This window comes from Cynocephalus volans, chromosome 5 (genome assembly GCF_027409185.1).
Source record: "Cynocephalus volans isolate mCynVol1 chromosome 5, mCynVol1.pri, whole genome shotgun sequence".
Lineage (NCBI taxonomy): Eukaryota > Metazoa > Chordata > Mammalia > Dermoptera > Cynocephalidae > Cynocephalus > Cynocephalus volans.
The window spans coordinates 167,030,918-167,101,498 of record NC_084464.1 but is presented as its reverse complement, the minus strand read 5'-3'; the positions used below and the strand labels follow the sequence as shown (position 1 = coordinate 167,101,498).

Below are 70,581 nucleotides of genomic sequence, written 5' to 3'. Positions count from 1 at the left end.
TTTAAGGATATTTATCACAGTACTATTTGGACAGATAAACTAAATTCTCATCAGTGAGGGATTGGTTCAATAAGTTATGATACATCCACTCAAAGAAACAGAAACCACAGCAACCACCAAAAAGAATAAGAAAAGAGAACAGTAATAAGTTCCATGAAGCTGTCTCTAAGATACACAGTGTTCTTCAAAAATTCCACGGGAAGATTAGTATTATCTTCTAACTCTATTTTCCCACAAACTTTTTGAAGTACCCTCATATTATGTGAAAATAAAGTTATACAACCGGGTACCACTATGTTATCACTTGTTAAAGAAAAAAAGAAAAGCTGAACACTACGTGCTCATTTGAGCATAGGACATCTCTGTGAGGATGCATCCCAAATCAGCAGCAGGGCTTACCTCTTGGAGAGTAGTAAATGGGTATCTGGAGGACGGGGCTTAGAGGGAGACTTACTTTTTAAATATGCTTTAAAAACCCTTCTGTACTTTTTAAATATACTTTTTGTACCATGTGCATGCCTTCCCTATTACAAACTAGTAAAATAATTTCAGATGATTCTCGCAAGAGTATCTCCTAATTTTCCAAGCTGACCCTGAAATAAGACCTAAAATATAAAACAAAAGAGATCTTGACTCTTTTCATTATTTTAAAAAGATTTGAAATAAGCTGAATAGGAATTTACCCCAGGGTATCTTCATCAATGTCATTCCAATAATGCCCTAAATAACATATCTGCTGCATCTGTAATAACATGGATTAAGTTACCTTAACCGTCACTTTGGCACTGACATAAAAGTGTACAGGGTTTCTTTGAGTGCTTTCTCAATTCTCATTCCAAATTATTTGTTTCAATTGGAATATATGAGAGTAAATGCAATTATCAGGTCCACAGATGAGGGTCAAGACTCCTGTGAATCCATTCTGCCCACACTATGGATATGACTGGTATACATTCAATCACCTGCTATTAGAACAGACACTTGTGAAGTAGGTTGAAGCGTTCTATCTATTTGTGGAAATGCTTGCAAATATTTAGCTGGAGTTGGAATCTATAGTAAGTCTTCCAGTGGATACTCAAGTGGAAATACAGAAAGACAGACATCCAGAGGGTCCATATCTTGTATACTAAGTGGGCTGGGAAGTCCTTCCTCTGTGTTCCTCCATGGCGTCTCCCAGATTCTTTCTCCCCACACAGGATTTCTTTACACTTCTCTTCTCCGTGGCCAATAGAAGTCTTCCTTTTTCTCTACATAACTGAATAAATTTGGTTTGGGGATGGAACATTTTGGCCATTACATATGTGTGATGCGGCTTCTAAGGTTTATTTTCGTTTTCTAAGATTTACCTAATTGTCTAGGACATATCACATAAAATTACTTAACAAATAGTGAAAAAGAATGATATTTTATCATCCCGCTGGGACTTCTCATTTTTATGATGTAATCAGTGCTGCAGGAGGCACCGTGTTGGAAGAGAACGTAACAGCCTGGTTTTAAATTTCGTCTCTGCTGTTTTTCTAACTTGGTCCTGAGGCTGATTCTCAAGTTCCCCTAGAAGCCCCTATTCTTTACATGTAAGCATGTGTGCGTGCACGGCAAGTTTGTCCTTTTAAAATATGTTTGGATCTCTAGATATGAAGTTTAAGATGTTAGAAATGCTATTTACAAAGTGCCTGTGTGGGAAGAAGTTTTAGTAGCATCATTTAAAGGATTTCCAGCTTTCTCGTTTTCCTGTAACCAACGGGTGAAAGCCTGAGATCAGGGGTCTCAGCCATCCGGGGTTCCCAGCAGCGGAGGCAGCTCCCCAGCCTGCGTTTTCATAGCTGTTGGATTGGAGGGGGTGGGGGACGAGAGGGTGCTCCTTGTGTGTCGTCCTCTAGAAGCAGCCAGAGTCAGCTGACAACAGAATTCCCACGGCCTGAGAATATCCGCAAGAAATTTGGATTTTAGTGTTTAGCCTGGGAATCTGTCCAGAGATAAGATGAATTATATTTTAGAAAATTGGGTGCTTGTTGGTGGGATGGGTGGGGAAAGGGCTCTAAAGGACACAGGTCTCCAGGCTGCCACGGGCAGCAGCAGGTCATCACAGAGGCCCCTCTGCTCCAGAATATCTTGAAAGCAAAGGAGCCACAAGCTTGCATTTGTTCTATACTCTACATCAGTAGATTATGTTATTATACATGATACATAATATACTATACATGATTATCCATAAATGTAAACATATAAAAAGCTAATATACAGTATAATCATACAATATTGTATTTAGTATACTATATTATGATTGATACTCAACGATAGTATACTGTTAATTATATAAGAAATATTAATGGATGCAGATACTTTTCAGAGACTTTACATACTTTTATATTTATATATACAGTAGGAATTACTATGTGTGTTCTTGAGAAAGTTCCCTACATTTCCATGCACTAAGCAATGAAAAAAAAACATGATGTTTTGAAATAGAAAACAGGAGTTTAGCCACAACTCCATCAGTTACAAGCTGCTTTTACTTTATCTGAAAAATAGCAAAGGTAGTCGTGTTCACTTACAGGGTTGTCACGAGGTTGGAGTGATAATGGGAGAAGTATTCTGTGAGGGGTGAGTGCTACAAACCCATGGTTATCTGTAAACAACGCCCACCATTTAAGCCCCTTGTTCAAAGAGTCTGTGATTCTTGAATCCTGAAGAGTTGTAGCTTGTCTTTGAAATACTTACATTATTACTTGAATTACGGTCTGAAAGATCACTGCAATAAACCACTGTCCCGAAAACTAACAGGGGATGCCCCCCTAATGAGATCTCTTTTGTGTGTTTATTCCCATTGTTACATTGGGGTGCGGCATACATGGGGCACAGGAGGGTGAGTTTGGGCTCAGGCAAACACCTGTGGGGTCCAGGTGAAGATCTGGGACTCATCCACACACCAGAGAGCTGCTTTTTGTCCCATGCCAGCCTTTGGGGTCCGATGTTGTCTGCCTGGCGATCCCACAAGACTGACCGCAGGTCAAACAGCAGTCCTAGTCCAGGGCCAGGAACTTGGACCATCCAGCTTCACAAGTTCATCATTACAAATTATGATGACTTTTTGTGTCCCTTACCCAACTACTCCTTAACCCCCTCCCCCTCCTCCAAGAAAGAAAGAAAGACCATAATATTATAAAGAATATTCATCACCAGTTGGTTTTGCCTGACGTCGCTTGTTATGTGAGAGACGTCAGGCAGTCACTGCTCTGAGCCTGGCTTCTTCACATCAACAGGATGCTTTTGACACTCGGTCACGCTGGATCTTTTATTGCCCCTGCCTTTTGCTGACATAAACACTCTTCCAGGGCAGACGTCCAGGATCAAAGCTGCACAGCCGCAGGGCACATTTGTGTGGAGCTCTGGCAGACTCTGCCGGGCAGCTTCGGAAGCGGCTGCTCCAGTGTGCATTCCAGGAGCGGCGTGAGCGCCCACCCCAGCTTTGTCACCACAGGACTCTTAGTTTGCGCCACTCTTGTGCGTGTGGGGGGAATCTCCCGTGATCTTACCTGGCATTTTCCTGTTGACTATCTTGAGGCCTTTTTGAACGTGTCTGTTGGCATTCGGAGTCCCTCTTTTGTGATATACCAGTTTAAATGGTATATCATTTATCTCACTGATCCAGAGATGTTCTTTTTTTCTAAATATGTCTTTAGTCAGACACGTGCTCTGCTGCGAGTCTGTTCACACGGGGATGGCCCCTGTGCTGCGTGCACCTGCGTTTATCCACTTCTGTCAAAGTCCCACATTTCCCCTTTTGTTTCTTACTTTTCCCCCTCCAACAATGGGTCAAAACATAAAACTGACATATTCAGTTTTAAATTGTATTTTAATTTTACAAACCTTTATTCTAAATACCACACACAAGGAAATTGAGTGTTTTAAGTTTTTTATTAGTACCCCAAACAGGAAACACATGTGATTGTGCTTTGCCATGGAAGGGATTCTCCAAGGGATCCCTCCCACCCTGGCCCAGCTCTGCGGCCACGTCTCGTGGCTGCTGTGACAAAGCCACAAAGAGGGACCTGCAGATAGCTCACCTCAGCCATCATTCTGCTCCTGGGCTGCTCTGTGTCCTGTCAAACCTACGCAGGAAGGTACAGGAGGGCCGAGGCCTGGCCACCTGATTCTACCTCTGAATGACAGAAAACAGGGCTTTTGGTTCCGGCTCCACAGCCAGGCCAGCACTGGTGTTGTCTTCAGGGCCCCAGGGGCAAATGGCCCTATTTTTTTCTTAATAAAAAAAAATATATATTGAAACATATTGATTGTACACATGTGCATGAGGGTGTGCGATGTGTGGTGTGTGCAATTAGGTGTATATGCACATGTTCGTGCAGGTGTGCATATGTGTTTTGTGCTCCACTCCATACCCCTAGGAAATGGGCTTGAACACATGGAGGGAACTTTTATAAAAGTTCGTGTTTATAATTAAGGAAATCAATACTTGGGGGAACCTCACTTTTCTGAAAACTTTCATCAGCCTTATTGATTAGGCATTTCTTGAATCACAGCATTATTTCTCGTGTTCGCTCTAACTCAGTAGCTTTCGTATGTCTTTAAAACAGCAGCACGTGTGTGGAGAGTGAAGTCGGGGGACTCTGGACCGGGCGGGTGGGACGCGGAGGGACAGCGGGCTCCGTGGGCCCTTCCGTGTCCTGTGCTCATGTAGGAAGTGAGTGCAGTTCCCGGGGACGCAAACGGGAAAAAGAGAAGCAGGAACAAGATAAGGACGGGCGTGAGGAGGGGACAGGGGCTGCCGGGCTCTCACGCCGCCCGAGTCCCCAGCGCGTCTTTTCATCGTGGGATTTGAGCAGAATCTGTTCCTGCTGTTAACACGCATGTCACCGACGCTAAGACTGAGCTCCCTGTGAGCCGACGGCACGTGCCTGACCGCGAGGACGGAGGCCATGCGATGGTCCGGGAACAAGCTCATGTCACTCTCACGAGGAGTCTGTGAGGGAGGCACAATGACCACATGTCACAAATCACACCCTGCCTGGCCCCGCCCACGCCGGCGTCGGCTCCTCCCTCAACTCCGCCCACTCCGGCTTCAGCGCTCCTCCCTCAACTCCTCCCCTCTGCCGGAGGCGGAAGCCCGGATGTTGCTGTTGGCCGTTCTCGGCCGTTCTCGGCCGTTGTCTGGGCGTTACCAGGCGCTCCAGATGCTCTCCAGATCCACGGAGTGGGGACGAGATCGCGGAGCGGCGCAGTAGCGGCGGACTGAGGAGGCTGCCCGGGAAGGAGCCAGGGCCGAGGGCAGGAGGGGCGGGGCCGGGGAAGAGGCGGGGCCGGGACAGGAGCGGTGGGGCCAAGGGCGGGAGGGGCGGGGCCGGGGCAGGAGGGGCGGGGCCGAGGGCGGGAGGGGCGGGGCCGGGGAAGGGGCGGGGCCGGGACAGGAGCGGCGGGGCCAAGGGCGGGAGGGGCGGGGCCGAGGGAAGGGCCGGGGCCGGGTAGGAGGGGCGGGGGCCTGGGGAGGGTCCCCGAGCCCCGAGTGTGGAGGGAGGGGGCGGAGACGGCTGTGCCTGGCGCTGGCGGTGACAGGAGAGCCGCCACCGTCCCTCCCCGGGCCGTGCTCGCCTTCTCCGCGGCTGCTGCGGAGCGGCCGGAGGCGGGGCGGGGAGCGGTCCCCTCATCGTCCCCACAGTTAGAGCGTCTCCTGAGTTTGCTGTGACACTCGCATCTGCAGTGGCTTTTGTGCCGTCAGGGGTGGGGGCGGTCCCTGTCACACCGTCGGTCAGACGGAAGAGCTCTGTCCAGCGCTCTGTGAGCGCGTGTGTGTGACGAGTCCCCTCGGCCCGCCTTTGTCTGGGAGGGGACTTCATCTCCCCTGGTTTGAAGGACAATTTTCTTGGGTACAGGACTCTCGTTTGAAAGACTTTTGGGTTTTTGTTTTTAAGTGCGCTGGCAGTCTGAGATTTTATTCTAGTAGAAAAACTAATCTACTTTAGAGTCACTTTTAAATGAGCAGCCAGCCTATGAGCAAATGCAAAGCCAAAATTTCAGGTAAGTTGACTCAGTTCCCAATATTTCTAAGTGATTACTTAGGACAATGCCTGGTATGGAATGAGTGTGGGGTAAGACAGAGCTGTTAGTAGTAGTAACAGTTCAGTATAATTTCGTGTTTCTCCTAAACGGATCGAAGCTGAACCCTTCTCAGTCTTGATGTGTTTATACTAGTGATCACTACTCAGAGAAACTGATTATTTCCTTTGAGGAAAGCAGCCTGGCTTCTCACGTTCATCTTGGTTTAGTGCAGTAGCTCTTTTTTAAAACAAAGAAAAAGATCAATTGAGTGTCTTTTCACTTTGAAATATATTTCAAACTGTTTAGTTACTGAAGGAAAATATTTGTGTTTAGGAAAGTCTTTCAGTTGTTTATACAACTTACTGTCCTGCTCAGTATACTGTGTATGAGCCAGTGATTCGACTTAAAGGTCAGATGGAAACTCAGCTCTCAAAGACCCTTCAGCTCAAAAGAAGTTCAGAGCATCTTATTAGAACCTCATCATCTAAAGAATCTCCAGCCTACGGAAGGTAAAACTATTCAAGGCATTCTGCACGAGATTGGTGGAACCAGTATATTTGTTTTTCTCTTTGCTAGGGCATCACTAATTATAGTTTTGTCTAAAGAGAGACTATTGATAAAGAGTTTCTTTTTGACTACCAAAAAAAAAAAAAAAAAAAAAGCTGCACTCAACTATATTAGATTTTTGGCACTAAACAAATCGCACATTAAAGATGTCATCAAGCTTTCTGCCACAGATGATTATGGTTTCTTCTAATTTATGCAGATTTTTAGAAGTTTTCTATTATCCAGAAATATTATTAGAACAATTAAAATGTTAAATATATGAAATTTTAAGTTGCCTTTGGAAAGAAAAATGCATGCTGTAGTAATGAGATGAAAGAAATTATTTTTAAAAATAAGGTACATATGAAAAAGAAACATCTCTTAAAGCTTTCTAATGCATGGGGGAAAAACCAAAGGTCAATTAGAAATTTAAGAAATTTTTATTTATTTGGGTCTGGAGTTTGTTTAAAGAAGAAAAATCTAAAAAGTTTGACTTAGGCCATAAGTACCATTTTAGAGTAAATCATTTAATATCTGTTCTATTTAGTTACTGGAGGGCAAGGACAATAACTTATCTGATGCAGAGTAGGCAGCCAATAATTATATATAGACTTTTTCAGAAATTTCTAAAATCCATAATAGGGGGCAGAAATCATTTCTCCTTCCTCAGGGTCCATATCCCTGTTTAATTAAAGCAGCCTCGATCTTCCTTTATCCTCAGAACGCCATCTTCTTTTTACCCCTAAGTAAAGCTTCTGCAACCTTATCAAATTTTCACACCGTCTCCCTAACTGGCTTTCTTTCTTTAACAGCTCCACCTTGATTAATTTTGCAATAAGGGGCATATCAATGTTCGTTGTTAGTGTTTTTATAAATATCTTGTTAGCACTTGACCTACCATGCTCTGTAAGCTGTTGTCTCTTCCTCCTCTTCTTTGTGCATACTTTTTTTTTTGCATGTATTGTTTAGAAGAATAGATTTTCCCCTAGTGTTTTAAAATTTAAAGCTCTTTAACTCCTCATTAACATTTTGTAATCTCCTCTTATATCACTGTACAATGTCAAAATGTATATACTTGGTTTTTCCACTTTCATAAAGGTTTTGAATATAATTTTGTTATGATTACTGATACAGTGATTGGATCCTAAGAAAATGGTTAAATTTTTATCTTACATATAGTAGGATCTTGACAATACTTAAAGTATGTTCTCACATTTAAAACTTAGAAACTTTGCATCCTTCCCTCCCCTACAAAAATAAACTTCGGTCTCCTTGAAATCCTTACATGCATAGCCTGCCATTTGAGCCTAATGTCCATCATCGGCCAAACAGGCAGTCTGCAGCCTGCTGGGTGTCCCATGGACTTCCAGTGTAAGCCTTTGTCCACCTACAGGCTGCATCCCAGCCACCCCTTTATCTCTGCTTTTCCAGGATTGGGCTCTCCTTCCAGACCATCTCCTCTCCTCATAGCCTTCCTAAACCAAGCAGGTAGGGGTCAGAAGTGATTTCTGTGCTCTCACGACATTTCTTTTGTCTCGTTCTTCTTTGTTTTTTATCATGGTAATGGGTGTATGTTTCTTATGTACAGCAGTTGTCAGAAAGTGTTGGCTGAATTGAAGTATGAAGCATGATACATGGGTTTTACATGTAGATCTTATCTCTGACTAGACAGTAGGCCCCATGGGGGGCGAGCATCATGTCTTTTTATGTAGAGTCTATTTGTTGATCGACTTTTCTACTGAAAACTTGAAAAATTTTGCTGACAATTCAGACCACTAACTATAAAATGCTACTGACCTCTAAGGTTGTTAATGTTATTTTACTCCATTTAAAATATACTAAGGAGATTAAAGAGAATGGAATTTTTGCCTTTTGCTCAGTTTTGTTTATCCACAACTCTTAAATGGTTATAATGTGAGTATTAAAAAATAAACTTTCATAGAAACTGTTAGATATTACATAAAGGTAATAATCGCACATGTTAAACTTTTACTCTCAACAGATCAGGAGAAAAACATATCTACTTTTTTTAGGTTGTTGGACTCAATAGCTGTGAAGAAACTCAAGTGTTAGTACTGTGAGTTATACTCTCATTAATTAAGTACAACCAACAGAGGGTACAGGAGTTAGAAAACTGTCATGGACTTTCCACGATTCATCAGGTGCTTATCAAATGAAAATGTATCGTTGTCTATCATATTTTGAAGGTATGACCTCACAAAATTTATTGTCACAGTTTCATATGCAGTGACACTCATCTCTTCATCAAAGTCTTCCAGTGATAGTTTTGTGTTTTGGTTGTTCCTAAAGTAAATGAAGGAAACTCATTAGGGTATATTTACTCAAACTAAGGTACCCTTCTGGCTCTTTGTCATTAAATGATTACATTTTTCTTTAAAGTGTTGTAGAAAAGTAAGAAAAAAATAAACTCATAGAATTTTAGATCTGGATGGACCATAGATGCCTGCCAGGCTGGCCCCTCATTCTGTAGATGGATGAAATTGTTTCCTTTAGCTCCCACAGTGATGGGAGAGAAACCAGTTCTCCAGATACCTAGAGACACACCATTCCATTAGGCAGTGCTGCTACAGAGTTAGTTTTAAAGTCACAGATGTCCATGTTAGTTTTTATTATGATCCCGCTGTCATCATATATTTAAACTTTTTTCTGGCCGTCAGCATTTGGTAACATTGTGAAAGTATTTCTCTCTGAGGATAGGGATACTGAGGCAAAAGATGGTTCCTCTACCCCGCCCTCCATACCTAACTCTTTAAACTATCAAGATCCATACATGGGTGGCATGAATCCTTACTACTTTTTTGAAAAGGCTTTAAGGGCTAACAGCAGTTTAATTCAATTGAAAAAATAAAAATAGATGTAGTTTGTTTTATTCCATGTCTAAAACTGAGTAATCACAAGTATTTGAAAGGTTGGGGTTTTCTATTTATTTGAGTTGTTTTACAAAACAAATTAAAGATACTTTGTGAAATGTTGAATTATTTACCAGTTTTCCTTTGAATTTAATGTTATGACTGCTAAGATTGAAAGCTTAATGTTTCTGTTAGACTCTTTGATTAGTCATTGTTAATACATGTTATATTAATGCTGATTTTCCATAGACCCTTGTTGAAGTTTGCTGCGGTGAAGATATTACTCATATCAGTGAAAATGGAGAGTTTAAGTTGGATATAAAGTCCAGTGCTGTAATCCAAGATGTGAAACTGTTAGAGGAGCTGCTGCTTGACTGGAAGATATGGAATAAAGCAGAGGCTTGTAATACGTACTTTCCCCCCTTTTTCTTATTGTGGTAAAGTTCACATAAGATAAAATTTACTATCGTAATCATTTTAAGTGGCATCAAGTACATTCACAGTGTTGTGCAACCCTCACCAGCATCCACCTCCATAACAATTTTCATCTTGTAAAACCAAACCTCAGTACTCATTGAACAACAACTCCCCACTCCTCCCTCTCCACAGCCCCTGGCAACCTCCATTCTCTCTCTGACTGTATGATTTTGACTACTCTAAGTTCCTCATATAACTGGGATCCTATGGGGTTTGTCTTTTTGTGATTAGCTTATTTCACTTGGCATAATGTCCTCAAGGTTCTGTTGTAGCCTATGTCAGAATTTTCTTCCTTCTTAAAGCTGAGTAATATTCTATTGTATGGATACACTACATTTTGCTTGGCCATTCATCCCTCAAGGGACACTTAGGTAGCTTCCACATTTTAGCTACTATAAATAGAGACATGTACTTTTAAATACTCATCTAATTCTTCTGAAGAAAAGAATGAATTTACTACTTCAATGTTATGTTAATTATGAGTGAAAGTCTGTAGGTATTTCCAATTCAAAGTTTTGAACAGCCACAAGTAATGCTGAGCTAGAAGGTCAAGATCAGAACTTGGGCTGGCTGAAAACTCTACTCAGTCAAGAGCATATGGACTCATTTGGATCTGTTGGGAGCTTATATTTCTCATAAACTCTGAAAGGGGAGCCTGCTGAGAGTCTTGGGAGTCAAGTCCAGGAGAGGGAAATGGACATACTTCTGAGTGGGGAAGCCATGCTGGCCAGGAGGCAGAGCTGGGATTGTTGTGTGTAGGGCAAGGCCCCATCATAAGCATGAAGTAAGCAACATAGATAGATGTTAGGTCAGGTCACTGAATCTCAACACCTGGAATCTCCGGAGAAGCCGGCCTTCACAAGGACTCAGCCAGGAAACGAGTGCAGGGCTATTTCCTTTCTGCCCTAGTTTTAAACATTCTTAATGGTATAGGCGCACACAGTCTTCTTAGTTATAGTATAGACTGTGTCCCCCACACCACCCCTAGAGTATGGCAGGGTTCTAGTAGGTATTTGCAAAAAACTAGATTGTCTAGAAGTATGATATAACAACATTATCATCAAACATAATTTTTTTAAATGCAATTCAGGGTATATACCTTTAGAATTTTTAAAAAATATATTATTTGCAAATTTGGCAACAGTCTCTGAAAATTCAACAGTATCAATAACAAGTTGTGAAGCTAAAATGTTTTCTTATCTATCATTATTAAAAATAAATTTAGCTCAAATGTAATAGAGAAAAGAATTATTTTTCTATTCTTCCTATACAAAATTATAGCACAAAATTACTGTTTTATGAAGAGGCAATCAAAAAGTGTGCAGCTACAGAGCATAAGAGAAATGTATTCAAAAGCAGCTAACAAAACTATTGCTGTTTTTCTGTATTTTGTATTTATGGTATTTGTCAATTTTTTAAACTTTGTAATTTGTTGTGATTCGATTCTCATTTTGAATATTCTTTTTAAACCTAAAATAACCATAGATATAGATAGGTAGATAGATAAAAATATCTGTAATATTGCCGGGAGAGAAAATGAAAGACCCGTGCACCATGCACAATCCCACACACTGGGATGGCTCACTTCACGAAGACCATGAGACAGAGACCGTTGCAATCAAGCAAGAGGAGTTTTATTCCAGCATGCTGGGGTCACTTAGTCTTCCAGACAGAAGCGACCCCGAGCTTTTTACACAGTTTTTTAGACAGACTTTCACAACAGAATGCAAATTATGCATGTTAAAGTTATATTTTCTTTTACAAAAGCAAATAAATGTAGGGGTAGCATACGTAAACAAATTAGATCAAAGGCAGTATAAATATATAATAAAGAATATGCTCAGTTGCAGATTGGGAAATCTAACCTGAATAATGAGTGATAATGAACTTATTTAGTATTTTGAAAGAACAAGCAAATTTGGAGTTTTCTGATAAAAAACATTTTTTATTGAATTCAAAAGTAATAAAACACTTGGATTTGAAATATTTATCTAATTAATTGTTTTTGAGCTGAGTTTGATTTTTGTTGTTTTGTTGTTGGTGGTGATTTGTTTACACTGGCACTATTTTTCAAACCTGTTTGAATCGGGTTTTCCTACTTAGGCTGCCTTGTCTCCCAGTTTTCATGTGGCTTTTTCTTTTAGGGCATCTTAGCTCCATCTGTGAAGAGAGAGGCCTTGGTCAGAGTCGTGTGATTAAGTCCATCAATTCCTTGGCCTTTTCATTGTTCATTACTGTCCAATAATGGCAGGAGAAATACTAAGACCTGCAACCCAAGCTGGTTAATTTTGCTTCTTGTTAACTGCTTTGTTGAAAGGTCAGTTAGGGTATCAAGGTGAGGTGAAGTTTATTTTTCAATATTAGTTGTCTATGTAAGTTCTTTTTCTCTAGTATTGTGGATGATTTAAGGTTGATTGGATATGGCAGGAGCATTTTTTTTTTTTTAAAGATGACCGGTAAGGGGATCTTAACCCTTGACTTGGTGTTGTCATCACCACGCTCACCCAGTGAGCTAACCAGCCATCCCTATATAGGATCCGAACCCATGGCCCTGGTGTTATCAGCATCGCACTCTCCTGAGTGAGCCACAGGCCGGCCCTGGCAGGAGCATTTTAAAGCACCTTTAAAGGATGCATCTTTGAAGATGCAGTTTGTAATTGTGTAGAGAATTTTATTATTTGGACTGAGAAATAAATCCAAAAATGCAGAATTTTCACATAGTTTGTGACTTTTCAATTTAGTACTATTCTAAAATTATTTTGCTAAATGCATATGCCAATTAGCATTGAAATTTATACATTTTTGATAACACTATTTGAACATAAATTATTTGAAAACAATTATATTGGTCATGTGTAGGCTTCTCTAATTTGAGTAATTCTCTCTAGATCATTCACCTTTTGAAAATACATATCATCTAACGTCACAGAAAGAGTAGCGTACTAAAGTACTGAAGACAGTATTGCATTCAACATAGGTGTTTAGAAATGACGTGTTGACAACAAAAAAACAGTAGAGAATAAATCTTATGATTTTTTTTCAGACAAATTTAATCTTTGACACTAAATATATACACAGTGTTAAATTGTTACATTGTGTGTGTTCTAAAAAGCATGCAGCATGTTTTTCAGTAACTGTGTGCTAATTGGAGTGTGTTTATTTTCTCAGCAAGGTGTCTGGGAAACCCTGCTCGCGGCTTTGGAAGTCCTCATCCAAGCAGATCACCACCAGCAGATGTTGAACATTAAGCCGTTATTGAAAGTTATTGAAAGCTCGAGTGGTTCATCCCTTTCTACTGACCTGTCAGGTTTTGCAGGTACTTTTCGTGTTACTTTACTTTTAGATATGTTTTTTGTAGTTGTTTCTGATTAATAACTCTGTGCTATGGATATCAGATTTTTGTGGGACTTTCTTTTTTTTTTTTTTTTTTTTTTGTCTTTTTCGTGACGGGCACTCAGCCAGGGAGTGCACCGGCCATTCCTATATAGGATCCGAACCCGCGGCGGGAGCTTCACTGCGCTCCCAGCGCTGCACTCTCCCGAGTGCGCCACAGGCTCGGCCCTTGTGGGACTTTCAATGGGATTTTTTTCCTCCTTTTCATCCTCTCTGTTCTCCTGGTTGTCTTCTTTCAAGAAATGGGAGTTTTTCAACTCCTGCCCCTTACACCTTAATCTTTACATTGTCATCGTTCCTAACTCAGTTACAAAAGAACAACTACTACTGAATTTTTGAGATGTTTCTTTATGTTGGGATATAGTAATAATTTTGTGGTCTCTTGAACAGCAACAATAGTTGATGAATTTCAACTTGTTCCGTGTCCCTTAAATAACACCTTACAAATATGTATTATTTTAATAAATGCGAATTTGCTGAAGGTCTATTTTATATGCTAGAATTAGCATCTTGAAAATATATCCAAAACATTATGTTAAAATATGGCACTAAATTTACCAGTTATATTGTGGTGTCTGTGCTGTGGCCTGGGTTCTAGTTAAATTTTTTTTCTCTGTCTTAATAGATGGCCTTTTTATCTGCTTGGTTGGTATATTGGACTGTTTTCCAAGTTTTTTTTTTTTTTTTTTTTAATGTATGAGGCATCTAGTAGAACTTTGTCAAGTTAGATAATTATAGATGTTCCGTGGGATCAGTAATGATTTATGTTTTTAGCGCCTTTGCTTCAGTGGCACTAGGGGTTTCTCATTGTAGTTGGGCTAAAATCCACAGTCTGTGACAACATCCATAGGAAGGCTTTTGTGACCTGGCTGCCCTCCTGCCTCATCTTATACCACTCGGCGCTCCCGGCTTTCTTTCCTTCCTACACAAGTGAGGCTTTTTTCCACCTCAAGTGCACCACATTCTTTTTGCCTTAAAAGTTTCTGATCTCATTCTTTCCTGGCCAACTCCTGCTGATTCTTCATGCACAACTTAAAACTTACTTCCAGGGAGAAGCCTTCTCTGCCCTTCCCGTCTAAGTTAACTCCTTCCCCTTTTTATGAACTTACTCGCACTCCGTGCACATGTAACTTATTAGTTTTATGTTGTTTATGAGATTATAAACAGGTTTCCTCTGTCAACCTCCCGAGGACAGGGATATATTTTTTGTTGATCACACTGTACCTGGCACACATAAGCACCCAAAAATATTTGTGAAATGAATGAACTCTAAAAAAAATGAAAACATTTTATTTCCTTTCTTGGCCTCTGTGGTAAATTAAACTGTTGTCTTCAGAAATACGATGTGGTGGTCGCTCAGGCCCCTGCTTACTGAATGTTTTATGCATCATTTATGCATCAGTTTTCCTCTAAATCTGTTTCTTTGTATATTGGCCAATTTTTTTGTAAGTTCATACTATAGTGGTTGTTCTTATTGTCTTTTCATGTCAGAAAAGTAACACTTATAAACTTGGAGATTTCAATATTTTCAATATTTTTAGTGTTTTCACTTCCATATTATTTATAAAAATGCTAGAAAAATCTTGGTACCAATTCCTTTTCCTGAAAAGTATATTTCTTTACTCTTCTTCCTTCAAACACCTCATTTTTGAAATTAATAGCTATGTACTAAGCATAGCTTTATGTTAGGTATTGTGGGAAGTATATAAAGAAATGAACTTAGTCTTTGCCTTTAAGGTGTCTCAGAGTCTTTATGGTATTTCAGGAAGATTAATAAATTGGTAGTGTATTGGACGTGAGGCAGTTTTATTAGTTTGTGAGAACAACATAAAGAACCTGAATAAAGGTGATAAGAATGGGAATGTAAAAATAGGGAGCAAATATGAAAGACAATATATTAAGAGAATTAATAGATCTTGATTCTCTTTAAGTGGGAGTTTCAGGGGTTTTATGTTTTATTCTGTAGACTCAGCATTCTCTTCTTAAATCTGAGGTAGTCGGACTAAATTGTTTCAGAACTAACATAAGTCCTCTGACTCTGCAATACGCAAGAGTAAGTGAAGAAGAGTGGATGTAGGGACGTGTATTTGGACATAGGGACAGGGAAGACGAGGAGGTTTACCTCCCGTACCCTTGATCTAGAGGCTTCTGCTACCCACTGGTGAGGCGGAATTGGAGGATCTAAACAATTTATTTATATCCCTCTTTATTTTTAGTAATTACTTGGCATTCTACGAAGTCGCATTATTCCAGGCAGTAGATGATGTGGTAGAAAGAGTTCAGAGGCCTGAGTCTGAATTTTACTTGTACTACTTACTTATTTTCTCTGTGGTTTAAACTAGTCAAATAACCACTTTGAGCCTCATATTCTAGAAATGAGGGATAAAACCTCTCACAGAGCTCTTGTGAGAAAGAGCTTTGTAATCTGGAGCACATTATGTTGATGTAACTAGTTTCATCTATCAGAAATTTTTCCTCCTGTTCCCATAGTAGTGGTAGCAGTAGTGGTGCTGGTGACGGTGGTGATAGTAGTAGCAGAAGAAAAAGAAGTAGTAGTATTAATAGTAGTAATGATAGTACTAACAGAAGCAATATTTATATGGAGCTTACTATGTGAGGCACTGTTCTAATAGTTTATGTCATTTAATCCTTATAATAACCTGTGAAGTAGCACTAGTACAAGGGCACTTCAAAAAACTCATGGAAAAATTCATATTATCTTTCCATTCTGTTTTTCCATGAACGTTTTGAGGTACCTCATATTATCCCATATTATAGACAAACTGAGGCATGGAGATGTTAAATAACATACCTAAGACCACACAGCCAGTGTGAGTGGAGGGGCCAGAATGCAGACCTAGGCACTTTGGCTTCTGAGTCCATGCTCGTGAGTGCTGTAATATAACCTTGCCTCAGTTAGTCAAGATAAATGGACCAGAAATAAGTTGCCCTCAGTTTTAGTGAATTTTTGATAGCAAGTTTGCTTAAATTGAGAAATAGCAGCTCAATGGTAAATATGGTCAGACTAGAGTAGCAAACCCATGGAATTCTATCTTATTAAGAATATCTTGCTTAAATGAAAAATCTTAGTTAAGTTGGCAGCTGTCTTTAAATCTAGAGAGAGTTGATTTTTATTTTTTCAGGAACACAAAGAGGGGCAGCTTCCATCCATGCCCCGAGAGGTGTGTAGATCATTTGTGAAAATTATAGCAGAAATCTGTGGATTGCCTCCAGACTTGGAATTATTGAGTTACCTTCAATTTCCTTTTAGCAGTTTGTACTAATACTTTCATTTGTCACAACCCCACAAACTTCTCCTTTTCTTTGCACATAGATAGGTACAGTCATTTTTGTTGGAGCTTGGCTATCTGTACCCTCATTTTATTCTTCACACTTGATTTATATTCATTCAATGGCTTCTCTGTACTAGAAACTTTTCTAATTACATCCTGGGGTTGGAACAGGGCAGAGGGTTATAGAATGAAGCAGACATGGTCTCTGCCTTCAGGGAGCCTAAATGCCAAGAGGAGAGAGGAGACATGCACTCAAACAATTACAATACAAAACAATATTTGGTAAGTACCTAATAGACACAAAAGAACAACAAATGAGATTTCAAAAGGGGAGAGGGTTTTATCAGACCTCGGTGGAGAGAGAATATTTAATAGATCACACAATTTCTGACATGGGCATTAAAGAATTTGGGTAGCATTTGATAGGTAGTCTGAAGAATTAGCAGAGAGAATAACTTAAAGGGAGGAAAAATAGAAAGGGAAAAAATAAGGACTAATGAATTCTACCTTTGTATAGGGGATCTACAAAGGAGAAATGAAAAATTATGCCATAAATATAGTTTATGATTATCATGTATTTATTTTTTCCCATAAGGGCATAATAAATGGGTCCTTGAATGTAAGGCCAGAGAATTTGAACTTGCATTCTAGTTAGAGGTCATTGAAAGTGTTTTGAGCAAAGGGATATGATGTAAGTAAATTGTTGCAGTAGAATAGAGTAATAAGAAACTAAGTTAAGTAAGACCAATTATAGTACTGTGTAAGAAACAAAATAATAGAATCTGGGCATAGTAGCAGTGGAACTGGAAGGAGGGGTAAGTGGAGAAATGGGAAGGTAGGAGGATGGCTCTGGGATGTTAGGGAAAGAGGACACTGTAATGACATGTTGCATTCGAAGTGCCATGTAGTTATTCGTAGCATAATTATCTAGCAGACAACTGGAAAGGAGGGTTATAATGTGGGGGGAGTTACAAGGAACTACCCATGTAGAAGTGAGCTGAAGCCCTGAGAATAGATGAGGCCACTGAAGAAAAGTGTTTTGAGAGAGAAGGAAAGAGGAAGCTAAGGACAGAACTACTGGTAACATGACTGTTTAGAGAGTGGGACAAGAAAGAGGAGTCAGTATAAGAGAAAGATGGAATAATCAGAGTTTTTAAAGAACTAGGAAACTGTAATGTGGTAAGAAAGCAAGCAAGAGTGAACCTGTGAGAAAGCCAGGTAGTAAACTGAGAGTGGAAAACTGGTTGTCAACAGCCATTTTAAGAAATGTAATACACGAATGAAGTGACTGAGCAGCTGTAAAAGTGCAAATGAAATTAGATGGCTTATCTTTGTGGTGGGCTCAGCACATTTAGTGGATAAAGTGCTGTGTGAGATTCTGGGAGCTGGGTAGTCACGAAAATGAATGGAATGTGAAGAGGCCTACAGCCTAGCCGAGGGGAGAGAGACATAAACAGATAATTGCCCCACACCATGTGGAAAGCATAGCGAGAAGTCAATATTTCATATTCTGGTAGCACAGAACATGATGAGGGCAGACGGGGCCTTTCCTGCAGGAGGTGATTGTGGCTCTGAGTCTGAAAGGATGCCTGGGAGTCCAAGGGAAGGCCTTCCAGGTAAAGGAAACAACAGGGAGCCATGAGAAGTTGGCATTGTTGAAATGTCATGTAAGAAGCTGGGCTGGAGAGCGGCCTGGTGACAAATCATGGAGATACTTGTGTACAAGAAGCTTGGGCTTTATCCAAGGTGGTCAGGAGGCAGCAGAAAGCTACTGGCAGGTTTTAAGCAGGAGTCAACCTTTGAGAGAGAGAACTCTGGTAGCTGTGAGGATTTGAGGGTGACGAGATGTCCATTAGGGATGCCATTTAGAAATCCATGATGGTAATCAGGTGAGAGAGATGATAAAGCCTGCACTATAGCACTGCGGTGGGGATGAGAAGAGTTGAAGATGCAGGAAATAAAGTCTGTAGAACCTGGCGAGTGACTCGCCGTGGATAAAGGAAAGGTGGTTGTTGACGGTGGCTCCAGTTGTGCATGCGGAGCGGGCTTCTGCCAAACTAAGCAGAGAACACACGGGGAGTGCATTGAGGGCAAAAAGATGATGCCGATGTAGATTGGTTGCATCTGTGGTACATGAAGAAACCAAGCCATCGAATTTACAAGTGTGAAGCTCAGAGAGGAAGGTTAAGCTGGGAGTAATAGTCTAGGGGTCATGTTAGACCCTGAAGGGGATGTGTGAAAACATAAGACACAGTCCCATCCTCAAGGACTAGACAGAAGAACCATGTCCTTGAGAAATCATAACATATAAAAAAAATGAACATTTAAGTATTAAACCATAGAAATAACTAAGTGCAGTTGAAATTCAAAGAAAAGTTAATGTGGCCAGTAATAATAAACAACAACAATAATCTGTAGTAAGAAATCATAGAGTACAATAACTCACATAAGTGTGCATTAGTATAAAGTTTCCCATATTTTTTTCTCCTTGTACATCTGTTTTGTCAAAATCTAATTGTTTTTGAAGCTATATTTTGTTTTATCCTTTTTCTAAATTTTGATGTCTCAAAAAAATTTTTGATTCTAGATAGCAGGATTTTTCAGGAGAAAGTAAAATCAATCGTGTATACCTGAGGCATTCCAACAGCAGAGGAAAGTCCCTGACTAGCCCTGGATTTATGGAAATAAATCCATAGGGTTTTACTGTTTCACCACCTGAAGGTAAAAATAGCAAAAATGAAATCACAACCCTTCCCATTATAAATCTGAATATTTACAGGCAATTCAATCATACATGTTTTAGCAATATATCAACACCTGATATTCAGACTAAATAAATAGAAGATTAAACTTTAAAATTGTAGAATATATGTAAGGGATCCATTTTCACTGCTTTCTGGTATCAGTAACTCACACTCAATTTAACAAGAGACCTAGAACAGTGTTGCTTTGCCTCCCAAGGATTTGTCACCCCTTTTCCCCTGGGTGATGGAGCTGCCAAAGATTATTCAAAGCCCATCTCTTCTGAGCAGTGAGATGCCCCAGAAAGGGGTTAATCTCTGATTGCCCTCAACAGCGAGGCATTCCTTTCACTTGGGAAATTAACCACAAATTGGGGTTCTCTTCCTGCATATATTATCCAGACCAAGGAATTACAGGAAGAGACATAGGTGGGGTTTTGCTAAGTACAGTTTAACAAGTTTAACAATAGAAACTGGTAACATTCAGTAAAAACAAGTCAGATGACACTCTATTAGACAATTAAGTGATCCACTAACACAGTCTTGATTTAGCAAACATTCCTTCTCCCTCCGGCAGCTTCCCAGTAACTTTACATATCAATCAGTAACTAGTCTGTCTTTGAGCCAGCAGCCTGCTGTGTTACCATTCTTTATCTAACCACAGAGACTAAATAGCCTGGGGAAAATTTCCTGTTTTTTGTAAGGTTAATATTTGAAACTGGAAGGCTTTGGAAAACCAGGCCCTGTGAAGTACATTTGTTTTATGAATACTCTACAGCACAGGTCCTCAGGAGAACTTAAAAAACAAGTGAGGCTCATGCCTTCTTACTTGGGCATTCTCTGGCTCCTCTTACCATAGTCATTTGTCTTTTATTAAGCTTCTGATTTAATTTTCCATTTTTTTCAAAAGCTTTTTTTTGTCTTTCTCTCTTCTTTCTACCTAAACAAATCATTCTAGACAACTTCACTTGCCATATGAATGGCCATCCAGTACTCCAGCCTCACATTCCTTGATTCGGGGCCTGCCGCCTTTCCTTATCTAGCAATCTGCCCACACCTGTCCTGGACTTTATCATCAGCAGGAATGCTTACAAGCACTTGTACAACCCTCATATCACACTCTCTATTCTATCTATAGGATCTCTTTATAAATCAAATGCATCACTCTGAAACATTTTCAGGTTCAATCATGTGCCTATTTTTTCTGTCTTCTGAATGGAATCTTTTGGTAGCTTTAGCTCTCCAGCCAAAATTCAGAAATAGCTGGAAATCTTCTGAGCCATGGACCTATTTTATTGCCACAAAGCCTACTTCTAAAGTAGTTCATTCAATGCTTATGTAATCTATATCAGTGCTTCTCAAATTTTAACATGCAAAAAAATCACCTGTAGAGCTTGTTAAAACACAGATTCCTGGGACCCTCCCTTCTACATATTCACTAGGTCTAGGGTGGAGCCTGAAAATGTGAAGTTCTAGCAATCTCACAGGTGGTGCTGATTCTGTGCTGCTGGTCCATGGACCACACCTCGAGTAGTATATTTATCCCTTTCTATTGCTTATAACAAAATACCTGGAATGGGTGATTTATAAAGAAAATAACTCATTGCTTACATTTTCAGAGTCTGGGAAGTCCAAAGTCCAGGGAACACATCTAATGAAGGCTTTCTTTAGTGGAGACTTGAGTGATGGCAGGGTATCACATTGAAAAATGGAGGAGTAGAGAGAGGAGAGACAGACTTTCCTCTCTTTTAAAACCCTCAGAACCATGCTCCTGACCACCATTATCAATCCATTCACTACAACATGGTCCTACAATCCAATCACCTCTGCAGGGCTTCACCTTTCAATGACCATAATAGGACTCCCCAACCTCTTAACAGTCACAGTGGGGGCCAAGTTTCTGATACATAAAACTTGGGAGACACAATTCAAGCTTCAGTGAGTTTGGGGGTGACGTAATTCGATCCACTAAAGGTAGCATGCACTACTCTCACACTATACTTACAAGGAGAGTGATTCTTCTGGTCTCCTCCTCTATAGACTATAAGAAGTAACACTGGATAACTGTAGCAAGAAAAGAGAAAACTGTTACAACTCTCCAATAGCAGCAAGAAGTAGCTGCAGAAATGGAGGAGAGAGAACTGTCTACAGCCCTTTAGTCTCATAATAAGAACAAGCACTACCATTTATTGAGACCCTGTCATATACTGGGCAGTGTGCAGGTGCATCACAAATATGCTCTCACTTAATCCTTAAAGCAACACTGCAAAGTGGATATTATGAACGCTCATTTTACATTTGTAGAAAGTAACCCTCATTTGGTACAAGTACGCAATTTAGCTAAGGCCACCTCACTAACAGCACTGTCATTTGCATCTGGTTACATATAGTTTCAAAGCCCACACTCTTTCCACTTGTCAAACTGCATCCTAGTGACTGCATCCTGAGATTAAACTAAGCTTCACTTCATTCACTTAATTTCACCACAATAGAACCATTAATCCTAATGTGTTTGAATTATTCAGTCAATATTATATTTTGTTAAGGAGACAAGAAAAGACATTTGTTTTTGGAATACTGTGAAAGAAAGTGGTTAAAAGAGAGATAGTTTGGCATTTAAGAATTTTAAGCATTAGTTACTAGGGAAATTAACCTATGTGGATTCTTTAACAGTGCTAGATAAATGTTCTCTTGCTGTGGTTGTGACTTATTGTGCAGAAGAGAAATGGTCCCACTTAAAAATCTGCCTGCTCTTACCAGGAAACAGTTCCTCCAATATTATACCACAACAGATGGCTGCCCACATGCTGCATTCCAGAAGCCTACCAGCATTTCTTTCTTCACCACCAATGCAGCCATGAAAACTGACTGGAAGTTTGGGTCATAATATTGTCAAGTTACAAAATATTGCAGATACTTTGTTACTACCCAACTAAAGAAACAGAGTGCTTTGGGGAGTTTCAACATACTGAAAAAAGGCAAAGAGAATACATTCATCAGTAGCTGTGAGTCTGCAAAAATCTTTTGTGAAATGGAAGCTGTCCTCTTAGCCCAAGTGTGTGTCAATGGTGTCCCAAAAAGAACATTGGGATTTCCAGTAGTCAAAGTAGATCATAAAAAGTTGGGAGCAGAACCCAGATCAGACAGTGACAGTCCTAGGGATGAGTCCTGCCCGTGCTGACCAGATTACCTAAAGGACTGGCCTCATTACAGCAAAGCCACAGCACTATTGCAAGCCTTGGGCTAGCCTTTCCCATATTTAACCAAAGGTTAAACCATAACTAGCTCTCAAAGAAAAAATCTCTTTTGGTTTATTTAATGCCTTCTAGTTATTAGAGAAAAATTCTTTAGTTCAGAGAAGTTATAAGATTTATTATTGTTTCCAATAGCATCTCAAGTAGCACTGTCCAGTGCAACTTTCTGTGATGATGAAATGTTTTGTCTGTGCTGTCCAGTAGAGTAGACACTAGCCATATGTGCTACTGAGTGCTTGGGACATGGCTAGTGGAACTGAGGAACTGAATTTTTATTTAATTTTAAATAGTTTAAACAGCATAAGTAGCAGTGACTACTGTATTAGATATCACAGGTAGAATAGAATAGTGTTTAGTAGACTATATGACTAAAAATATCAGTGATAAAATGATGTGGTTACTTTGTTAATTACAGTTAAATTAGGAAGTGTTTCTTATCTGAACATGTTTCACATGTGAAAATTATTTCTCCTTAGCACAGTTCCTAAGGTAATTCATGAACTTTTCTCACTTATATTGGGTTCTGTTTTAGTGTAACTGAAGACTGTTTGGTACCTATATGCTGTGGGTTATATGAACTATTAAGTGGAGTTCTCATCCTGTCTGATGTTATGCTTGAAGATGTGATGGACAAGCTTATCCAAGCAGATACAGTGTTAGTCCTTGTTAACCACCCATCACCACCTATACAACATGGAGTTATTAAAGTAAGGGTAAGTACTAAAGTCTTGTTTTCTTTCAGAAAAATGTATGTATTAATTAAAAATTTGAATATATATGTTGAAATAGATGTAAAGCTTTATTTTCTACTTAGGAATAATGAACTAATGTAGTTTGTTACTTCTTACTCATGTTTTTGTATGTATTATAATCTAATTTTAAATCCTTCTTATATTGATTCATATCGATGTTTTTTTAAACTACCAATAAATTAACATACATGATCTCTTAGTAAGTTTATTTTGCAAAAATTACAAGGAACACATGATTCACTAGACATTTCTCCTGCAGCGTAGTATCAAATTTTAGGCATTTACTTCAGATCTTAGCTCAGATGTCACTTTTTCAGAGGACTACCCTGATCACCTTATCAAAATCACTTCCTCTAGCCCTACTCCTAATTTATATTCTGTGATAGCATCCTATATATGTTTTATAATTATGTTTCAATTTATCTATATACTTGTTTTTTAATCTCCACACTGAAATACAAGCTGCATGAGGGTAGGCATCTTGTGTCTAGTATATAATAGGTACTAAATATATGGTTGAATGAATGAACGTTTGATATGAAAGGTTTCCATTAGAAAACAACCCAGTATTGAAATGGGCTTTTAAAGATTCTCATTTTCTTTAGTTTGTCTGGGTGTAGTATTGTTTAATCACTTGCAGTTCATCCTGGTATTTATTGAGCTCCCATTTCACGTGCAAGGCACCGGGCTAGTTGCTATATGGGATATAAAGAGGAGTAATATAAGCCACTACATTCAAGGAGTTTATAGTCTAGTTGGGGAGTGAGTCACGTACACAACTAAATAAAAAAAAAGTAAGGAATTCTGTGATGCGTGCTGCAGTGGCAGGATTGATGAAGAACTGGAGCATGGGGAAATTGTTCTGAAGGGGGAGATAGGGAAGGATTCATGCAGACGGTGTACTCTGTACTATGCTGTAAACTTAGAAAGCTTTCTAAGTAGGGAGATAAATAGATGTGTTTGAGGAAGAAAAGCCTATCACCACTGTGAGGGAGTGATCGAAGGGGAGAGAGAGTGGGAGTGTTCTACATTAGCAGGCTAGCATAGTAGTCCAGGGAGAAATGAGTTTCTTATCGGGGTAGTGGGAAGTCAAAGGACAGACAGATTTGAGAGACATTCGCTGGAATGGGAAAGAAGGACCTTCATAATTAAAGGTGGGGAATCAGGAGTAGAAAAGCCAAAAGTGAGTTTATCCTTGAAGTCTAGAAGGTCCTTGGAAAAATTCTTACCTCAGACAAGCAAGCATGAGCCCCGACCTCTTGTGCATTTTCTGGCTCTAATTTTTCTGTCTTTTACAGAAATTAATTTCATCAACTTATATATTTTCCCCTTTCATCAAGAGCTTTATTTGAAATCATCACTGATAAATAGGTCTAATGTCAGATTTTATGTGCCCCTTGTTTCTGGGATAAACATGTTCCAGTCAGTGGATCTGGTCTCAAATTGGGGGTAATGAACTGCTGTAAGTCAGTGTCAGGAGCCTTCTAATTACATGTGAGAAATGAAGAGGACTTAAACAGTTCCTTTTGGCCTGGGTTGTCTGGATTTTATCTTTAAGTTTGATTTATGTAATTTTTAGGCATTTGTTATCTCACAGCACTAGGCAAACATTATTTTGTCAGGAATGGCATTTCTATACAGACTTAATAAATGAGTACACAGCTTAAAAAAGAAATGCAAAGTAAAAATACCAGAAACATGACCATTCCAGGATGTGTAATGGTTTTAAGCCATTAATTAGACTTAAAGGCATTTGATTAAATAAACCCAATGGCAGTGGAGAACTAGGTGAGGCTTACAGTAGCCTTGTGGCTTGTTCTCTTATTTTACGCAACTGAATCTCAATTGCCCCAGAGGAGTTTACTAAGGCACAATATGTAGTGTTAGCAATAACATAGACAACATCTTGAGCTAATAATCAAGAACAATTCTATTATCTGAGGCTACCCTGGCTAGAGATGTTAATGTGCTGTTGCTCAGCAATAGCTTTTACAATGGAATCTGCAAAAATTCATAGCGCAGCTGCTAGGTTTCTTATCATTCCTTCATTAGTGTCTAATATATGTGGTTGAAGAGATCTGCTAAAGGAAGCTAATCTAGAATTCCATAATTCACCAAGCAAAACACACTTGACCCCTTGATGTAGTGGGTGGGGACTAGTACAATGAATATTCCATTGATCAGCTTTAGACTCATTATGTATTGCTAACAGAGCAGTCAAACATCCAAATCCACATTGGCCTCCTTCTGTCCACTGACTAAACATTTGGAAGCCCAAATTGAGGTATCCCACCCACAGAAGGAAATGTGCCTGATGCAAGGACAGACAATTCTGCCTTCTGTGAATTATTATATGTAATGAAATTAAACCAGGAGTTAGTTTTATTACTATATATTGTTAATGATGACTCCTTTGGGGATTGGTTTCAATAACATTTTAAAAATATCTTAGGAGACCAAAGGAATGTCTTAAGAAGGAAGAACCGTAACACATTTCTAGGGTCCTGAAACTGGATAAAGCCTTGGCTTGACTCTGCCAGTGGGCTGGGTCAGAATGCTTCCCAAACCTCCTGGTCTCTGGATTGTTCATATTCTGGTCCCCCAAAGCAGAGAGATAAGGCCTGAGATGCTCTTGCCATGAGTCCAGAGAGTCTAGAACCCACCAGACCCTCATTATTTTTTTAAAAAGAGGGTGAACAAGCTGGAATCCAAAGCCAGTCAGTTTAATGCTGTAGTTCCCACTGGTTTGCTGAGAAATAGAAATGTGTAGTTTGTCCACATATGGGTACAAGATATATAACTGGCATTTTCAACAGGAATATGTGAGTAATTCTTCATGTGCAGAAAGTTGATCAAACTTGTCTTCAGATGTGTGTACTTCAGGTAGATTTCAAATGCCCCTATATGAAGAAACTCAATGAAAATCAATGAAGGGAGTCAAGGTGTGCACCTCCTGGGACCAAATACATTGAATTAAGTACAAAGAGATTTCTTCTCTGGACAGGCTCCCACATCAGGTAGGTCAGTGACAGGACGTGGTTAGTGAGAGTGGCCCACCCAGGCTTCCAGACTGGATAATGTGGTTTCCATGGAAAATGGGAGAATACAGCATGGTGGACAGATTCTACAGCCAGCCTGAGACCTAGAGCAACAAACCTAAAACTCAACCTCTCAGTTTTCTATCTATGAGATGGGTTAATCACACCTGTGTTAGACAGGAAGTTTTGATACACTATCAAAACATTTATCCAGTGGAAATTAGAGAATACACTGAATGAGAATAAATAAATCACATGCACAAACTGGTATTTAGAGTAACTTGTGCTTCTGCACAGAAAATGAGACAACAAAGTGAGAAGACATCACAGATTTAAATATCTGCAAACTGTATGTCTGATAAATGGTTAGTACACAAAACATATAAAAGACTCAAAGTACTTGATAACAAAAAAATATATAACCCTTTTCAAAAATGAGCAAAGATCCTGAATAGACATTTCACAAAAGGAGACATGAAATGGCAAGTAGAAGTATGAAAAAAATCCTCAAGTTCCCTGATGCTGAGAAATGCAATTTAAAAACCACAATGAGAACACATCACACCTGTTAGAATGGCTATTATCAAAAAGATGATAGATAATTTCATGAGCATGTGAAGAAAAGAGAAATCTTCATGAACTGTAGGTGGGACTGTAAATTAGATCACCATTTTGGAAATAAGTGTAATGTTTTCTCAAAAATCTAAAAATAAATCTACCATAGATCTAACAACTCCACTTCTGAGTATACATTGAAATGAATAGAAATCAGTTTGTCAAAGAGTTGTCACCATTCCAATGCTCATTACACCTTTATTCTTAACAGGCAATATATCAAAACAACAGAAATGAACAGATAAAACTGATAGAGTTTGTATGTGTTGTCCCCACCAAAACTCATGTGGAAATCTGATCCCCAATACAGCACTGCTGGAAGCTGTTTGAGTCATGGGGGCGGGTCCCTCATGAATGGATTAATGCTCTCCCTGGGGGAGGAGGGTTAGTGAGTGGGTTCTCGATCTTTTAGTCCCCGTGGGAGCTGGTTGTTTTAAAGACCTTGGCACCTCCTCTTGCTCTCTTGTTTCCTCTCACCCTGTGATCAGCTTGTACCCACTGGCTGCCTGCCACTTTCCACCATGTGAAGAAGCAGCCTGAAGCCCATGCCAGATGCATCTGTCCCCAGGACTGTGAGTCAAATAAACCTCTGTTATTTATAAATTACCCAGTCTCAGGTATTCTATTATACCAACAAAAACAGACTAAGATAAATATAATTGTCATGCATATAAAAATGGAATTCTACTCAGCCTTAGGAAAAAACACATTGTCAATTGTGGCAAGATGGCTGAATCTAGAGGACATCGTGTTAAGTAAAATAGGCCAGGCTCAAGAACAAACAAATACCACATAACTTTAGTTATATGTAGTCTATAAAAAGTCAAACTAAGAGAAATAGAAAATAGAATTGAGATAACCAGAAGCTGAGGGTTAGGTTGGGGGTCAAGGGTAAATTTGGGCATGTTGTTCAAATGGTACAAAGTTTCAATTTGGCAGGATGAATAACTTCTGGTGATGTACTGCACAGCATAGTGAATATAGCTAAGAGTAATGCATTGCATATTTCAAAGTTGCTAACAGTGGATTTTAAATGTTCTCACCATGAAATAGTATGTGATGTAGTGAATGTTAACCAGTCTTATTTTATCATTTCACAATATATACATGTGTTGAAACATCACATCGTACCTTGTGAACATTTAAAGTTATGATCTGTCAATCAAAATAAAATAAAATTTTTAAAAGGCAGGAATGGTGTGAATGAATTTTTTAAAAATACAAACAAGAAAATACTAAATATTGTGCATAGGAAAAACATTTTAAATTCGAGGACACAAATAGGTTGAAAGTTAATGGATGGCAAAAGATATGCAATGTAAACAGAACCCAAAGACAGCTACACTGGCTGGCCATACTAATATCAGGCAAAATAAATATTAAAACAGAAGTGTTACTGGGGATAAAGAGGGACATTTTATAATGACAAAAGTGTCAGTCATGAGAACAACATGACAATTATAGGTACACAAGCATCAAACACAGAAACCCAACATTAAATGAAAATAATTAGGAAAGAAGTTAAGAGAGAAGTAGACTATTCTATATAAATATCTGAAGAAGTTTAGGGCAACTTTCACTACTTGAAAGAAAAACTAGGCAAAGCACTGACAATGGTTTAGGAGTCCTGGACAACATTATAAAGCAACATGACTTTACAGATATGTATACATACAATACACCACCCAACAACAGAACATACATTCTGTTCAAGTGCACATGGGAGGATCCCAGAAAACACCATTTGCTAGGCCATAAAATAGCCTCAATAAATGTGAGTATTGAAATCACAGAAAGTATATTCTCTCACTACAATAGATTTAAATTAAAATGATAAACTGAAGGATATTTCAGTAGTTCACAATTATGTGGAAATTAAACAACAAACTCCAAACAGCCAGTAAGCCATAAAGCCACATACAAAAAAATTAGAAACATTTTGAGACTGAAAACAAAAACATGACATACCAAAACTTATAAAGGGGTTAGAATAAAATTTATAGCTGTAAATATAGAAAATAATACAGAGTGGATAATGATAAAGAAATACTGGTGCTGTAGTTTCTGCCCACTGGTACTATAGATTCGGGGACAGAAGGGTGTGGGTGGAAGTGACCTCTCTGCCCAACAGGGACCTGTAACACCTGCATTCAGCCACACCTCAGGTTCTATGCTGGACCCCATTTTGTCTTACTTTTACTCCTCCTTGGGGCCTGGGTTTCCTCCCCTCATTAGGGGTCTGGGGACAGAGAAGGGACCACTGCAGACTCCAGGAGGCTCCTTCATTGAAAACAGGCTCTGGGGCCATGGCTAGATCTGCAGACCTATGTGCAAGTAGAACCATGCACAAGGCCATACAAAAGTAAAACTGGGATTTATTCTGTTGCCCCTCAGTGGCAAGATACAAACACAGAACTCCATCACTGTGGATATAAACAAAAGATATTCCTGAAGCATATCTATTATGCAGTCCCATTTAAAAACATGAGTAATAGGAATAAAGGATGCATCTTCCTTCTAGACACTACTTCCCACTAAATAGAATATAACAACTACTGTTCATAGCAGTGTAAATGATTGCAGATTTAATCTCTTAACAGTTATGTGCCTGATCTGTGCATTCTCATGGAAGTATTTCTATTCAACCCACTGACTGGCTCTGTGTTAGCTTCAAACATTAGAAAAAAATACATTTACTTGAGAGAGTTTTGTAATAATGGCCATACAAATTTCCTGCAAATCACCTACAATAGGAGGGTGGGAACAAGGTAAGAAGCAAAGTACTTTGTTGGGCCTTAAAAACTAACCCCACCTTAAGTGACATTACAAGCGGTGCCATTATGGGCCCACAAGGGTGTATTAATGTGGCAGCCTAAGACAGCGCCAGGAGGTGTCGGGCCTTAAAAACTAATGCCACCTTAAGTGACATTACAAGTGGATTAACGTGGCAGCCTAAGATGGTGCTGGGAGGAAGTAGGGTGGGAGTGTCTGCGGGAACCTTGCCTTAGCCCTTATTGGCCACCACACTTGTGAACACCGCACGATTGCAATAGATAGGCATTGAGACAGGATGCATGTTCTCGTAACCTTTAAGCTGATTGAAGGATGTAAAAACCTCCCTTCCCCATTTGCCTTTAAAAGCAAGTGCTTGTGTGATAATAAACAGAACTGCTCAACAGAACCCCCGCCGCATCTGAGTGTCCTTTAACAGGCTGGTTGGGGCTGGCGGCTGTGCTCACCTCTCTTCATGGCTCTCTTCCCCCACCTCCTCCCAACGGGGACCGGAGGGAAAGAGGAATCCAGGCAATTTGCTTGCCCACCAAGGGAAAGACTGATAATGAGTCTAGAGCTGTTCGGGTTGGCCGGCAGCAGACCCAACAGTACTTTAGGCAATAAATTTAACAAAATATAAAGAGGCATTTAATATCAAAAATTCTGAGGTAAGCCTTCCAGTCAAGATGGCTGAATAGATGATCCCCAGCATCATTCTGTCTGGCAAATCAACAAATTTACAACCATTAAAAAGCAATGACAGACAAGCTGGTGCTGCGAGAGCTCAGGGGAAGAGGAGGAGAGACCCATGGAGTTCATGAAGGCAGGAGAAGCCATAATGAGAGAAAGAAAGGATCACTCCCATCATTTTGAGCCCCAGCCACTTTAAGGCTGGAGCTTGTGGACACATGGAGTGAGAAATGTTAAAAGCCACAGCTGTGCCCTTTGTATGAAGTTGCTTGAAATTGGCAGGGGAGAAGAGGGACTTAGTGGCCCCAAGGTCAGCAAGACAACTAACAGGGTTTCTGTGGACCCATATAGGAGGAGCCACAGACAACAGAAAAAAGTAACCACTAAGAGGCCAGTGAGTCCTGAAAAGGAACCAGTGCGTGGTCTGTCCTATGGGAAGTGTTTGGAGTGTGGGCAGTTGGGGAGATGGCCCAGCAGGGGAACATTGGTGCACAGCACAGACAGCTGATCTGCTCCAGTCATCACAGGACCACTCTGTAGACTGGTCAGGAATATAAAATTCCTGGGGTTGCAGTTTGCTGAAAAGACTCAGGCCCAGACAAGAGTTTCCACACAACCCAGGTGAACCAGACCTCATGAGGCCGGGAAGTACATACAAGGTCAACCATTAAATATGAGCTGCACAGAAAGCCTTTCCCAGGGAATCAGCAGCAAAGCAGCAATTTAGCTAAACCACAGGGCTCAAGTGCTGGTCCCCATGGGAAGTTCCTCCATTTTAGAAGTAAGCCAAAGACAATAAATCAATTCCAGTGCAGAGTCTGAGTAGTGGGAACAGTGAGTAATCCAACACAGAAGTGGAAGAAAAAAAAAATATATCCTCAGCTTGATCTTTACTAGTCAAGGTCTAAGACCACCAAAGAACACCTATAAAACCTAGAAGGACTGGAAGCCCCTGGGCTCCAAATCCAGAGAGGTGGGCGGGCCAAGGGCCTCAGCCATGCCCACCCAACATCCACAACCAGCCTAGTGATAACCCGCTGAGCCTCCACAGGAAGCACCCTGGGCCCCTGAGCCAGGGCATTGAGGGGCCAAGGGCCTCAGTCACACACCCCAACATCTGCATCCAACCAAGCCATCACAGGAAGCACCCTTGGCCCCTGAAATGGGGCTGTGGGGGACCAAGAGTCTCAACCACCACCACCCCTGACATCCATAAGCCCAGTGATGGCCACCGAGCTGCTGCAGGAAGGGGTCCTGAGCCAGGGCTGTAGGGTGCCAAGGGCTTCAGCTATGCCCCCCCCAAAATCCATAACTGGCCCACTGACGACCACTGAGGAAATGCTGGTAGTGCCCTGGGATCCCAAGCTGGGACAGTGGAGGGCTGAGGGCCTTGGATACACCCCCTAACATCTGCAACCAGCCCAGCGATGACCATCATGCCACCACAGAAAGCACCCTGGTCTCCCAAGCTGGGGCAATGGTGAGTCAACGGCCTCAGCCACATCCCCTGGACATCAAAACCAGCCCAGGGACAACCGGTGAGCTGCTGTAGGAAGCACCCCAGGCTCCTGAGCTGGGGCAATTGGGGTCCAAGGGCTGGAACCACACCCCCAACATCTGCATGCAGCCCAGTGACAACCCAGCCATTGCTAGAAGCCCCCTGGCCTCCCCTGAAGGAATGACGGAGGCCACGAGCTTCAATCATGCTCCACCTCATTCCCCCTCCTCCCACCCTATTTCCTCTCTCCCTTCTCCTCCCCAGCTCCTCCACAACATCTTAGAATGAGGCATGGAGTCAGAGGAAGCTGAACACAGCCATGACTAGGCAAGCAGCTGCTACTGTCTGGGCCCCGCTAGGTTCCAGAAGTCTGGAGCTAGGGAAAGCTGAACCAAGCTGGAACTAGGAAGGCCACCACCACCACCCTGGGCCACACCAGGGTACTAAGGCATGCAGTCAGGGGAAGATGAACCCAGCCACAGTCAGGTACAGAGCATACCAAAAACACCATTTTCATGCAGGTAGCCCACATAGCCACCACAATTGCCATGGCTACTACAAAAGCAGCTACACTCTATAGCAGCAGTCACAGCCACTGTGCATGATACACCAGACTCCCAACTGCATTGACACAAGGAGAGGCACCAGTGGAGACAAAAAAAAAAAAAAAAAAAGCAACACTCTCTTCAAAAATCACACTACAGAGTAAAAGAAGCATCTGATTTATGATAATGGGAGGACTTGATCACATCTGTCTCAGTACTGGACAGATCATCTATGCAACAAACCAAGAGGATCAGCTAATCTATCAAATGGATAGAACAAATCTATGGTGACTAGAAAGGGGAGGGGAAGGGGAAGGGTAGAGATTGGATAAGGGGTATAAAGAATAAGTATGATTTGTAACAATGAATAATAGGCTAATGAAAAATTCTGATCTAAGTCACTATTATCCTATGTGTAAGTATTTCCTATCTGTAGGTGTGCTGGCTTCTATCAAGATAAATTTTTAACAAATAATACACATATGCATAAATGCAGCATACTTGGGGCTGTTTTGTGCATTGTAGGCTGTGTAGCACCATCTCTGGTTTCTTTCCACTAGACCTTTTTGTTTTTTGTCATTTTTGTGACTGGCCACACCGCGCTCAGCCAGTGAGCGCACCGGCCATCCTTATATAGGATCTGAACCCATGGCGGGAGCACTGCTGCACTCCCAGCGCCGCACTCTCCCGAGTGCGCCATGGGGTCGGCCCTCCACTAGACCTTTTAACTTCCCGTTATGACAACAAAACTGTCTTCAGACATAGCCAAATGTCCCTCAGCAGGCAATATCACAACTCATATTTAACTGTTGTTAGATAGTCAAAACTTTTAATATAGTTTTGATCCTACATTTATCAACTCTACTGGAAAATTTGCATTCACATTACATAAATTGAGTTTTCATTTCAAATTATCTGATATATAAAAATGAAACTTATGTTGAAAGCTTTGACATTAAAGATACTGATAAAGATAAACTTAGTGTCACTGCTCAATGAGAAGTCCCTGCCTGGTAAGTTGTTCCATATGTATTGCACTGTTTCTCCCCATAATTGAATTTTCCCATAAGCAGACTTGGGTGTAAAAGGTGACAATACAGGTTTCTCTTCTGTGTGAATAGTCTCATATTCAAGAACTGGTAACTTCTCTCAGAAAGTTCATAAAGTCAGTTACCACAATGGGCTATTTGTGTCAGAAACAGAGAGATCACACATGAAATGTCAAACAATAGTAAGCATTTCTTACATAAAATATGAATACAGGATTTGGGGATAGAGTTGGAAAGAACTATCATTTCTTCAATTCAGTCTGTCTTAAATTAGGGTGAATTTTTCCCACCTATGGCCTAACTCTACCCTAGGAATCATCTGCCCTTCAGTTCCAAAGAATGAGAAATCAGGGACAATGGCATTTTTTTTTATTGCCTGGCCTGGAAGTAATGTTTATAACCTGCATCCATACTCCCCTGAACACAGCTAAATTACATGGTTCCACACACAATAATTAAATGCTGAGAATGCACACGTGTACAAGAGAAAAAAGGTGTTTTTAGAAAATACATACCCAGTCTCATCTATGCAGAATTTCCCCCCATGAAAATTATTTCATGGTCGCTGCAGTGTGAGTTATTTTCCCTTTACTTTTCTTTCTTCTTCCCCCGTGGCTGACCAGTAAAGGGACCCATGGTGTTATCAACATCATGCTCTAACCAACAATACACTAACTGTAGCCAGCCCTGTAACTGCCGAAAAAAGATGTTTTCAGAATTACTGACCCCCTTCTATATCTGAGGGTTGCACATCTGCTGATTCAACCACTGATAAAAAGAAAAAGAAAAAAACTAACAATTAAAAAACAACACAGTATAACAACTATTTATAAGGAATTCTTCTGTATTCAGTAACATATTCTACTCAAGATGTAAAGGACATGGAAAAAAGTTCACAGATAATATTGAAGCAGTACACCATTTATAGAAGGGGCATCATCATTTGCAAATGTTTTCATCAAGAGGCTCCTGGAACCACCCTCCAATACCAAGGGACAGTTGTGCATTTATAGGGCATCTTCTTGGTGTGAGTTCTCTGATGAAACGTGTTGTGATTTATGGCAAAACCTTCTTCCATGGCCATTACATGAATTGGGATTTTCCCATGTGTGAATTTGTTCATGTCTATTATAGTGAGTTCCAGTAAACTTTTTTCCCACATTCCTTACATTCACATGGTTTCCCACCTATGCAAATTCTTTGATGGCTGCTGAGGTGTGACTTTTGGTTAAGCTTTCCCACATTCTTTCCATTCATATGGTTTCTGACCTGTGTGAATTCTCTGTTTCCTGATGTCTGACATGAGGGTAAAAGCTTGTCCAGTCTTTACATTCATGTGGTTTCTCAAATGTATGAATTTTCTGATGCCTACTGAAGGATGACTTGTGGGTAAAGGCTTTTCCACAGTCTTTACATTCATATGGTTTCTCACCTGTATGAATTATCTCATGCCTGCTGAGGCCTGTCTTGTGGGTAAAAGCTTTTCCACATTCTTCGCATTCATATGGTTTCTCACCTGTGTGAGTTCTCTGATGAATGCTGAGGTTAGACTTTTGGCTAAAAGCTTTTCCACATTCTTTACATTCATATGGTTTCTCACCTGTGTGAATTCTCTCATGCTTCCTGATGCCTGACTTGTGGGTAAAAGCTTTTCCGCAGTATTTACATTCATATGGTTTCTCACCTGTGTGAGTTCTCTGATGAATGGTGAGGCTTGACTTTTGGTTAAAAGTTTTTCCACATTCCTTAAATTCACATGGTTTCTCACCTGTGTGAATTCTCTGATGACTGCTACAGTGTGACTTTTGGAGAAAGGTTTTATCACATTTATTACTGTAAAAATTTTTTTTATATTCTTTATGTGATTTCTCACTTGTGTGAACTGTCTGATATACAAGGGCTGACTCATGGTAGAAAAATTTCGTATGTTCATCACATCCATCTGGTATTTCACTTGTATGAATTTTCTGATGCCTCCTCAGGTGTGACTTCTGGTTAAAAGTGTTTCCGCATTCTTTGCATTCATATGGTTTCTCACCTGTGTGAGTTCTCTGATGAATGCTTAAGTGAAACTTTTGGTTAAAAGCTTTTCCACATTCTCTACATTCATATGGTTTCTCACCTGTATGAATTCTCTGATGAATGCTGAAGGATGACTTGTGGGTAAAAGCTTTTCCACAATCTTCACATTCATATGGTTTCTCACCTGTGTGAGTTCTCTGATGAATGGTGAGGCTTGACTTTTGGCTAAAAGCTTTTCCACATTCTCTGCATTCATATGGTTTCTCACCTGTGTGAGTTCTCTGATGAATGCTTAAGTAAAACTTTTGGTTAAAAGCTTTTCCACATTCTCTACATTCATATGGTTTCTCAAGTGTTTGAATTCTCTCATGCCTGCTGAAATCTGACTTTAGGTTAAAAGATTTTCTGCTTTCTTTACATTCATATGGTTTCTCACCTGTGTGAGTTCTGGGATGAATGCTGAGGCTTGACATTTCGTTAAAAGTTTTTCCACATTCCTTACATTCACATGGTTTCTCACCAGTGTGAGTTCTCTGATGACTGTTGCAGTGTGACTTCTGGAGAAAGGTTTTACATTTATTACTATAAAATGTTTTTTTATATTCTTTATGTGGTTTCTCACTTGTGTGAACTCTCTGATATACAGTGAGGGCTGACACATGGTAGAAAAATTTTGTACATTCTCTACATTCATATGGTTTCTCACCTGGGTGAATTCTCTCAGAATGGCTGAGGAGTGAATTCTCACAGAAGCTTTTTCCACAGCTAATACTTCCAGAATACATTTCTCCTGTGTGAGTTCCCTGATGCACTGTAAGGTCTGAGTTCTGACAAAAATTTTTCTCATGTTCATTACAACCATAAAGCTTCTCCTGCATAGCTGTTCTCTGGTGTGAGGTAAGGTATAATTTCTTAGCAAAAGATTTCTCACATTCAGTATATTTACAGTGTTTCTCTCCTGTGTGTGTAATCTGATGTTTAGTGAGTTCAGCCTTCTTACAGAACATTTTCCCACATATAACACATTGAAGAGTTTTCCTTTCTACCTGATTTATTTCTTGGAAAATGACAGCTGACTTACCTTTCCCATACTCATTATACTTATAGGTGGTCTCATCCATATGAATCTTTTTATGTGTACATATTATTGGCTCTGTGATGGAGGATTTCCCTTTTCCACTGTATTCTAAAATCTGCTTCCCAGTTTGAATATTGGGATGCTGACTAAGAAGCTCATGATGTCTGGGCAATTTTCTAGTTATATGATCATCATCAGATTTCTCTCCAGCAGGCATCTCATCAGGCTCTCTAGGAAGAAGTGCATTCTCACATATGTAAAAATCATTTCCCTTTCCTGAATACTTTCCATTATGTATAATCTGATTTAAAACATGATATGAATTCAAATAAAATGATTTTCCTAACACAACTCTCTCCTCAGCTGATGTGTTGCTGTTGGTGACTACAACTGGCTGCAAGCATCTACTATGACTTTCATGGTTCCTCTCCATGAGGTCATCATCTATCTGGACATCTGAAATGAGAAAAAAGTAACTAATAATTAACCACACATAAGCACATCTCATTGATTGCTCAAGTAAAGGTACAGAACTGCCTTCCAATCCTAGTAACAAAAGATTTTATTAAAAAATCAATAACGGATGTTGGTTTCATGAGTTTATGGAATTTTTTCTTACTGACAATGTAATATTGTACTATTTTCTAATGTTATATGTTTTTCTTTCCTTCGCTGTTCATTTTGAAATCTTAATTTATGAGTAAATACTTAATTTTTATTTTATGCCTACACGTACTTTTCAGCTAAGCACCGTTCATTTATTTACACCATTTTCTCTGCTTCATTTTTACAACAATGGTGTCTCCTGCTGCTATTTTCTCATTATTTCACAACAAAGATGGCTAGATTTTCCATCATCAGCCACTTTCGGGTACAGAAGTGAGCCAATTTTTTATCACATATGCAGGAACAAGGCTGATAAGGATTTTGCATTTATGTTTATATGCTTTACACTCCTTCCTTAGAAAATGGCTATAGGAATGTGGAAGTTTTTCAAAGAATAAAATATCCTTTTCTCCACCCTAGATAAAGATAGCTTCCTCCAAGTTTTCCATTTAACTTGACTTCCTCTGCTTTTCATAAACCATTAGAATAAAGGAAATATCAGTTCTCCACCCTAGACACCCACTTCTGTTCTAAAATATTTGGTTCTGTATCCAAGGCTGTACCCACCATCTTTGAAATATGTTCTTCTGATTCCTTCTCAAATCAACTTGCACTCTATCCCCAATTTCTGGTACATGGACCACCACTTGATAATTTATTTCTTGTGACATCGTTTGTTTTGTGTAGTGAAGTTTTGGTGGTCTTCTAGTCTAATAAAAAGAGTCTCCTGCACATTTCTCATTTTGGTTTTTTTTCTGCATAATTTCCAAGAAGAAAACAGAAAACCACTCCCAATCAACAATCTTATCCCCTCAACATGGAACCCTTAGTTCACATGGTCTTGGCACCCAGAATCTTCTGGTTTTCCTTCAAAATCATGGACACCCCTTTCATTATCCCATGCAGGGTTCTCCTCAACTTCATGATTTTTGATGTGGTACAAGGCTCACTGCTGTACCTCTTTTCCTATTCTCTTAGTGAATTGCTATGTGATATGCTGCACTACTTTTGGATTCTGTGAAGAGTTCCCACAAGAACAAGGGCCCACACCAGATGCAACCCCTTGAACTTGGAATGCTCAGCCTCCAGAACAGACTTGTAAGAAAAAGATTTTTTTCTTTATAAATTACAGTTACAGGTATTCTGTCAGAAACAATAGAAAACAAACAGATACAGTACAAAAAAAAATACATGAGAATTGAAGACACAAGCACAACCAAAAATGTTAAGAAAGCAAATAGGAAAAATAAATGTCAAAGAAGAGAAATTTAGGAAATAGATTTTGGGTATATACAAAACAGATTCAGCCATATAAAATATTGGGATGTACATGGGACACCCTGCCTTGGACATTATGTAATACAGGACTGCAAGTGAGCCATCCTCAAATCTGCGACTTACAGGAAAGATTGCTAGAAATAGCTGAACACTGCTAATATCTAATGAGCTTTACTTTTCTTGGCTTTTGCACTTTATGTGCTGACAAATCTTGCAGGATCTGCTTTGGGCATTCTATTGTCCATGGTTCCGCTCCTTCTTCTAAGTTGACAATCACCTCAGCTTTGTTAATGAAGTATTCTGGTAATGGGAAGTAATTGTAAAACTGCTAAGTCTTATCCTCAGAAGAATGGCAAGTGCTCATCTTAAGACATGCGATAAAGAGGCCACTTTGAACCTCATGAGAAAGAGAGCACACTTTTACAAGAAATGTAATCTTCCCAAAACAGCATAAAACCCTATAAATGGTTCCTATATTTATGAACAAAAAAGAAACTGTTTCTCCTGAAAGTTATTGGGGAGTTTTACTCACTCAGTGACACCAGGTTGCTGTAGGTCTCCAGCATCACATCTCTATATAAAGTTCTCTGAGCATCATTCAGGTCCTGCCACTCCTCCCAGGTGAAGTCCACAGCCACATCCTCAAATGATACCAAGTCCTGGAATGACACATGGTTCTCAACTCAAGTCAACATTTCTGGGTCACAAAACAGAAACCTGGGAGTTCACACCTCTGTGTATGCATGTGTTGTATGTGTCTTATATAAGATGCCACTTTGTTGTACTCCACAGAATGGGAAGAAGAAAAATCAAAAGACAAATATCCAGGCACTGTAATAAGTTATCAATTAATAAAAATAATATTACAAAACTTAGTTTATACCTTAAGAAATATCCTTGTTGCTAGTGATAAAAGTGTTAATGAAATTTATCTCTTCCAAGGAGAGCATAAACAGGCATGAAGGCAAAAGTATACATACATACATACATACATACCTGAAATACTGTGTTAGATGAACAAATTTAAACACAAGTTCAATATAGACTGGCATAAGAAAGAAATAGAAAATATAGTTTTATTTTGTATTCAGTTTGCACTTCACTGAAATGCCAAAGATGTTAAACTCTTCCATGTGAACTGCATGGTCTCATGAATATGAGGCAACAGCAAAAGTCCAGTCACAAGAACACAAAGAACACACCCCACATTAATGGAACTACACACAGCACCATGTCTGAGTGAGTGATCTTGGGCAGCATAAGGGAAAAGCAATATTGAAACAACTGATTATAGAATGATTTTTCACTTAAATATGGGACCTATTTAAAACAGCAAAACATTTTAAGTAATTGTTTTTTAACTACTTATGAATTAAAAGTACATTAAAAAGGCATTCCAAAATTTCCTTCCTATGTGCCAAAGGATTGCTTCTGTCCACACCAGGTTGTACACTGCAACTTTCTAAACCACACGGAGCAAATAATGTGGTCCTGTAAGTACATAACTTTATTTGTATTTTAATAGTCATCCACTACAAGGAGAATGGAAAAGGCTTTTACAGAGAGTCAGAAGGAAAAAGAAAACAGGGTGACAGAAGACCAACTACATTACAACATAGAGAAATAAGCACACAGAAGAGAGACTTAACACTATAAAAAAGAAACAGGGAATGAAAAAGCAGAAACAGAATATGATAGTAATTTGCTGTGCAGAAATTAAAAAGAAGAGTTTTACTCTCAGGCTATCTACATAAGTACAGCTAGTTAGGACCTGGAACTGCAAAGCAAAGTTTGAAAAATGGGACAAAAATACAAAGAGCAAAAGTGAAACAGACTTGAATACATAATACTTGAAATATCTGTGGAATTGTCCAAGTGGCAATTGGATGTATTATTCCAGCATTCAAGAGAGAAAGTTAAGCTGACAACAAAGATTTGAAAAGTATCAAAATTTCCATGTTATCTGAAGACATCAGAGTGAATGAACCTGAGGTTGAACATAAAAACGAACAAGTACAGAATCTGCAGAAACACTTTATCTTTAAACACTGGATAGAGGGGAAGAAAAAGGGGCATTACATCATAATACAGGAGTTAGTTCTCCCAGAGGACATTTCTTAATATGTATGTGCCTTACAATATATCATCAAACTACATGACACCAAACCTAATAGGACATCAAGGAGAAATAGAAGAATTCAGCATCAAAACAGGAGATTTCAACACCTTCTATCAAAAATGAACCAATTCAGCAGACAGAAAGCCATAAAAGACACAATTAAACTCAGTAACATGATCTGGGTATAATGGATATCTACAAAGTACTTCCAACAATAACAGAACAGACATTCTTCTCAAACTCACATAAAAAAAATCACTAAGAAGACCATATTCAGATTCACATAACACACTTTAGGAAAATTATAATAATAGAAATCATACAATATGTGCTGTCAGACCACAAAAGAATTAAACTAGAAATTGCTAACAGAGCAATGACTACAAGATCCCCAAAGAGAGTGGGATTAAACAACACACTCTAATACATGGGCTAAAAAAAGAAAAAAAATGTAAAACTAAGAAAATTAAAAATAGTTTTAATAAGTGAAAGTGAAAATGGGGTTGACCAGTTATCTCAATTGGTTAGAGCACAGCCTTGTAATGCCAAGGTCGAGGATTTCGATTTCCATACTGGACAGCCACTGGAAGAAAAAAAAGAGAGAGAGAGAAAATGACACCAAACTTTGTAGGATACAGAAATAACTGTTCTCACAAATTTTTATGACACTGAATGTGTACTTTTTTAAAAAAAAATCTAAAATCAATAATCTATGTTTCCACCTTTGGAAACAAAGGGGAAAAAAGAGCTAATTACATTGAAAGGAAGCAGAAGAAAATAAAAACTAGAAAAGAAATAAAATTGAAAATGAAAATCTGGAGAAAAAATAAAAGCCCATAGCCAGGCTTACTAAAAAGATAATGAGCACAAGACAGAAATTACTAATATGAGAAATGAATGACAGCACATCAATACAGATCCTGTGGACATTAAACAAATAATAAATACTATGAACAACTCTGCACACATTTGACATCCTACAGGAAAACAGACCAATTCCTTAAAGGACAGTTTACCAAAACTCACACAAACAAAAATACACAATGTGAATAGGCCTGTATCTTTTATGAAAATTGAGAAAATAATAATGTTCAAAACAGAAAGCACCTGGCCCAGATGTGTACACAGGAGAACTAAAGCCAACATTTAAGGAAGAAACTATACCACCTTCCTATAATCTATTGCAGAGAACAGAAGATGAAGTACTTCCCAGCTCACTGTATGAGAACAGCATTACCCCAGTACCAAAACCAGAGAATAGAAAACTACAAACTGTTATCTCTCATGAACGTACATGCAAATAAGTTCAATAAAATATGAGCAAGCCTAATCCAACAATGTCTAAAGAGAATTATGCACCATGACCAAGTGGTATTTATCTCAGGTAGGCAAAGGTGGTTCAACATATGAACATCAATTAGCATAACTGATAACAAAAACACTAATAAGAAAAAACAAAAAATCACATAATCACATCAATAGATGCAGAAAAAGCATTTGAAAAAATACAGCACTGATTCACCATAAAAATTCTCAGTAAACTAGGAATAGAGAGGAACATCACAACTTGATAAAGATTATCTACAGGAAACTGCAGCTAACATTACCCTTAAATGGTGAGAAACTCAAAGCTTTCCCAGATAATCAGAAATAAAGCAAGAATGTATCCTCATCACTCCTTCAACATCATACTAAAAGTACTGGGTAGTGCAATAACACAACAAAATAAAATAAAAGATTTACAGACTGGGAAATAAATAAAATTGTTGTTAGTTGCAGATGACATGGTTATCTGTATAAAATATCCTAGCAAGTAAACAGAAAACCTCCTGTAATTAATTACTGATTACAGCAAGGTTGCAGGATACAACATTAATATACAAAAGTCAATCACTTTTCTATACCCCAGCAATGACCAAGTAAAATTTAAAACAAAAAACACAATACTATTCACATTAGCAACTCAAAAAAGAGAAAAGAAAGTCGAAAATTATCTACCTCATAAGAAATTAACACCAAGAATACATTTTAAAAACACCTACAACCAAACAACAAAACAAATAATCTGATCAAAAAATAAGCAAAGGGCTTCAACAGACATTTCTATAAAGATGATATACCAATGTCTAACAAGCTCATGGAAAGACACTTAACATTATTAATCACTAGAGAAGTGCAAAACCACAATGAAGTATCATTTCACACCTAATAGAAAATAACAAGTATTGGCAAAATTGGAAACTTTGTATGCTTTATGTGAGTATATAAAGTGATGCAGCCCCTATTTAAAAAAAAAGTACAGTGACTTCTCAAAAAATTAAAAATAGAATTACCATAGGATTCATAAATCCAACATAATTAATAGCAGAATCTCAAAAAGATATTTCCACACCTGTGTTCAGAGCAGCATTACTCAGAGTTAAGAAGTGAAAGCAACTCAAATGTTCAACCATGAATTAAGGGATAAATAAAATGTGGCCTATACATACAAAGAAATAATATCTAACCTTAAGAAGAAAGGAAATCTTGACATATGTTATAAAATGGAACCTTGAGTACATTATGCAAAGTGAAACAAGACACTTACAAAATGACAAGTATTGTATGGTCCCACTGATAAGAGTCAAAGTATTAGAAACACAAAGTAGAATGGTGGTTGCCAGAGGGTGGGAAAAGGGGGAAATTGGGAGTTTCCATTTAATGGATATAGAGTTTCAATTTTCCAAGATAAAAAACTTGTGGATATCTCCTGAACAACAGTGTCAATATACTTAAAACTACATAAAGGTTAAGAAATGATTCAAATGGTAAATTTTATGCTATATGCTTTTTACCAAAATTAAAAATAAATTATTTTAAAAGCCAATAGCTGAACCAAAATAAAATATTTTTTAAGAATTAATTGATGAAAAGTTAGAAAATGAAAAGCAGATGATTAAAAGACAGATGAGGCAAATACAAATAGAAAATAGCAAAACAGCACACTTAAATTAAACCTTAACAATAATTAGTTTAAATGGAATTGCATTAAATATTCTATTTAAGGCAAATACTGTCAGACTTGATAGGAAAGTAAGACCCAACAGTACACTGTCTAGAGAACTACATTTGAAATACAAAGAAACAGACAAAACGTAAAATAATGAAAACATATCTAACATAGCAACACAAATTATGAAAAGCTTAAGTGGAAATATTGATACCAGCAAAAGACTCTTCAAGACAAATTATATTTCTAGAAATAAATGGAATACTGAAAGATGTGGGCCACACTACCACCTCCCATAACTTGGAAAATGGAAAAGGTATCTCACCATCTCAGGGTCTGCCAAAGGAGACTTTTGGGCACAAAGGAAAAGTGCTACCTGGCCTCCTCTCTCTGTCAGTGAGAAAATAAAAGAAATATGTTCAATTTTCAAACAGAATATGAAGGAGCCAGGACTTGTTGAGTTTGGCTATTTTTCCATCCATTTTTCCCAGAAAAATATTTTCAAACTGTTTTGTGGCAAGGATCAAGTCCATTGTTTTCCAAAAAAGATAAAAGACCAAAAATATCTCTAGCTTTCTAAGTACCTGAGGATCTGACACATAGATAGTGCCTAGTAAACAATAAAACTTCTAAGGAAATAGCCACCATGGGGAGAAGGGGAGGTCAGAGAACAAAGGGCCTGACTCAGAATGTGTGGGGGTAGCACCGGTCTAATGGATTTTAGCACAATGGAAACCCATGTCTTTATGGCAGTGAATACACCAGATAATTTCCTGTATCAAAAGGCCAGAGTCAGAAAAATGTTTTAAAAAAAAGAAGGACGTTGGATCCAACATATAATAACTAAAAATAGGTAAAGAAAGTCAGTCAACTGCAAACCCAGCTCTTCAAGGAAGAGATTGACAGAGAATGGGGAGAGCCCAGAGGACACAGTGAAGAGGCACAAAGCATCCTCTCCAGGGACAGGACTGGGCCCTGAGGAAATACAACAGCAGGCACCTGATGGGAATAAGTAACTACTCAGACCAGTGCCCTCAGGGTGCTGCCCCTTCTCACCAAACCTGTCTGAAGAAAAGTGCACACATGGTCATGCCTGACTGTTCACTGTAAGCTAGATGTGTGTTAAAAAGATGACAGGATACTGGAGCTTATTTAGTTTAGCTTTTTGTCAACTGCACAGTGGCAAAATATTTCTAAGGCTCTTGAGAGGGGCAAAGTACATTTTGCATTCAGTAGAAATTTATGATCAGAGAGCAGACTGTGGTCTATTAAACAGGGCTGTAAAGTCTTGCTATTCCTCTTATTGACAGGTGGAATCTAATTGCCTTCCCCTTGAATCAAGGCTGGTCTTAGTGATGTGCCTGACTACAAGAATACATTGGAAGAGACACTTTGGTATCTGAGTGGAGATAACAGGAATCCTTGCAGCTTCTGCCTGGGCCTCTTGGACACTTGTTCTGGCAGAAGCCAGAGAAACCTGACTACTCTGAGAATGCCACTCTGTGAGGAAGTCCAACATGGCCACAAAGAGAGGGCTGGATGTCTGCTCAGTGTTCCCAGCCACTAGTTTTTCCAGCTCAGAGAAAAGACATTGTGTAGCAGCGAACCCACGCCACCCTGCCCAGTTTACTGACTCAAAACACTGTGACATGTCATAAGATGTTCTTATTTTAAGCCATGAAGTTTTGTGACACTTTCTTGCATAGCAGATCACTGGAACACCAAAAAAGTTATTAGAGACCTTAGGTAGTACTTTGATTCCAAACATGCAGACTGTAGGTTCACACTGAATATTAGATTTAAAACAAAGAATGAAAGCATTTCACATCTTATGTTAGGTCTCAAACTACAATTGTGAATGTAAATGTTCAGTTAACTGGTTTGTCAATTTTTATTAACTAGCTGTTAGCTACAGTTCTACTTTAAAAACATACTGATGACTAACACACACACACCCATTTTTCTCATTTGCTTTCAGGTAATTACTTAAAAGTAGGAGAAGAATAAAACACAATCTGTAAGAAAGTTTAAAAACATGGTGGTTGTATTGAACTGCAAACAGATAACTGTATACTAATAAGAACTACAAATAGAATCACTGATGTACATTTATAGAAGCAAAAAGTAGACATGAAAATTTGTGCTTTCTGTTTTTATTATTTCATGTCTTTTTACTGACTGTTGTTCAAACATGTCCCAGTCACTCCTGAAGGCTTTCTCCCCATGGACACCTAAGAATGTCACCACAGGTGCTGGCTAGAAGCACAGCTCACTAGAGATTGAACCTCATAGCCCAGCAAACATTACCTTCAGGTTTTTACAAGAATGATATTTCCGGTGGAACAAAGTTACTGTCTTTATGAGTACAAACATCTCTCCCTATGCTGGCAGTGTATATAGAAATTAGAATAAAATGAAAAAGCCAAACAAACAAAAGTAGCAGGAAGTAACACAAGATAAAATTAGACCCAAGAAACAGGGAGGAGTCCAGGAGAAATTTCATTTTGGTGGCTTGTGTCAATGGTTGGGTGGTAGTGATAACATATATAACAGAAGAAGAGGAAGTGTTTTTAATTTTAGATTTGTTGACCTTGAGGTGATATTTTGGGTTTTTTTCCTGGCAGCTGGCTGGTGCAGAGATCTGAACCCTTGACCTTGGTGTTAAAACACCATGATCTAAACAACTGAGCTAACAAGCCAGCCCCTTGAGGTGCATTTTGAATAGCTACAAATGAGCATTCAACAAGTTCAACCTATGGTCAAAGACTAGGGAGGAAGTACCACCTTGAGAGAAAGAGGAGTGTAAAGTACAGAGGACTGAATCAGTGAGAAAGAATTTCACATGAGAAGAACAGGGCCCAGGATGAAGCATTTCAATAAGCTATGTTTTAAAGAAGAAAGTGGAAGAATTCAGGAGAAAAGAGAAATAACCATCAGTGAAGTCATGAGAGAAACTAATAAACTAACACAGAGGAATTTCCAGGATAATATCATGAACAGTAGTTCGAAACGTACCAGAAGACTCAAGTTAGAAAAAGACTAGAGAATAGTCATTGGATTTGACTGTAATTTAGGTTATAATTCTAGGTTTTGCCTGGGAATCTAGTACAGCCTTCCAAAGCCATGTGGAACTAGATTTATTTTAGAAACTTTATAAAAACCTTACTAAGCAACTTGTGCCTTAGAACTAGGTAACAATTTCCACTGCAGAAAGTGAGAAATGTTTATTTCCAGGTAAACAGTGAAAAACTTTCTAACATTGATGGTGTTGCAGAATTTGCTGCCACCAAGTCTTCACATCCCAAGAGAATTTGGCAGATTCTCTTCTCAGATTCCATTCCAATCATGTAAACAAGGTGTCTGCCTTTTTTCCATGACATCACAAAGACCAGACAAAAATTTTTATTTTTTTTCAACTTGGATGACTCTGAGGTCTTAGAAACTGCTGTATCTACATGCCAACTTTATCTTATGAATGTACATTTCTTTCAAGTTGAGTTTTTCTCATCTATACTTTTCAATTTTAATTAATGCATTCCATAAAGCTCACATAATTTAAAAAACTGAGTAATAAATAATAAAAAAAACTCACCAGAGATTTCTTAATCTTTTGTTGCTCTTGTAAACCCATAGCACACTCTGGCAGCATAGCTGGGAGAAAAGAGAATGGAACGGACTAAAGAGAGAACTGTTGTGGCTTGGTTCTACATTCTCCTTCTGAAAACTCTCTATTAGCTGAAAAAGAGAAACAAACAAAAAGCCTTCCTGTGAGGGAACAGTCCTTCATGCCTCAATAAGGGGCAACAAGACCTCATTAAAGAAGCAGCTACAAGAACATTATTAGCTACACATTACACATACAATTTATTTTTGGGTCAATGAAAACATACATGGCCTACTGACTTAGCACAACTCAATATTACCTAAACATATAACTTAACACCTGAAACCAAAGAAAAACACACTGTGACATCACTAGAATTAATGTCGTAGAAATCATTTGGCTGTATTAACTGTTACCCTATTAATATATTAAGTTCACACATGACTCCAGAAAAGTGTTTCCATTACAACACATCTTCCTTTTATGTACGTAAATATCTGGATAGTGTGCATCTTGTAACCCAGCACACGTTGCCCATGATTATACAGGTAAACAAAATAAATATAATGTATATTTCTTCTGGTTCACTGACCTCCCTGTACCCAAGCCCTCATATAGCATGTTCTGACAATAAACTAGTCTTTGTCATGTGACCTGCTTTGGACACTGGCACGTTAGAAAATGTCATGCAAACATACGTTTGTAAAGTACTGGCCATTGGTGCATGCCTCTTAAACTGAGTCATATTGTGAAGAAGACTGGGGAGACACAGGGCCCAGCCAAGTGTCAGCACAAACCACAGGACATGTGAGTGAAGCCTTCTTTAACCAAACAGCCTCAGTCAAGTTACAAGGTGACTAAATCCACACATGTAATCAAGGGAACACTAGAATGAGAACTGCCCTGCTAAATGCACCCCAAGATGGGGATCTATAGAACTTCCAAAAAAAAAAAAAATAGATGTTTTTTTAAGCCATTGATGTTTGACTTGTTTCTTACATAGCAAATACTGAATAATACATCTAAGTCCCCAAAACTCAAAACATATTTAACAAAATTATGTGGAGGAGAAAGTCTTAAATTACAAGTCAAATACATTCAATATACCTTCACAACCACAGGTAGAAGTTTTGAAAGATCACAATGAATGTTAACCATGTGTATTTCAGTGAAGTTTCTAGCCCTAATAGAGGCTATAGGATTCATAAAACACAATTATTTGCACATCAGTAAACTAAGTTGTAAGTTTTGTTTTGTATTTTTTTTTACATCACATACAAGTTGTTTACTTTAAAAACATACAACATAAACAGTACGTTATAAGTGAATAATGCACTGTACCAGGGTACTTTCAAAAGTTTGGGGGGAAATAGAATGAAAAGAGAATAGAAATCCTTCCATGAACTTTTTGAAGCACACTAGCATTTTAATTACATTTAAGAAATTGATTTTGAGTAGAAGGGAAGTGCAGTCTAATTTTCACATTTTAAATAATGTAAAATTGCCTCTAATATATTCCTGCAAAAGTTCTGATTTTAAAGAATAGGTTACTGACATTAAGTAAGAAATACTTACATTATTTACCCTTTGAGGTGACATAATCCAAAGTACCGGAGTTAAAAAAGGATAGAGATGTTTGAAGCAATGTATGTTAAAGCAATGTTGGCTCTAAGTTGACTTCAGCATTACAAAAAATAATCTCAAAAATGAACAAACACTTGTTTTGACTTAAATGTGGCAAAATGGAAAATGCTAGCCCAAAAGTCAGGATGTCTAAGATCAACAAATCATGTGATCCTGGGCAAGTCACATTTCCTCATATCCAATTATTTTCACTTTTCTTACAAGGTAGAAATATGGGAAAACCATTCCTGAATGACCAGAAAAGAACTATGAAGATAGAGAACCACAAGCATGTCTCTAGATGCCAAATTTGGCCATAGGCTGGGTTTGAGAGAGCTCAGACACTAGGAACAATGAGGGAAGACTGAAGGAACGGGAGTGTGGTCACAGAGCACTGCAGACAGATCCTCTCAGCTGTGACAGGTTATTTTTGCACCCCACATAACACCTTCAAACCCTCTTCAATAAGTAACACCTCCTGGTCCTTGCCTCTCTTTCTCAGTCTAATTCACTTCTCCCTTCTGAAAGTTGGCCCAAACCTTCCGATACCATCTAGTCTCACATACCCATTGAATGAGGTATTATCAGCCAACTCCGGTGTGCTCTAAGCACTAGACACAATCACTGTTTACACTGTTCAAAGCTCAGATCCTCACCTTTCTGGGACTCTTTTGCCTCTACCCTGAAGCAGTACTGAGAGGGTTCTGGCCACAATGATGTCCCCCCAGGTGGGATTCATATTCACAGGACACCGTCCTTCAACGTTTGTCACACCTCCTTCACTCCAAAGAAAATGGGACCAACATCCAGTGCCCCAATCTCCCTCCTAGAAGTCACTGTCCTAGAAACAAGGTTGTGTATCAACTTCTGTAAACTCAAACCAGGAGCTCTAGGTAGGCCGCACAGGGCAGGAGGGACCAGAAATGTGACTTGCTGAAGAGACACTGAGACACCCACGACCACAGCAGCCACAGAGTGACAGTCTGCACACACCTCACAATCCCCAGATTCAGCTCTGGGATCTGGGGCGTTACACTAATGTTCACACGCTCACGTTACAGATGGTGAAGTGAACGTCCCATAGGTCGGAACCAGGTTCCTGATGGCGGAGCTGGAACGTGACCTCCCCACACCTCCCAGGCTCGCTGTCTTCACGCACCCCCACCCACGTTCTCGTCACCACTTGGGACCTGAGCCCCCGTCCTGGGACATCTGGAACCGGCTTCTGCACACCCGGCAGCGCCGTCCTCTGATGGAACCGTCTGGAAAGCGCGGCCTGGGTGCCCCTTCCCCGGCCCGGCCCAGGTCCGCACTCGCGCTGCACGTCAGGTTCCACCCCCCGAGGCCCGCGGCGCTTCTTCCCCCAAGTGCCGGGACACCGTCCCACTCCCCGAGGCTCGCGGGCTCCTCTTTCACCCTCCACCCACCTTCAGGGACTCAGAATCCAACCCCAGGATTTGAGGAGCAGTGTGAGGACAGCGGAAGCTTCCCTAATTTCCAGACAAAAGATGGCGGAGTGGGAGGAGCCGCACATGCGCGCAGAAGTAACACCGAAAAGCCCTTCCCATAGTCCTGTGCGGTTGTCTCACTGGAGGGCGAAACTACATTTCCCAGATGGCAGCACGAGCGGAGCCTCACAAGTACAGAAGGAACTTGGAGCAGCTGTTCAGTGCGCCTGTGCTGGTGACATCATTGGAGGGCAAGACTACGTTTCCCACAAGCCTGTCATCATCCTTTAGGGACTAAAGGAGAAGATTTTGTTTCCTTTCTCAGCAGGGATTTTTGCTACCAGGAGAACAGGACCTGATGGATCAAGACTGGTGTCTTTCCACGTTATTATGAAGTAGAATTCTGATTCTTTACTAAATCCTGGTTTGACAACCTGAGGCATTGTGCGTATAACAGGGAAATTCGAATGTGGGCCAATTACCACATGATATTAATATATAACAAGCAATTTTACTGTTTTTAGTTGTCATATAGTTATTGCTATTATGGAACCCATATTTATATTTGCAGATGCATTTTAGAGGAAGAAAAAATCATGTATCTATTTTCCTTTAAATGGTTAAACAAATGAGAAGTTAATATGGTAGCAGTGGGAAAAATAGGATAATTTCGTCAGGCTCCCTCGATGTTTCTTGTAACCAAGTTGTGTGTGGGTGGAGTTAGTGCACATGTGCACCAGTGTGTCTTTCTAGTTATTGCTTTTGTGTGTTCTGCAGTTTGTGAAGCAGGCTGGGGGCAGAGAGCTCATGTCTAACAATAGAGCATGTTTACTCTGCTGGCAGCTGCTCAGTTTCAGTTTTCCTTTGGACTTTGCCAGTAGCAGTTGAGCTTCTGAGTTTCTCCTTCTTACCACCTAGCTCGTAGTGTAGTGTGTGCTGAATAAAGACTATTCCTTCTTCAACCAAGACTCCAAGGATCATTGTGTCCAGTTACCTAGCTCATAGACCTGCATGTGAAGGGTTTGTGAATGAGCTCGAGGAGTCTGTGAGCTTCAGATGCAGCCCTAGCTCTACAGTAGCTCTCTTCCAAGCCATTAGAAAATGTTTGTTCTCATCCAATAAACTAATTTGTCTGTCTTCATAGTACTACACAGTTGGAAAACGTTTGTCCCTCTTTCCCAGATAAAGAACTGGTTATTATTACAATCTATTGATATGAACCTATTAAATTCTAAATTTTAACCCTACAGCCATTGTAGGGCAATGTGCCATGTATTTGCCACCTGAAACAGACTAATACTAACCAGGCTCATAGTAACCCAGTTAACATGAGACCTTGGTTTCTGTCTCATGTTGTGAACACCCCATTTTCTCCTGGGTCTCACTATATTCTTACTACAAACCACTTCCTTTGCAGCAAGGGCACCTGATACAGTGCGTTTCAGATTAACACCTCATGCACTTTAGGATTCATGTTTTGAGTCTTGTCTGTACGCAGAAATTTTAATTCTATAAATCAGCAAGGCTGGCAATTAAGATTCACATGAGGGTTCGAAAAGGAGGTCATCTCAGTCATTCTGACCCTAGAGAATCTGGTTCATGTCTCTCCTCTAGCTTCTGGCAGTGTATTGACAATCTTTGACATCACTTGGCTTGTAGAATCATCACCCTGATGTTTGCCTTCATCTTCCCCTGTGTGGTCTGTGCACAAATTCCCCCTATTTACAAGGACATCAGTCATACTGGATTAACTAATTACAACTGCAATGGCAGTGTTGCAAAAAAAACATCACATTCTGTGGTACTGTGGTTTAGGACTTTAACATATAAATTTGGGGGAAGGGTGAACACAATTTAACTCATAATGGAAACTTATCTGTAACTTCAGCAGAAGCTGTGAATGATAGCACCTCCTCACTGAATGGAGTATAACAAGTCTCCTGTTGGTATGAACAGAGACAGCGCATCACATTACTCTAGATTTCATGTTGGCTACTTGTATGGGTTTGCTTGGGCTGCCATACACAACACCACAGACTGGGCAGCTTAAACAACAGACATGTATTTTCTCACAGTTCTGGAGGCTGGATGTTGAAGATCAAGGTGCTGGCAGGATTGGTTTTCTCTAAGGCTCTCTCCTTAGCTGGCAGATGTTTTCCTTCTCTCTTCCTCATCACATGGTCATCCTCTGTGCACAATCACCCCTGGAGTGTCTATGTATGTCCTAGTCCCCTCTTGTAAAGGACAACAGTCAGATTGTTTTAGGGCCCAGACTCATTTAACCTAACCACCTCTTTAAAGACCCTATCTCAAAATGCAGTCACCTTTTGAAGTTCCTGAGTTTAAGATTGTAAAATAATTTTTTGGGGGGGTGGGATAGGACAGAAATTAGCCCATACAGTAGTCAGGGTGGTGTCTGTGTTGTTACTAATATTTAGATAGATTATAGCTATGCCCATCCACTCAGATACCTGCCAGGCCCCTCAGGCCAAGCAGGTCATATCCTGGACTCAGACACTCACTTTTCTTGTGACCCCTCTCCTGGAGGTGGCACTCTTCTCTCCAGCAGAAGTCTTGTAAACCCAGATTGCCACACTTCCCTACCTCCCACCTAGTGGTTGCTGCTATGTTTCTCACTAGGCAAATGTATCATCTTTCTTTTTTGTACAAACTGTCTGTGTTCTGAGAAGTTCATGAGATCCTGGTCTAACAAGATCTTGGGTGGGGGTGAAGGGTTCCATTGGGCAGGACTGCCTCCTGGGAGGATTGGTGGTCCTACCCTTCAGAACCTACTCTCTCGGTTTCAAGATGGCAGTGGCTGCGGCGGTTGGCGCAGAGTAGCTGAGGTGGAAAAGGCAGCTACTGGGCCTCAGGCAGCCGGGAAACTTGTGGACATTCCTCTTGCCATCTCTTAAGGGAGGACCGCTGCTGGTGGCCGGTCTTGGGGGGTGACCGCCACTTTGCCTCCGGCAGGAGAGGCTGCCTCATTTACAGGCAACAGCTTTGAAGTGTGGAGCAGGAAAAGAACTGTTTCTTAGCTGCAAAAGCGAGTCTCTAAACAGGGAACATGGCGCCAGGGCTGCTGTGGATGCAGAGAGGATCCCGGAGGCCGGGGCCACGCTGAAGGCGGCCAGCTGCCCTATTCAGGATTCGAGGTTTCAGGCTGGCATTAAAGAAGATTCCTGGGAGCACCCGAGCCGCGCCGCGACTGAACAGCCCAAGGCAGCAGCGGCCGAGAACAGGGAAGGAGGCAAACCAGAGGCAGAGAGTGAGCACCCGACCTGGCACAACCCTGTGAGTGACCCCTGGACCAGCCCTGTTTGGGGGCCTGACGCCCACCCGGCTCCCACCTGCATCACCAGGCCACTCACCGCATGGGGGCTGCCTCCATTTTCCCAGGTGCTGGCAGCTCCACCTGGTTCGACTGCCACTGAGCCTTCCCACTTGCTTGGCCCAGCCCAGGGCTTTCCAGAGCCTGTGGGCCGGCCTCCCCTCCCACTCCCTCTGCAGTTCTCTGGTGGGGCTGGTGGTGTGGGGCATCCCTGGCCAGTGTCGGGAGGGCAAGGAAGTACGGGCAGGCCGACTGTCACTCCACCACACCCTGGACTCTGGCCCCCAGTAAACTTCCTGTTACTGGGAGGCAGTTACCATCTCTGTGGCCACCAGTTCAGAAAAAAAGCCTAACCAATTTCTAGTTGGGAATAGTGTGCTAGGAGAGTTCCCAGGCCCGCTTGAAACTGCCGGAGAGCTGGCTGCAGGCAGGCGCTAGACTCGGTTTATACCCGGGGGGATACAAAGGTGAACAAGTCCCGAGAAAGACCTACACAGTGCTACAAAGGCACTCAGAGCGACCAGTCATCTGTGCCTAGCAGAAACCTGGTAGACCTCCTGGGCGAGGAGGTGCCGAGCAGGGTCTTGAAGGCCCAGCTGATAGACGAGGGTTGCAGAAGACACGCCCCAGCCCAGCACAGTGTGCACAGAGTGGGGAGATGTGCGGCCAAGGAGGCGGAGACTCGACAGAAAACACACACCCTGTGGGGTCGCCACTGCATGATCCAACAGCCTGGGCCAGAGCACACGGAACAGGGAGAAGTCCGGCACAGGAAGTAGAAGCTCAGCAGAGAGCACACACCCTGTGGTACCGCCCTGTGATCCACCAGCCCAGCAGAGTCCAAGCTGACCAGAAGGGAGGCTCCTTGGAGAAGCCCAAGACCCGAGGCAACCACACACACAAGGCACTAGAGGCCAACTGAGCAGTCACAGAGGTAGCCATACCAAATTGGCAACCACAGCAACATCCTAGTTAGTCATTAGTCTCAAACCGGTGGACTGTGAAACCCCCTGCCACAATGAATAAACATCAAAAAAAAGATACCAGAAATACAAAAAATCAAGAAAGTACACCACCAAAAGATAATAAATCTCAAATTCTAGATCCTATAGAACAAGAAGCCCTTGAAATGACTGACAAGGAATTTCGAGTGATAATTCTATGGAAACTGAGTGAGATACAAGAAAACACAGCTAGACATCATGATGAAATGAGGAAAAGTATACAGGATCTGAAAGAGGAAATGTACAAAGAAATCAATGTCCTGAAAGAAAATGTAGCAGAACTTGCTGAACTGAAGAAGTTATTCAGCGAAATAAAAAACAGAATGGAGAGTTTAACCAGCAGGCTTGTCGAAGTTGAAGAGAGAACCTCTGAACTTGAAGATGGGCTGTTTGAAATAACACAAGCAGACAAAAAGAAAGAAAAAAGAATCAAGGACATTGAAGAAAATCTGAGAGAGATATCAGACAACCTTAAGCGCTCAAATATCTGAGTCATGGGTATTCCAGAAGGGGAGGAAAATGGAGATTCCATTGAAAAAATATTCAACAAAATAGTGGCAGAAAACTTCCCAGGTATAGGAAAAGTCACAGATCTTCAGATCCAGGAAGCTCAACGATCTCCAAAAGTATTCAACCCAAAAAGGCCTTCTCCAAGACATGTCATAGTCAAACTGGCAAAACTCAGAGACAAAGAGAGAATCTTAAAAGCTGCAAGAGAGAAGCATCAAATCACCTATAAGGGAGCCCCAGTCAGGCTAACATCAGACTTTTCATCACAAACCCTAAAAGCTAGAAAGGAATGGGATGATATTTTCAAAATACTAAAAGACAAAGATTGCCAGCCAAAAATACTCTACCCTGCAAGGCTATCCTTCCGAACTGAAGGGCAAATAGTATATTTCTCAGACAAACAAAAACTGCGGGAGTTCACTACCACACGACCACCCTTACAAGAAACCCTCAAGGGAGTACTGGGTTTGGTTCCTGAAAAATAACTACCACTGCCATAAAAACCCAAGAAAAATCAATACCCACTAGTATAATAAAAATGGCATTCATGAAGAGAAAACAAGCAAACAAAAATGCTATCTACAACCTAAGGAACCAACAAACACAGAAACCAAACAGTAAATCAGAAAGCAAGGAACAAAAGACACCTAAGACAACCAAACAACCAATAAAATGCTAGGAATAAATCAACACCTTTCAATAACAACTCTTAACGTAAAGGCTTAAATTCCCCAATCAAAAGACACAGACTGGGTGATTGGATCAAAAAGGAGGACCCAACTATATGCTGCCTAAAAGAGACCCACCTCACCCATAAAGATTCACACAGACTAAGAGTGAAAGGATGGAAAAAGATTTACCATGGAAACAGAAAAGAAAAACGAGCTGGAGTAGCTATTCTTATATCTGACAAAATAGACTTTAAACTAAAAGCCATAAAAAGAGACAATGAGGGACACTACTTAATGATAAAAGGACTGATCCATCAAGAAGACATAACAATCATAAATATGTACGCACCCAATGTTGGAGCAGCCAGATTTATAAAACAAACTCTATTAGACCTAAAGAAGGAAATAAACACTAATACCATAATAGCAGGGGACCTGAACACCCCACTGTCAATATTAGACAGATCATCTAGGCAAAGAATCAGTAGAGAAACACAAGATCTAAACAAGACTCTAGACCAATTGGAATTGGCAGATATCTACAGAACATTCCACCCAACAACCTCAGAATATTCATTCTTCTCAGCAGCACATGGATCATTCTCCAGGATAGATCACATATTAGGTCACAAATCAAGTCTCAATAAATTCAAAAAAATTGGAATTATCCCATGTATCTTCTCAGACCACAATGGATTAAAACTAGAAATTAATAACAAATGAAACTCTGGAAACTATACAAACACATGGAAATTAAACAGCATTCTACGCAATGACATATGGGTCCAAGAAGAAATCAAGCAGGAAATCCAAAAATTTATTGAAACTAATGAAAACTATGATACATCATACCAAAACCTGTGGGATACTGCAAAAGCAGTATTGAGGGGGAAATTTATTGCATTAAACGCTCACTTCATAAGAATGGAAAGATGGCAAGTGAACAACCTAACATGTCACCTTAAAGAACTAGAAAAAGAAGAACAATCCAAACCTAAAGTTAGCAGATGGAAAGAAATCATGAAGATCAGAGCAGAACTGAATGAAATTGAAAACCAAAAAACAATTCAAAAGATCAACGAATCAAAAAGTTGGTTTTTTGAAAAGATAAATGAAATTGACAAACCATTAGCATGGCTAACAAAAAAAAGTAGAGAGAAGACTCAAATAACCAAAATTAGAAATGAAAAAGGCGATATTACAACTGATTCATCTGAAATACAAGGAATCATTCAAGACTACTATAAACAACTATACGCGAACAAATTTGAAAATCTGGAGGAAATGGATAAATTTCTGGACACACACAAGCTCCCAAAACTGAACCATGAAGACGTAGAAAATTTGAACAGACCAATAACAATAAAGGAGATTGAAGCTGTTATCAGAAGGCTCCCAACAAAGAAAAGCCCAGGACCAGATGGATTCACAGCAGAATTTTACCAAACATTCAAAGAGGAAATGACACCGATTCTTTACAAACTATTCCAAAGGATTGAAATGGACGCAAATCTCCCAAACTCATTCTATGAAGCAAACATCATCCTGATACCAAAACCAGGTAAAGATATAACCAAAAAAGAAAACTACAGGCCGATATCCTTGATGAATATAGATGCAAAAATCCTCACTAAAATACTAGCAAACAGAATACAGCAACACATATGGAAAATTATTCATCACAATCAAGTGGGATTCATCCCAGGGATGCAAGGTTGGTTCAACATACGCAAATCAATAAATGTGATACACCATATTAATAAACTCAAACACAAGGACCATATGATCATCTCTATAGATGCTGAAAAAGCATTTGATAAATTTCAGCACTCATTCATGACAAAGACCCTCTATAAGTTAGGTATAGAGGGAAAGTATCTCAACATAATTAAAGCCATATATGCCAAACCCACTGCCAATATCATCCTGAATGGGGAAAAGCTGAAAGCTTTTCCTTTAAGAACAGGAACTAGACAAGGATGCCCACTCTCACCACTCCTATTCAACATAGTGTTGGAAGTATTACCCAGAGCAATCAGAGAAGAGAAGGAAATAAATGGCATCCAGATTGGAAAGATGAAGTCAAACTGTCCCTGTTTGCAGATGACATGATCCTATATATCAAACAGCCTAAAACCTCTACAAAAAAACTCTTGGAATTGATAAATGATTTCAGCACAGTAGCAGGATACAAAATCAACACACAAAAATCAGTAGCATTTCTTTTCTCCAATAGTGAACATTCAGAACGAGAAATCAAGAAAGCCTGCCCATTTACAATAGCCACCAAAAAAATAAAATACTTAGGAATTGAGTTAACCAAGGAGGTGAAAAATCTCTATAATGAGAACTACAAAACACTGCTGAGAGAAATTAGAGAGGATACAAGAAGATGGAAAGATATCCCATGATCTTGGATTGGAAGAATCAACGTAGTGAAAATGTCCATACTACCCAAAGTGATATACAAATTCAATGCAATCCCCATCAAAATTCCAAAGACATTTTTCTCAGAAATGGAAAAAACTATTCAGACATTTATATGGAACAATAAAAGACCACACATAGCCAAAGCAATGCTGAGCAAAAAAAATAAAGCTGGAGGCATAACACTACCTGACTTTAAGCTATACTACAAAGCTATAATAACCAAAACAGTATGGTACTGGCATAAAAACAGACACACTGATCAATGGAATAGAATAGAGAATCCAGAAATCAACCCACACACTTACTGCCATCTGATCTTTGACAAAGGCACCAAGCCTATTCACTGGGGAAGGGACTGCCTCTTCAGCAAATGGTGCTGGGATAACTGGATATCCATATGCAGGAGAATGAAACGAGATCCATACCTCTCACCGTATACTAAAATCAACACAAAATGGATTAAGGATTTAAGTATACACCCTGAAACAATAAAACTTCTTAAAGAAAACATAGGAGAAACACTTCAGGAAATAGGACTGGACACAGACTTTATGAATACGACCCCAAAAGCACGGGCAACCAAAGGAAAAATAAACAAATGGGATTATATCAAACGAAAAAGCTTCTGCACAGCAAAAGAAACAATTAACAGAGTTAAAAGACAACCAACAGAGTGGGAGAAAATATTTGCAAAATATACATCTGACAAAGGATTAATATCCAGAATATATAAGGAACTCAAACAACTTTACAAGAAGAAAACAAGCAACCCAATTAAAAATGGGCAAAAGAGCTAAGTAGGTATTTCTCTAAGAAAGATATAAAAATGGCCAACAGACATATGAAAAAATGCTCAACATCACTCAGCATCCGGGAAATGCAAATCAAAACCACACTGAGATACCATCTAACCCCAGTTAGGATGGCTAAAATCCAAAAGACCCTGAACGATAAATGCTGGCGAGGTTGCGGCGAAAAAGGAACTCTCATACATTGTTGGTGGGACTGCAAAATGGTGCAGCCTCTATGGAAAATGGTATGGAGGTTCCTCAAACAATTGCAGATAGATCTACCATACGACCCAGCTATCCCACTGTTGGGAATATACCCAGAGGAATGGAAATCATCAAGTCGAAGGTATACCTGTTCCCCAATGTTCATCGCAGCACTCTTTACAATAGCCAAGAGTTGGAACCAGCCCAAATGTCCATCATCGGATGAGTGGATACGGAAAATGTGGTACATCTACACAATGGAATACTACTCAGCTATAAAAACGAATGAAATACTGCCATTTGCAACAACATGGATGGACCTTGAGAGGATTATATGAAGTGAAACAAGTCAGGCACAGAAAGAGAAATACCACATGTTCTCACTTATTGGTGGGATCTAAAAATTAATATATAAATTCACACACACACACACACACACACACACACACACAAAACCGGGGGTGGGGAAGAAGATATAACAACCACAATTACTTGAAGTTGATACGACAAGCAAACAGAAAGGACATTGTTGGGGGGAGGGAGAAGGGAGGGAGGTTTTGGTGATGGGGAGCAATAATCAGCCACAATGTATATCGACAAAATAAAATTGAAAAAAAAAAAAAAGAACCTACTCTCTCTGGCTTCCCTGCAACCAATACCCTTGACTCAGAGTCATCCCCTGTACCCTGAAAAGAACCATCTTCATTTACATAAATAGGGGCTTCCCCATAAGCATCTCTCCCCTCCTGCTTATGCCACTCCTCACTGGTCACTTCAACCTCCAGGCCCTTCTACACTTGGAAGGTCCTGGTGTCCCAGAAGGCTTGGGTCCTGTACATGTAGGACAATGGTGGCCACTTGGGCAGTGGAGTTTCCACCTACAGTGTGGATGTGCTCAGGCTGGACTTCACTGGACAGTGATTACATCAGACATGCTGGGGTGCAGAAGTCCTGTGTGCCTCTCACCATGAATTAAACATGCCCTTGGGTCCAAGAACAGAGCCTGTCTAATTGGCTCTTTCTAGAATGGGAATCTGAGGACACCTGGACCTCAGTGTGACTGAACTGGCCCTCAAGCTCTTTACCTGAATCTGACCATGTCAGTATCCCCTTCAGACAGCAGGACCAGCATCTAATCACTCAGTGGAGACAGAAGTCCAGATTTTATCTCCAACATCTCCTTTATCCTCACTGCCCACACCTGTATAGTCACCAGTTCTGCCCTAAGGAGCTCTCTTTCCATCCATAAATTTCTCATTTTGGCCACTGTCTTTGGTGATTGGGACGATACCAACTTCCAATTGGCCTTGCACCTAATTCTCTCTCTCTCTTTTTTTTCTTGGCAGCTGGCCAGTACAAGGATCAAACCCTGGACCTTGATGTTATCAGCAAAATGCTGTAACCAACTAAGCTAACTAGCCAGCCCCTTCTATTAATTCTTAACCCTAACCTCTAACACCTAATATTTAACCTCTAACCCTTTCCCTAACACACCATTATCCTCAACTCTATCCACTGAGCCTAAGCCATAAACCATAAACAAACCCTATTACCATAACCCTTAACTCCTAACATGTTATAAATATTACCTATTCCTAAACCCTACCACTTAACTCCAATCCCTTCTAACCCCTAAACCCAACTCTTTCCCCTAAACTGAAATCTAACCCTAACCTTACCCTAACCCTAAATCTAAACCTTGAACTCTAATAATAAGCCTCTCAACCCTAACCTCTAAATCTAACCCCAACAACAAGCCTATCCTTAACCATTAACATTAACCCTAGCACTTAACCCTACTCCAGTTGTAACATTAATCTCTAACCCCAACCTACCTAACCCCTAACCACTAATCCTAACCCTACTCCCTAAAACCAACCATAACCTCTAATCCTAACCCCACCCCCTAATCCTACCTCCAACCCCTATCCCTAATTCAACCTGAACCTCACCATCAACAGCAACCCTGACCCTCACTCTACCTGGGTGATGTTGCGCTCTGGGAGGGGCATCGGTTTTCTCTCTTCCCAAGGCCCACCCTAAGTTTTCCACACATGAGTCTCCTGTTGGCCCCACTCTCCTGCGTTCTTTCCCACCTACCTTCTGTCCTTCACCTTCACAGAACCCGTTCACGCTGCATTCTTTCTGCTCTGGCCCCAGAGCACCCCTGGTCCCGACATGAGCACCTGCTTCACTTGAGGAGGTCTGTACTCCTCTGCCACCTCCTTGGGTATACATTTATTCCTGTTATTATCACCAACATGGTCATTGCCACTGTTAAAATCATCACTGTTGTAATTATTACCATTTTCATTTTTGTCATGGTTGAATAATTATTGAACACAGCCTTGTGGTCAATTTATCCTGGATTCTATAACTGAGTGGACACCCCATTTGGGTGAATCCCTCCCAAAAGTTTAGTTAAAGTGAGCTGTGGCCTTGGTCCCTCAAGCTGATGTGACTTAGGACCTGGGAACAGACTCTCTAATTAAGAAGTTGGGATTTACAACTAGCAATTGAGTAAGGAAGTACAAAGAAGACAGCTGGGCAGGACGGGATGTAACCTAAGTGATGAGGAAGAGGAGCCACATAAAATAGAGTGGCTCAGCTCCAGGAACAGGAGACATTATCTTGACACACATCCTCAAGATGTCTTTATAGGACAAAAATCCAGAACATTCCCAGCCCTCGCAATTTGCTGAGGAGGTGAACTGTCAAGAACCCAGACTGATAGGAGCCTGGTAAGTGATAAAGGAAACTAAAAGTTGTGTCTTTGTTCATGGAGATCCTGTTTCTTTGTGTCCAGAGATCCAGCCGCTAAGAACAGTCAACTGGTGACTAATGCAGCCCCTTCCCCCACCCCCAGCGCTTTCTTTATAACTCCCTGCCTGTAAGCATTCTCAGAGATCAGGATGTTTCTGAGCTTTAGCCACCTGCACTCCATTACTTGGCCTTGTAATGAAAGCTTAATTTCCCTCACTGCAACTCATGCCAGTGTTCTGGCTTTAGCTGCACATCATGTGAAGTGACACAAGTGTGGTTCTATTACTCTTGCAGCTCACCGCTGGCCACGTCTCAGCCCTATGGCAAGTCAGCTCATGTCAAGACCTCTTGGAGCCTCAGTGCCTTCTATGACACGGGGTCAGTGACTCTGTTCCCATGGAAGAGGTTGGGCATCCAAGCTGCCCTGACTCTGTGACCCCACCTTGTCCCACCCCAGAGAGGGGAGGCCTGCTGTGTTGGGATGGTCCAGCCAGACATGCTGGAGAAGCTGCTGGAGCACCAATTGTGGCCACCTGGGCAGTGACCCCTCCCACACCCCCACCTTCCTGTGCTCCTGCTGAGCCCTAACCTTCACCCACTGGGTGCTGGACCTGCTGCTGGAAGGGTAAGCACCACTCCTCTATGGCACAGAGGTGACCTGGCTCCAACTAGCTGTGGCTTAAGAATGTCACTGCACCTGAGCTGTTTGCACCTCTGAAGAGTGGGTGCCAAAAGGACCAGGCCAAGAGGGTCATTGCAGGGACCAGATGGAATGAGCCATGGAAAGTGCCTACCCAGTGTCTGTCCCTGCAGTAAGGACTGGAAGTTTGCTCATGTTAACTATTTCCCTTTCCCCCATGAAGCAGCCCCAGCCTCAGCTCACACTGACCACTGGGTTTGGTTAGCACTGGGTTTTTCATTTGTAAGAGGTTTGGGATTCCATCTAGAGGCCTCTGGGGGGCAGGCAGAGGGGCCCAGGTTCACTCGGGTATCTGAGACATACTGGTTGGGATTTATTCATTCAACAAGCATATATGAAGTGCCTGCCATGTACAGTCACTTTTGTAATCACTTAGCATAATCTATCAAACAGAACAGACCAAATTCCTGTCCTCCTGGGCTTCCCCTGTAGTTGGGAGTCAGCCAGTCCCAATAGGGGTCATAGCAGGTCTTGTCCAGAGCACAGATGTACTACCCTCCTGTCGATTTGGATGCAGCCACTCCTGTTGTGATGGGGATGGCTGCCCTCAGTGTTACTGAACTCAGGTCCACCTGCCCACTCCCTGGAGGAGAAATAACACTCAGAAATCAAATGGTTGGTGTTAGAAAAGCAGATGTATTCAGCTGAAGGAGATGGCAGGCTATCCCACCTGAAAGCTTTAGATTTACTGAGGGGTTCCTAAATGATGGCTTGAGGAATGGAACATGGGAGATGAAAAGCAGGAGAGAAGAGTACCTGAGCTATGAGGGTTCCAAGTCTATGAGTCAGGAGGTCTCACCAAGGCTTCTTCTGGTTCCAGTTCTCACCTTCACTGTTATCTCAGGACCTTGCAAGATTTTGATTTGCTCCAGTGTAGAATCATCTTTTCTGCAGTCTTTTGTACAGTTTCACTTCACAGAGCTCTGATTGACTTGGCTGGTGCCCAAGGTCAGCTTCCAGTCGTTTGGCCTCTATCATTTCTCAAAACTCTAAAAGTGTCAATGGAAGAACTGATTAGCAAAGTACTGATTAGCTTCTCAGCCTTGTTCTCTTTAACAAGCAAGATAAGAAAGTCAGGGGATGGGAAGAAAGAGGGGAGAGAGAAAGGAAAAAACTGTCCTTTTAAAAATCCCCTGCCCCTTGCAGCCCAGGGGGTTTTAGTTCCCAACATGGCTTCAGTCCTGCTCAGTCCAACACCAGGACCAGCTGGAAATGTGAGTGGACTCTGGGTCATGACGGAGGGTCCTGGCAGTACCCTGGCCCCACACACCTTGTCATTCCCACTGGAGGACCGAGGTCTGGGGTTCCTCTTGCAGGAGGGAAGGAGTCATAGACCTATGAATGGGGTCACAAGTGCCCTGGGGAGGAGAGCCAGGCCCTGCCAGTATCAATCCTTACCCATGACTTGATGTGGGGCCCAGGACAGTGATGTGGTGAGCCTCCTCCTCTCACATCAGCCATGCACCTCAGTCCTTTGTGCCCAGCTGCATATGGGGCTGGGTTGGCTGCAGCCACCAGTCCTGAGAATCTCCTCAGTGGGAAGATAAGAATCTACATAATAGGGAGCAAGTTGGTGCATCAACTGCATGTTGAGATGCCTCAGGGTCCCTGTGAAGGGTGGACAGGGATGGACTCTGCTTGTTTTCTTTCTCAGAGAGTGACAAGTCACCTACTGTGTGCAGCCAGTGAAGGAACAGAGCAGGCACCACCCCTCCCTGTCCAGGAGACAGACAGGAGTGTGGCAGGATTCCCTGATGATGAGGAGAGGTGGCCATCGATGGAGTGCTCCCTTGATGGAGGTTATCTGCCGGCCCCTGGCTGGTGGCCAGCCCTGCCTCTGCCAGGACAGCCCATGGGCTAGGGTGGGGGACTGGACAGTGGCTGGGTGGGGCAGGCACAGCCCCCACAATGGTTGTCATGTGGGGCCATGGGGAAGGAGAGCCCAGGCCTTTGACTCTGCCACCCACCCACCACCCACAGCACCAACTCTCCATCATGGGTGTCCAGCTGGACCAGGACCTGGAAGGTTTCTCTTGGTCCGCAGCTCCTCTGTCTCCAGATTCAGGTAACCTACTCCAGCTCAACATGCCCAATGTGGGCCTGCAGCACCGTACCCACCTCCTCCTTGCCTTGCTGCAGCCCCAGGGAATGCGGAGGCAGAGCCAGACGGGCAAGAGAGCTAGGGAAGGTGCATGTGATGAGGGGACGGGACTGGACCACACAGAGGAGCCTCCAGAAGCAGGCAGACCAGACCCTGTGGACTCAGATGTACTGGCCTCCACCTGAGAGAATGCTGGGAGGGTCTAAAAAACCAAGTCTTGACACCACCACCCAGCTTCTGGTCCCTGACAGGGTTGCTGCAGGTCATAGGAACCAACATGCTCTCACCTGGGCACCCTCTCAGTGTATCCAGAGTCCCCATCCTTGCTGGGCCTCACCTGAGACCAGGAAATCAGGAATTGTCCATAGGTCTCCAGGACCCCATCAGATGCTAAGCAGAGGAGCTCTCCCTGGGGATGCTGAGGCCATGAGGCCCAGTAGGGGGCATGTCTCAGGTCACACGGGTGAGGACCAGTTTTATTTCTGGGGGGCCCTGAAGCAGGGAGGCTGCTTTCTGGCTGCCCCTTTTAGGGTGCTCCATTCTCTGGCAGGTGCTAAAGGGACATGGTGCCACAGGAGCTCACAGCCAGCCCTGCCTCAATCCCCACCATCTCTGTGGGCACCGACCAAGGCCTCCTGCACCAGGCCCAGTGCCCTGGGGTGCTGACATGGGACATGCCATGTGCCCCAGCCTTCTGTCGCCTCCTGATGGTGCAAGCTCAGCAGGGAAGAGGGCGCTGAGCTGGGGTCCCGCAGTCCACAGCTGACCCCAAGCATTTGAGCCCATGGCAGGAACATGGCAGGGAGTGACACAGAGGGGCCAGGACCTCAGCAATGCTGCAGGAAGCCCTTCCCCATGCTACATCTCCTGGAGGGATGGTCAGGAGGGCGGCTCTGCTGTCCTGCTGCAGACAGGGGCTGCTGCCAGGAGGGGCCCCTGCAGCCTCAGGCTTATCTCAGGTGGGGTGCCCACCTCCCTGGGCTGTGCACTGGCTGCTGCTACCCACTGGGCACAGACACTGTGGCCTCCTGCATGGCCTCTGGGAAGCTGCCTGGCCTGCAAAGCACTGTGAGAAGACACAGAGGTGCTTGGGGGAGGTCATGTCACAGTGCAGGCCACCACAGCAGTGCCACCAGGCCTCTTCCTGTTGTGAGGCAACCTCCCACAAGAAATGCACTTACACACCACTCGTGCAGAAGAGGGCAGTTTATTCACTCCAGCTGGCCATCATCCATCTCCCAAAGAGCAACCAAGGAAGAGTGGCATTGGGCTTTGGTCTTGTGGGGATTTTAAAGGTGAAAACTACATCCCGTTGGCACACGGGTTTGTCCAGGTGCACAATGCAAGCTGGGGAGCTAGGTCACAGGGGCCAGGAGTGAGCTGTTCGAGCAATCAAGCATACCGGTTTTCAATGCGTTTGGTTCCTGTTCCCAGGTAATAATTCACTGTGTATGGCTCCTGTTTCTAATTGTTTTTTGTTTCTATGAAAAGGTCAACGGTTTCTCATGCAGAAGGTGAGTAGTCTGCAGGTCAGACAGGGGGCAAAATGGAGTTACTTAGGTTAAGCAAGCAATTCTACAGAAGCAGATAGCGTAGTTATGAGGGTGTAGGGAGCTCTGTTTCATTCCTGCCCCAGAGGAATTAAGAAGCACTTCTTCCTCCTGCAGGTGTGGACGGGCCAGCAGAAGGGGTGGAAGGTGGCGGCATGGAAGGACACCTGGCTGCCAGAGCTCCTGCTTCCTGCCTGGCGGGGCTGCTGCAGGCTTCACTGCTTCTGAGCAGATGAGAGCTCAGCAGCCCCCAGGCCTTTGAGTGGAGGGGACCCTCACTCATGGGGAACACGGGGACACGCACCCCAGCTCCAACACCACAGCCTAGTGTGTCCTCTCTTTTCCTGATGACCTTGGCATGACAGCCTTGTGAGCAGCCACACCTCTCACCCCACCCCTCAGCATGGCCCTGCGGGGACCGAGCGGTCATCGTCCATGTCCAGAGGGTCCCAGATGTCATTCAGTCAGTCAAACAAGAAGTACATGGGCAGATGAACATATCCTCTGCTCCAGAGTCCCTGTGTAGTGACACAAGTCTGTGGCAGGAGTGGTGGGAGCCACCTCCCTACACCCACCCTCACTGACGCTCCAGGTGAGATGTTGAGAGGCTCTGGAATGATGTGGACGGGGCCACCTTAGACCCCAGCCCTGGTGCAGCTGCCAGATGATGCAGCCGCCCTTGACAGACCCAAGCCAAGCCCCACGCAAATTGCTGACCACAGAATCACAAGGAAATGAGATGGCTTTGGGGCGGCTTGTGACAGCAGAGATGACCCGTATAGGTTTGGCCTCTAGCCAAGGTGGGCGCTCTAAGGCATGGTCGGCATCATCCCGGTCACTTAATTGTGGGTGTCCTTCCCTTTTTCACTGACACAGTGAACTCAACTCTGCCTAGTGGATGGCAGGCTGCAGGCCCCGCCACGAGGGCTGTCCCTTCCCCTCACAATCTCCCCTCCCCCCAGGTCCACCCCGTCAACCCCACTAATAGGCACTACACACAGGAGCCTATTACAGCAGCCCCAGGGATGGCACAGCCCTGCCTGCCCTGGAGAAGCGGGGTGGGGAGGAGGCGACCGTCCTGGGACATCTGAGGCAGGGGTGAGGCGGTGAGGTGGAGGGTGAAGAGGGGCCATCAGGGTCAAGGGGCACACAAGGGAAAGAGTTGGGCGACCTCACCATCTGTGCCCTTCACGGCAGCCAGCACCCTGCAGACATGAGGACTGACCTACCCGAGGGACGAGGCTGCGGCCACGCTGAGCAGGTTCCCTCGGGCTGACGACGATTCCTAACCGCGGGCAGCCGGGCCGCCTCCACCAGGGAGGCCTCCGGGCTGCTTCGGCCCTAGGAAAGCTGGTGCCGAGCCCGTGCCACCTCCACCTGCAGCGCTGCGGGGTCTGTGGGGACAGCCCGGGAGGAGCGGCCCTGGCTGTCCCTCTCCAGCAGCGACGGCGTCTCTGTGGCCGTGTTCTCTGGGGCTCAATCAGAGCCGGTGCCGAGCGCTGGACAGTGCCCGTGACCGGCTCCGGGTGGCGTCGGGCGTCTGTGGTCCTCTCTCCGTGGCCGCGTCTCTCGTCCCGCAGCCTCGGGTGAGCAGCAGCTGTCGCCTGCGCCCGGGCCTGTGCCCAGCCCTTCCCGCTGGGCCTCGGCACCGTCCACCCGCCGAGGCTGAGGTGGTGATGAGCCGTCCCCTCCCTGGTGACGGGGTGGGACGAGGGTGGGCGAGGAAGGGGCAGAAGGATCAGAGCTGGGTCCTGGGCACGGTGGGGTGTGGAGGAGGTGTTGAAGCTTAGAGGGGATGATGGGGGCATCAAGTGTTGGTGGCTTCTGGAGGGGACAGTAGGAACTTAGGGGGATGGAGCAGTGACATTACCTGGACCCACAGGTCAGGGCTGGGGAAGGGGCGACTCGGGCTGTGCTTCCAATAAATGCTTTGTCAGAAGACGGTGCACTGCTGGAAGGCCAGGTGTGTGCTACAAAAGCTTGTTCCAGAATGTTCACAAACAGGGTGGTCAAGTCCAAGATGGTGAAGGGGACGCAGGTGTGCAGTGAGGTCCCATTCCAGCTCTGCCATCAAGGAGCCTGTTAGTAATGTATATGACACTCAGTTTGCCCATCTGTAACATGAGCATATTAGGAATACTACAAAATGCCCCAAATTCCCAGAGAAGTGACTGTGCAGTGCGTGCAGACTGAAAGTTGCCGTGTGACAGCTGTGTCTGTGGGTGTCGGTTTCTCTCCAGCAGTGGTTTCTGTTTTCCTCCTCTACTTTATAGCACGCTTAGCACCCCTGATTTGACATTTCAAAAATGTATGAAGGCCTTGTTTCCAGGGACAGCGTGTTCTATGAAAGAGACTGGGGTCCTGGATGACAGTCCCATTTGCTTTGGAACAGAGTAGTTCTTATGCAGTGTGAAGGGGGTGTTGGGAAAAATAGGAAAATGTCAGGGTCCCTTGGATGTTCAGAATCTTGCTGAGCATTTGCTGTAAATGTCCTCAGGTGTTCCTTGTTACTACTTAATGTAATTGCATATGGGCACCCAGGTGTCCAGGGTTGTGGACTTAAGTATAGAAGACTCACAGCTCTGATCCACGGCACTTCTCAGAACTCTCAGAGACGCTACTGGGGCAGTTGCTCCCAGATCTGAATAAAACCCACTCATTTTTCTATACCCACGGCTCCCAGAACCTTTTTTTCCTATTACCTAGCTCACTAGGCCTGCGTGTGGAGGGTTTGTAACCCAACCTGTGCAGACTTGAGGGGTCTGTAAGCCCTAGCTTTACAGGGGGACTCTGTGGATAGGAATTCCGCCTGAGAGAACATCTCTCTGAGCTGAGCCCTCTCACCAGCCCTCAGAGCAGATGAAGAACTGCAGAAAGGTGAAGATCTTATCTTCTCACGGCCCAAGTAACGACTGAGCCTCCTGCCTAGAATGAGCAGGATGTGAGTGTGATGGCCTTCTCCAGAAGCTGCCAGAGACTGGGTCATATCGGAACATTCAGACCAACTTTTAGAAGGGAGATGTGGGTTGGTTGAGGGATAGACAAGGGCCTAGAAAATGTGACTCACTGGAGGAGTCTTCAGGGTGTGGTCTGGGATGGAGGAATGACATGTCACAGCTGAGAAGATGTGACTACATTGCTTCCTAGCACACTCCCATTACCTAACACTACACTCATTTTTTCCAGAATCGGAGCTCTCTCAGACCTACTCTGGCACCACGTTTTGTATCTAGAGATGTGCTGATGCTTCCTCTGTCCTGATAGTTCTTCCTGTTGGTTCAGTAAGGGTTTGCCAGGGTCTTTCTGCTGCATAAGAAATATTAATAAATAAATAAACAGTTGGAGGAGTGAGTTGCCCAAGGTCACGTGATTTGTAGATGTCAGGCATCCTGACTTTTTGACTAGTGTTATCTGCTTTTACACAATTAAGTCAAAACTCATGTTTGTTTTTGAGATCAATTTGAGAAACTGCAGTCAACTTAGAACAAATGTTGTTTTACAAAACTTTGCCTTGAACATTACTGTTTTTCCCCAGTGCTTTCTGTGGATTGTATGAGCTCATGGGGTTAATAATACAAGTTTTTTCTCACTTAATGTCAGTAATGTGTTCTGGAAAACCATAAATTCTACAGCAGACTACTAGAAGCTTATTTCCACTACTTAACACGAGAAAATTAGACTGAATCACATTGTTACTCCTACTTACTTTCTTAAAATATAAATAAAATAATACCATGCTCATGTATAAGTAAGAGACTTATGATGTACACATTTAAAACATAGTCGCAATGATCTCAGGACAGTTTCTTTGTGTGACTCAAATGACATGCCTTAGTGCCAGCACCTCACTGATGTCCATCTTAGTGACACTTATAATGCTTATGAAAACCTCCATGTGTGATTGTGAAGCTCTATTGATTGTAATTGGGGTGTAGTTAATTCTTTCTCCTACTCACCAATATGTTAAAAAACATACTGAATTCTGGGAAATTAGAGCTACCAGCCTTTGATGTATATCAAATCAACTTCCTGGCTTTAAAAACAACCGTTTTATTGGTTCATGACTCTGAGTCAGCCTTTTGGGCTGGGCTCGGCTGGGCAGTACCTGTGCTGGTGTCACCTGGAGCACAGCTGAGGCTGGAGTCTTCTGGTGCCTTGACTGAGGCTGGTTC

General features: G+C 41.6%; 1 protein-coding gene across 4 annotated transcripts; it reads right to left on the bottom strand.

The window, feature by feature from the left end:
* Positions 1 to 11,924: 11,924 nt before the first annotated feature.
* On the bottom strand, positions 11,925 to 50,412 carry LOC134378511 (zinc finger protein ZFP2-like). 4 transcript variants are annotated; one of them, XR_010023651.1, is made up of 5 exons: positions 50,334 to 50,412; positions 47,272 to 47,414; positions 39,104 to 39,230; positions 21,380 to 21,438; positions 11,925 to 12,107 (listed from the first exon to the last, which is right to left on the bottom strand). XR_010023651.1 is itself a non-coding variant. In XM_063097695.1 (4 exons), the coding sequence occupies exons 2-4, from the start codon at positions 47,326 to 47,328 to the stop codon at positions 34,841 to 34,843; spliced, it is 2,487 nt and encodes an 828-aa protein (XP_062953765.1). In that variant the 5' UTR covers positions 47,329 to 47,414; positions 50,334 to 50,412; the 3' UTR covers positions 34,458 to 34,840. The 4 variants fall into 4 exon arrangements, 2 of the variants coding, with proteins under 2 accessions (XP_062953765.1, XP_062953766.1); XM_063097695.1 differs by lacking the exons at positions 11,925 to 12,107; positions 21,380 to 21,438 and adding an exon at positions 34,458 to 37,143; XM_063097696.1 differs by lacking the exons at positions 11,925 to 12,107; positions 21,380 to 21,438 and adding an exon at positions 34,458 to 37,143 and having other exon boundaries at positions 47,272 to 47,330; positions 50,334 to 50,396.
* Between the last annotated feature and the right edge of the window lie 20,169 nt (positions 50,413 to 70,581).

Excerpts from the sequence above, each read along its gene's own strand:
- LOC134378511 (XM_063097695.1), bottom strand. The coding sequence starts at position 47,328 with ATGCTGCCAGAGTGTGCTATGGGTTTACAAGAGCAACAAAAGATTAAG. Across the intron at positions 39,231-47,271 it reads AAAAGATTAAGAAATCTCTG|GACTTGGTATCATTTGAGGA; the intron begins GTGAGTTTTTTT and ends GTGTCATTCCAG. Across the intron at positions 37,144-39,103 it reads CAGCAACCTGGTGTCACTGA|ATGTCCAGATAGATGATGAC; the intron begins GTGAGTAAAACT and ends TTCTCATTTCAG.